Source organism: Anguilla rostrata, chromosome 8, assembly GCF_018555375.3.
Source record: "Anguilla rostrata isolate EN2019 chromosome 8, ASM1855537v3, whole genome shotgun sequence".
Classification (NCBI taxonomy): domain Eukaryota; kingdom Metazoa; phylum Chordata; class Actinopteri; order Anguilliformes; family Anguillidae; genus Anguilla; species Anguilla rostrata.
Window position 1 is genome coordinate 26176084 of NC_057940.1, and position 61065 is coordinate 26237148.

The window sequence follows — 61065 nt, forward strand, 5'->3', positions numbered from 1 at the left end:
ATATTTTAACAGTGATGGTAAATTCTGAATAAAATCTTAAGTGGACTGAAGATGAAGCACAAGGTTTTACCCTCCACCACTCAGCCACCAGAACACTGTTCTAACCACCAGAGTCCACCCAGATTCTCCACATTGGATTACATAAGAAGTACATAATTCTTCCAGGTTCAGAAAGTTCAGTTTCAGATGGATTCTACACTTATGACACAGCTGAAGAGACAGAGGTGAACCAAGTGTAACCACGTCCTCAAAGCCGGAAGCTGGTTATCTAACGAGCACACCAACAAAAATACTTCCACTCTGTAAACAAAGTCGGAGCGACATACTTAAAACAGATTTCTTTGTAACAACCTTGCTCAGAAGAACCGGTTTTGGCCACCGGACCAGCACATTTTGAAGTGCAACAAACATTCACAGCACAGGCTGAATGTACCCAGAGGACAAATCACGACTTTCATCCATCATTCAGCCACACTAGATAGGGATCGAGTGGAATTCCACCCCCACGCTGGTGAGCAGATAAGGAGGCCTCTCTGACACACTCTGTTTAACACAGTGTGTGTGTGTGTGTGTGTTTGTTTGTATGAGGGGGTTTTCTAACCCCTAGAACTCTGTCTACCATTGGTTACACAATGCTCTCATTGACCACTCGGGAGAGAGTTAACTGTATCAACAGACCAGGAGGAACCACATTTTTGACTCAACAGTCAGCAACACCAATTACAATGTCAAGTGCCTTAAAGAAAGCCATACTCCAAAGCACTCAAAGCAAAAATCTTAAGACAGTAGTTTATGAGTCAGATTTAGAAATACATCCCCAGCAAAGCCTGTCAGATTGCCAGGATCACTTTAACTAAAGATGGGAGACTAGTGCTCAACAAAAAAGGTGTCCTAATGAGTTCTTAGCAACTTTAATGTGACCGCAGCATGAGGGCCACAACATATATCGGAAATCTGATTGAAATCTGTGGTAAACAACATTCAAGTCAAGTGTCTCCTTTCAGATCGGGGCTCTTTGACACTGAGTAGCGCCAGTGGAGCCATTAAATGTACAGTGTGCCATTTCATTTTCAGTAAGCACCTCTCCCTGCTCTCGGCTCCTGAACTGGAGCTGGATCTACATTACAGCAGTGGGCTCAGACCGGCCACCTCAGAACACACAGGTAATTAGATAAGAAGGGGCGGAGATAGCATCTGTTTTGACGGGATTAGGAATCTGACAGTATCGCTCCGAGTCTCAGACAACACGGCCAAAAAGAACACCACCATCAGATAAGGCTTTTTGTTTGATGGGGCACAGTTGAAGGTTAAAGCCATTATTGCTTTCGAGGCCATTGTGTTGCCTGCACTTCCACTGCCTGAGTGGGACATGGTACATTGACTGTCAATTGCAAAAAAAAGACATTTAAAACAACTCCCTCCTACTTGGTTTTTTCCTTCTTCCTCCTCCTCGTCTTCTTCTACTTTAAGTCTACTTTAAAGTGCTGACATGTTCTTTCCCCCTCAACCACCTGGCCAAACTGGCTTTTCCTAAAGCCAAATCGGAGAGCGGTGGTGTACTCCCCTAGATCCCTTTACAGGCGTGTAGTCTCTGGAAGACCCCATTACGAAACACCAGAGCACTGAACAGAGCACTTCTACTCTAACTGCCTTTCTCACTTAGTAGGATGTTGAAGTACACAAACAGTAAAGCTGCCAATTACTGCACTATACCAGGCACGGCAAAGCAGCACATTACAGGAAACCGGTGCGGAGGTACAGTAATTACTATAAATATGCTGGCGAACCGCAGTTAAGACAAAAACGACTGTTTCCAAAACACTGAGTCATGCTCGTACAAATGGGGGATAATAATTTGTGTTAAAAACACTTGAGCCACGTCAAAGTCTTACAGCAATAAAAAATAGTCATTTTGGATTGTCGCGTATTACGTTATTTATATAACCTGTGTTATTAGCCAGAGTCCTGCAGAGGAAAGTGCAATAAGGACCCACGCCAGTCCTCAACACTCGCTGTCAACTGCTGCTTTTAGATGCAAAATAGCCCGTCAAATGCAAGTTTGCCAAATGCACAGACATTAGAAAGACAGAGCATGAGCCATGCTTCATGCCCACATCTCCACTTGTTACTAATATCAACATGAGTCCCATCATTAGCGGTTATCATTACCGTCTGGAAGAATGACATGCAAGAGGCCTAAGACTGCAGGATGTGCCCACAGTCTTCTCGTGTTATTATGACACAGGTCAGGGTAACGCTACACACTGTCTTGACCTCAGTAGGTCCAACCAAATTTGCAACCCTGTGTTTCTCACTCTATACTCAAGCACACCTTTCCAAAAACAACACACAGTTATTGTGAACTGCGCATATTTAGGTCAGTAGCAAAGAGGATGGAACTCAAACTGACAAAGCAGGTATGAGTTCTGGCAGGAAGACAGTCATTTCACCTGAAAGTAAGCATGGTTAGCTCATCAAATAAGGCGTTAAAATGACTTCTATGGAAACATCTTCGGAGGAAGAGTTAATGCGTGGTGATTGCAGAGACAAAGACACTGACAGGCTCTTCAAGGTTATGCTTTTGCCTTTTGTTACAATTCAGACAGGTGACAGCAAACGATAATCCACTCCATTATTGCACATAATCCATCAATAATCAAGATAAATACATAATCAAGCCCTTTGTGGCATGCACTTAATGTAAATATAGTTCAACTATTATCCTTCCTAAGTATGTTTGTTTTACTGCAGTACTATGCAACCATCCATTTTCTGTTTAGATAGTGCTATGGCTTTCTACAGCCCAGATTTAGCATTCTTTTAGCGTGCCATTCCTGCATGTGATGTCAATGGCGTCCTGTCCCATACAAGCTTCCCGAGGCTAAAGCGCTCGAATCCCACACACAGTATCTGCCTCTGCATCTGCCCGGCTCTTAAGACCATGCGGCAACGCGACTGTCGAGCCATAGCATCATGCATCTCTTCACGGAGTCCATTCAGGCTCAGGAAAAACAAACAAGATTTCCTCCTTTAAAGCCAGGGGAAAAGCCGGGCCCTTCCACAAAGAGCGGCATTGTCCGCGCTCCAATATGCCGTGACAGGCTGACAAATTTACAGTGGCTGATAAGTCACTTTAAAACAGCCCTGCTGCGGCGCACAAGGGGGGATTCATAAGGTTCCCAGGGCCGGGGCCCACTGAAACGGGATCTCCCATGTTACAAGCACCAGCGCGGGTCTATTCTTCTTCAGTCCGCAGATACAGCCCTCGCATCCGACTAGCCAAGATGGGTAGCTATGATTATACCAACCCCCCCCCCCTCCCAACCCCTCGCCCCGCCCCCGCCCCCGCCCCCCCACCGCAGGAGCTGGCGGAGGAGACCGCGCGCGCCGATCGCAGTCTGTCAAAGCCTGCTAATAACGGCCTTATCTGGGAGACGGGAGCACAAAGTGGTGGGACAGTTTAGCGCAGATAAAAGGTGATTAGACAGGAGAGCAGCGTGACGAGCGGGCCGGGGACCAGCAGAGAGGGACTCTCATTCACGGGCTCCAGATAAACAGCCAGAGCGGGAGAAGCAAAACAACAAACAAAGAGACTTGATGATTCCACCAGGTGTCTACGTGTCCCAGGACAGGTAAAGGAACTGCAATTTATTTAAAAGTCACCACAAAGGAGGGGGGGGCAGATATAACAGCATAGCGGAGACACAGGGTCTGCAGCAAGCATAGTCAAACTACTGAATAGTGAATGAAGACGCTCTATAGAAGACCAATAAATTCAGCCGCAAATATGTAAAAGTGTAGAAAGAGGTGATGGCCGTAACACTGAAGCTAAAACATTCAAACCACAGTTGCGTGTATCAGCATTCATAAAACATTTGGAATATTCCAGATATAAAAGACTGGAATTGTGCACTGACTCACAGACAGATTTAAAAGTAATCATTTACAAACCTCTGAATTTTTAATGCTTTTCCAAATTCCATACATTTAGAAATATATCATTATATGCATGGGTTTCCATCTTTGTGTACAGTAGAGGAGGCACTGTTAAGCTGTTCCACCTGCCATTCCACTGAAGGGAATTAAGTTAAAGTCAGTCCTTGACTAGATAGAATCAGAGTTCATCTTGAGTCCATATGCCCTTTATTTCTATACATTAGGGGGTGAAATTAAATTTGTGTAATGGGTCGAAAGCATGTGAAAAAAAGGCCACAACCCATTCTCAATAAGAATTTGGGCTACACAACAGGGTTTTTTCCTGGCAGGAAAAGGGTCTTTGGTGCTCCCACAGAACTGTGGGTGCTCTCAATTTTTGGGCTAGAGCAAAGATTTCTCTACACAGGAAAAACCCAGAGTTTAAATCACAGCTCAAGGTATTCCCTAAAATAGATATTTTTTATTTTACATATCACATAAAGGGGTCAGAACTGCCAACTGCTTAATGTCTCCAACACCAGTGGTTCATAAACGCAGATATCTCAGTAAAGTGTATATGAAAGGTACTCAATACAATTTTGGTCGCCTCATTTAAACCATAGGCCAAAAAACAACCTGCACCACAGGAATAATCAAATATTCAAAATTCATGTACTGCTCTTATTACTCAAGGATTCATTCCTGTCAGGTTTGAGATCAATGAGCAGTCATGCAAAATTAACAATGTAAATATATAAACACATATGTAATAGCGGGAATAATTCTGAGATCATTTCACATCACGGCATATGAAGAACTTGGACGCACTGGCTGATGGGCTGCAAAAATGTTTTTTTTTTTTTTGCCAATATCGCCCTCTACTGAATATTGTTGTAGATGCACAGAAAAAACTTAATTCTCCGAGCCAAACGTTTTGCCACAATTAACTCGATGAACTAGTGCACAATCGCATTCTCATGGCTCCAAAAATGTCTGTAACTTACCTTTGTTAATTGCACGAACCGACGTTTTCATATGCGGGTGTTTTGCGCGTTTTGCGCTGGCCAAATAATACATTTCGCCAAGCAGGCCTAGTAGTAAGTTAAGAATGAAGCATTTTCTTTAATCTTGGGACTTCCACACTGGGAATAAGCGGCTCACATGCAATTTGTGATTAGTTGCTTTCCAGCGTGACCTGAACACATTGCGACCCCTGCTATGCCGCCATCTTTGGGAGAGACGTCATTTATATACAATTACGCAAGAAAGGGAAACCCACGTGACACCGACGCAAGCTATTGAATGGACCCCATAACTGTTCTGGCCTTTTTTTCCACGGTCTGTGCTTCTGGCTCATTAATTGTGGTGAAATTCCAGCATAAATGCGAGGACTCACTCAACGTCTTCTGCCAAGTTGCAAAAGTTTCTGGATATTGGCTGGAAAACACTGATCGGTTTAGTAGTTGAGTACATGCGACTCCCCCGACCCGCGAGTATTGTCATATCATTGTCGTAGTGTCACGCAAAAAATCTCAAAATCCGCCATATTCAAACGGTTGTCATAAAAGTGTACATGTTCATGAAAAGTTGCAGAAAAAAACTTTTTTTTCCCATTTGCTAAAAATCTGGCATCCTATCAGCCAGAATCCAAGGAATGACGGAAACGCTGCCCCTACCCCATTTCACCAAGTATCATCAAAATCCATCCATCCATCCATCCAATATCTATACCCGCTTATCCTGGGCAGGGTCATGTAGTGCTGGAGCCTATCCCAGCATGCATTGGGCAAGAGGCAGGAATACATCCTGGTCAGGCAGCAAATCCCGCCAAAACCTTCTTGCTGCGGGGCGAGTGCTACCCACTCCACCACCATGCCGCCCATCCAAACCCACCCAGAATGTATACAGATTCATACAGACAGACACATTGGTGTTGGTGTTTGATCACCCCTATGTTGATGAAGCTAATGAATACAGACCCATGATTATTTAGTACTTTTATTTCAGCTCCAGTGTTATAAACTGTAGCAGCATTACCACAATCATAAAATATCTGCATCTCACTTTTACCAGCAAATAGAAAATATCCTTGTTCTATAAATGGCACTCTATGTTTAAAAAATAACGTCCAACTCTTCCCCTCCCTTCATTGTGCGCAAGAAAGCGGCATTAAATGTTACATGACAAACAATTCCCCAAAGTTCTTCATTTCTCCAAAAATAAAATAAAATAAAATAAAGGGCAAAAACAATGTACAGCACAGTTTGCATAATTATGAGAATGAAATCTTTCACATATCAAGTTAGGAGGAAGGCTTGAAGTGTCTTGCTTCTTGGTTTCTCCTCACAGCAATTGGTCAATGTAGTCAGGCCACTTGAAAGGAGTACTGTAAATGAACCAGGCTTGTATAGATGGAAAGAACTCACTATTCCCAATCACTGAACCAGGAAAACTTAAACTGATTGAGAGGGCTAGTAAAAAAAAAAGGCATGAAAAGAATTAAGGAGTATACCTCTCTATTCGCATTATAGTCCTTATATCCAACAATACATGGAGCGCAAGTGTACAAATATCATTTCTATAGCAGGATTCTTTTCGGTCTCGCCAAATCATCTTGAAAACATTTTTTAATATATTCTTAAAGGTACTCCACTTGATTTGAAATAAAATCTCAACGGGACTGACGATATACACTTTGTCCAGCATTATCAGAGACTAAAAATGAATCTAAAATGCCAAAATGGCCACTATGACAAACACATCTTAGACTGCGGTAATACAATGGGAACTTTTTGAATTGTATATTAAATATATTAGCAGGTTTTCTTTTTAACGTACTAACTATTCTAAACAAGCTGTTCATGTACACATTCATCGACTGTCAGGTAAATCAATGGCTGCAGTTCACTTTCATTTTTTGAGAAATGGCTGCGAGGTTCAGCAAACAATTAAAGGTGCATTTAATTCTTAAGCGAAACAAGCTAAAACATATCAAAGAATTTCCAAACAGCCAGCAAACATCTGTCACCTGGGAGCAGAGTACATTCGAGTCTTGCATAAGCCCCCCACCATTTCAGCTAAGAGACTTACAACCACAATTTACAATTCAACACCCCCCTCCTCTCAAAAAAAAAAAAAAAAAAAAAAGTTTAAAAAAAAAAAAATGTTTTTTTCAAAGTGTTAAGAAAAAGAGAGAGTATCAGCTCCCTAGTGTGAGTCATGTGAGTCATAAAGAAGGCCACTGTTTCCATGGTGATGATGCACATTTGAGCTCCAAGCCAAAACATATATGTGCGGACATGCCCCCAAGATGAGTGACTCAAATGACAAAACAAGCACATTAATGTCACTGAAATCCAACATACCTATGGAGAGCCCATTCCTGCTCTTACAGAAATTGAATATACTGAAAATATATTGAAATAATATATGTCAAGATATTACAACACTGTACAACATACGGGTAAATATACAATAAAATATATTACCTATTTTATTTGTTCATTTATAAAAATATATATATATTCAAGAACGTTCACATATTTACAATACATTAGAGTATATTCCATTTATGCAAGCCTGGGCAGGTGAGATTGAATAGTTCAGTGTCCCATTAAGGTTATGAAGGCAAACTGGATTAAATCCGTTGCAACTTAAATACTCAGTATATACACTATGTACTCAAAAATACTAAGTAAACTGATTGTGATACCTTTAAAGCTCCAGATCTGCAAGCACAATGTACACACACACACGAATGGCATGCACGCACACTCACTCACACACACAGCACTATGAAATGGAGCATTTCATTTTTGGGGTCTCAGAAAGTAGTAATATCGTTGGAAAACTATGTGCCTTTGCAGGGATACATTAAGTATTTAATTAAAACCAAACAAATAGAACTTGCAGCCTGCCGAAGACTCTGGTAATGTTTAATGGAATGTGAGGCTTCCGAGGGAAAGGATGCAGGGCGGAGAGGTGGAGAGGTGGAGAGGTGGAGAGGTTGGGAGGACTGCCGACAGAAGCACAGGGGTAACCAGCATGCACTCCTTCCAACCTGCTGAGCATTTCTGCGTCAGCCCGTTCAATCGCATTTTACGCCACCATGCAATGGCTTCCAACATCCCTGTAAGTGCTGGTAAACTACAGAGCCCAGACAACTGACAGCAAAATAAGCTACGAGGTCATGGGGCACCTAGGTCATGATCAGGACAGGATTCTACTCTCACACAGCTCCGAATAGACAGCAAAAATGCACATGCAATATGGGGGAAAAAACGAATGCACGTGAAAACATCACAGATGTTTTTCTTTTTTTTCCAACGCCGTGAAACGCGCCCGTCCCTGCCTGCAGCACCAGCGCCCCCTTTTGGTGTGTGCGCATAAAGCATCGACATTTTTAAAGTTCCTTTTTTCAGTCCTGCTAAAATTGATGCTTTTTTTTAGCAAGCTTTCGAAAAACAAAATTTCAAACTGATATTTCTCTGCAATGCTAGCTGCAATAGAGCAATATGCTAACAACAAAAAAACAAACACTTGTGCGTGATTTCAGATTTATACAATAGGGTTTGGCCATTACTGGCCCACATTCTAACTGAAAGGAAGTACAACGAGGAAGAGAATACTTTGCTAGGGCGGGTGCTGTGTGGTTTGTGTGTAGGAGTGACATGACAGCCAAGTTTCTTGCCAATGTCCACACTGCACCAAAAATTAGTATCCGGATTCACAAATGAAAGAGGCACTTATTTTAAAGAAGAGCACCAAGCTCAACAGAAATGAAGCTGTAATTTCCAGTTGTGTCTCTTGTCAATCCCCTGCTCACATTTTCAGGGGCAAACAATCATCGCTCTCTGATTTCGAGTGAATTTATCAGTCTTACTCAAGGGCAACTTCACAAAACAAAACACAATAAGGTAAAAGAGAATCGAAAGAATGTTTACTTAACCCCGCGACACATTAAGATGAAATTGAAAAGAGCAAATTCAGTTTAAGTGGCTAAAATCTTATACACACATAAATAAATGCTAAGGTTTCATTTATGGCCAACTTAGGTCAGACACATATGGACCAACGTAGCTTTTCATGACACAGCAGGACAGTTGTGCTAAACGACATGCCATAAGAAGAGTCCAATGAACTATTCTGTCTTAAAGTGCGCTTGCATTTTTCGCTAAATCATTAGGAGCACTCAATGGCTGCAGACGCTGTCAAACGATGTTGAACTCGGACACAGATCTGCACTGAAAAGCCTTAAAGCAAAAGTAGCACGCAGCATAGCATCGAAGAGGCACTTTCAAAGCACAATTGTTCCACGTTTGCCGTGTGGCAAGACCCAGGAATGTGTTAAATGACACAGTCAATTATAACAACACAAGGAAATAAAAAAAATAACCCGGAAGTCTCTTCCGAAACCTTGAAATGCTAGCTCGGGAAAGCAACTCAAATAAATAAAATTTCCTAAATTTTAAATCTATAAACAAATGGATGAAGCAAAACATTCTTCTGGAAGTACATACTGAGTCAGTGATGTGGGAGTGAGAAAGTGTAGTGGGTGATATTTGTATATTATGTACGTGTATACATACATACACGCACGCACGTACACGTACACACGCAGACACACAAACACACACACAGCTGCCATGCAAAGAGATATGCTCTTCCCGTCCCTAATAAAAGGCTTTGGAGTGTTATTAAATTATTTTTTGTGTTTTGTAACAGCACACTCATGGAATAAATAAACACAAACTGGAAAGAAAAGGACGATGGGAAGGATCAGGAAGAATGGAGCCATGTTGAGTCTCAGCAGAAGAGCCATGTAGAGACTCAGCAGAAGAGCCATGTTGAGTCTCAGCAGAAGAGCCATGTAGAGACTCAGCAGAAGAGCCATGTTGAGTCTCAGCAGAAGAGCCATGTTGAGTCTCAGCAGAAGAGCCATGTAGAGACTCAGCAGAAGAGACCTGTTGAGTCTCAGCAGAAGAGCAATGTTGAGTCTCAGCACTAGAGACCCATGTTGAGTCTCAGCATTAGAGAGCCATGTTGAGTCTCAGCAGAAGAGCAATGTTGAGTCTCAGCAGAAGAGCAATGTAGAGTCTCAGCATTAGAGAGCCATGTTGAGTCTCAGCATTAGAGACCATCTTGCCCACCTCCCATTGGCCAGGCTTCCAGACCCCTTTCCTATGGGAGCGATGAACACGCCGAGTCAGAGACACCACCACTGCAACACTGACAAACGCAACAACAACAAAAAACCCGGCGGGAACCTCCAATCGGAGGCCGCCTCTCTCTCTCGAGGGGGGTCGACGGCTCTGCCGGGCCCTCCTCAGGTGGGCCCCGCCCCGCCCTCTCGCGCCATCTGCTGCTTGGTCAGGAAGTACTTGAAGAACTCGTAAACGGACCAGGCGATGGCGGTGGAGGGCATCTGGTAGATGATGCGGGCCTGCACGCCCTTGAAGAAGGCCGACGGGCCCCCGAGCCGGTAGACCGTCCGGAAGGCGTTGGCCATGCCCGAGAGGTGCCCGCTGACGTTGACCGAGCTGAGCACCACGTTCTCCTGCGTGTTGAGCAGCGTCTTGCACACGTCCAGCGGCGTGGTGACGGCGGCCGACACGGCGCCCGCCGCCGCGCCTGACAGGATGTGGCTGCCCGGGTGGTACTGGCGCCGCGGGTTCAGCTGCTCCTGCATCAGCTCGTAGGTGATGAAGTGCACCGCCTGGAAGGGGATGTTCATGGTCAGCTGCGTGCTGTAGCTGCGGTAGAAGGCGGCCAGGCCCTCCGTCCGCCGCACCGTCCGCACGCAGTCCAGCAGGCCCCGGTACGGCGAGTTGTACATCTGCATGCGCTGCTTCACCACTGCGCAGCCGGGCCGGGAGGGAAACACACCGTGAGAACCAGGCAGCGTCACAAAGCAGACATGCACAAACGCACGCAGAGACACATACAGTGAGAAAGAATTGAGCAACCTGAGTAAACACAAAACACATTTCTTTTCATTTTTAAAATTTCACATGGGTGATATGGGTGTTTGATAACTTTTTTTCATTAAATAAATTTTAAAAAAATTTAATTTAATAATTTATTAATTTATTAATCCATTCTGTGGAAAGATCTAACAACATTCAATGTGGCAAATAAGCAATAATACAGGAGATCAGAAGGGGGCAAATACTGTCACAGCAATATACACACAAACAGACACACACACACACGTACACACATAGCAGAGACTAGCCGTTCATATTAATCAGGTTTACATGCGTTGGTTACCTTCAGCTGGGTTCATCACCGCGTCGTGAAGAACAGTGGCCAAGCTGCCCGCCAATCCTGAACAGGAAAATTAATATTCATGAGCAAGAGTCACACCACATTCACTTATCCCTCTGTCACTCAATTTCCATTTCCAGCCCTGCCAATCAGATTGGTAATATCTGGCCCTGTAATGTAGTGTGGATGGCAGTGTGGTCTGTGGGCGGCGGCAGCCTACCATTGGCTATGTGGCTGTTGCCGCCGTTCTGAATGATGTCGCTGAGCGAGCGCTTCATCCTCTCGTAGCAGGCGAAGTAGAGGGCGTGGGCGGGGCCGGCCCCCAGCATGGTGACGTTGAGGCCCCTCAGGGGCCTCATGAGCCCCTCGGTGCGGACGATCCGGCACAGCGCTTCGTAGACGCCGCGGTACTGGGCCTTGGGGTCCGGCTGCAGGCTCTGCATTCGGGTCTGCCGGAACCAGAGAGAGACGTTTCAGACCAGAGAGGGGGAGGGAGGGAGGGAGCAGGTAAACGGATGGAACAGAAGGAAAGACAGACAGACAGGAGAAGGTTTGGTGATGGAAGAGAGAAGGCTGAACTGTAGAAGTGGTGGTACCGAAAAATGATGGAGGAGAAAGACTGCGGTGTTGAAAAAGAATGAATAATTGGGAAAAGTGATTAATATTTACAAAGGGTCCAGTCTGTATATTCTGAAATAAACAAGAATCATTCAGACCCAGTAACAAAAAACACTTCCTCTCCGGGACTGGACTGAGGGAAGCTCTGTCCAGTTGCGTTTCATACAAAATAAGAGAACAAGAGAACCAAACTCTGCATACCACAGCCTCCAGAAGTATCAGGCGGAAATGAAAACTAGATTTTATTGTTAGGGAAAGGGAAGGAAACACAAGCAGTATGCTGGGGAAGATAGAAACAGCCGGTATCTGTGGCTGCCCTACATTTTCTCCCAAAACAAAAAACATGCTTTGTGTGATGAGCACAATTTGGCTCGGTGGAGTACAACGAAAGGGCCTGCCTGGGTCTCACGCCCTCACCCTGTGAAAGACCAACGTCACTCACACGCCCGCGCCCCGTGAAAGACACACGTCACTCACACGCCCCCGCCCTGTGAAAGACACACGTCACTCACAAGTCCCCGCCCCGTGACGTTTCTTACCCCAGAGAGACGAGTGCCGGAAAGAGCACAAACAGCTCAGCACCCGGGAGGCACAAGACCGACCGTCAAGACGAGCAGCCAACTGCCACATACCAGCCACCGGAAAACATTTCATTCTCAATGGATGAATAAAAGAACAGGAGGCCGCGTGGCAGAGCCTGGGGGGCCGCCCACTCTCATCCTCTGCGCCACTTCCCCCCCTCCCCCCCACCCCCCCCGCGGCCAGGGGCTTGATTCCCCTCACGGCACTTTCTGTACTGTGATCCCGTCTTTATCTCTGTATACTCAGACAGTACAGAAATAATGCAAAACAATAAGACCACGTGCATCCCGTTCGGTAGCAGAAGTACAGTATAACCTGCTGTCCAGAGTTCGGGCTGCAAGAACAGCCGCTGGGGCAGTGAGTTCATACAGCACGTGACCATTGTACCCAGTCTCCCTGCCAGAGAATCGGGGGGGGCTCTCAGGGGGGTAAACAAGCTCAGTAGGGCTTCTCACACTTGAGAGAGAGGAGAGCGCTCTTACACAGGGCCGCACCGAAACGTGGGAGCGAAGCGGTCGCAGTCCGCCCTGGCGACCCCCTCTCATGGCGAAATCAGCGGCGGCCGTACGACTAGCTTACCGCGAACCCAGAGGACCAGCCGAGCCCTCATCTCGAGTGAATAGCAGCGACTACGCCGAAAGAGCAGTTCAGAAAACACATCCCTGATCGCCCTGGCGACACACAGAACAGTGCTGTCCCAATGGCCTCGCTGAGTGAACAGAGAGGATAAGAGACACGGGGGTGGTGTAATTAAGCCAAACTCAGACAGAGAACTCCCCCCCCCCCCAAAAAAAACTTACCAGTTTACTACTAGTATTTCTGCATAACCACGCCTATGCAGACATTTCAAACAAATGACCTTTTCCCCTTCCTCTTAGTTTTCTACATTACTGTTACACAACATTATGCTTCCTTTCTGCGAATAGTTTTGCGGTACTACAGAGGAAAAGTGTATGACGAATCGCAGAATGCTGCCCTTGCTATTGTCGCCGAGCCGAAGAGGTGTCAAACCCCTGGAGGCCGTGCAGTACAGTACAGCGTGTGGAGCAGGGCGCCCGTTTCAGTTATGAAGTCGTCCCTCAAGAATTACTTCCTGGAAGCCAGGTGCTGTGTACCAGGGCTTAGCTCAGAGTCCCATAAGCTTTGGAGCCTCCTCGTCCCAGTAATTCCCCCTGCTTAGGAGCTTTGCACTAGATAAAGCACACGAGAGGGGAATGAGCTGGGGGCTTATCTCACTCACAAAGTGATCATTAGACCCAAGGCTTAACGAGCCGAGCTCGAAGGTTTCCCAAAATTACGCCCGCGTAAGCGGACGCGTTCGGCAACGCCGCAGGCTAAAGCTGTGGCCAGAGCCCCCTTTTCTGTGAGTCATAGCGACCTGCCTTGAGGTAACATGGACTATGCCAAATCAGCCAGGAGTCTCTGGAGATTTGCTACCCAAAGGAGCTAGTTATTTCCCTGTCGGTTCTAGTTGGCGCGCTTATGATAAGCCATGGCATTCAAGGTCTCCACATGACAGATATGCCTGCAGAAATGTCAGCCTCAAGTACGCCTGTCAGGTCCAGCCGGGGACAAAACAGACCAAAGCAGTCGATGCAGGAGAACAGGAGAGATGAGGCCAATGGTGGCTTGGGGTTCTTTTGAGAGAAGAGACTCGAAGCTCCACATGTAGCCCTGCCACAGAAACAGTAACCTCCAACATTACTCTACGTGGTATCCTGACATATATTGGAGAGGAGCCCAGAAACTGGTGGTTCCAAATAACAGCTTTCATTAAGTGATTACTAAGGTGTGGCCTCGGTTCCTTGATGTGGCTACTAACCGCTAGCATGACAAAGCAAACCAGGAGGGGAGACGAGCCGGCTGGGCTTCTTGAACAAAATGCGAATGCTAGCAAAGATTCCTTCTTTGTGTCTGAAAACTGGACGCAAGGCTAGAGAGGCATAACTGAGAGCGATGAGCAAACATTTCAGGGACGTGAGAGAGGACTCTTCTTCCGGGAGAATCAGTCAATGACCCACAAAACCCGGGTTATATAAATGAGCCTAAATATACTGGCGGGAGAGAGCCAAAAGCAATGGCTTCTGTCCGACTCCCGCAAGGCAAACTGAATAACAGTGCGTGCACTCAGCGTGAAAACTGAATGAACGACGTTTTAAAAACATGAAAGGAAGCGTCCCTCTCGCGGACACACGGGAAAGCCTACCTGTTAAGACCATTCATAATTCAGGAAGTGAGCAAACAAAACCTGAGGTGAAATGATTGTGCTGAGTCATGCACAAAGAGCATAACGCTCGCTGGCGTTATGCTGCCGCGGGTCTCGCCTCTGCAGCAGGAAGCGCATTCCAGACGGGCTTAACGCGCGCTTCGGCGGCGGGAACGCCGGACGCCCGGGACGCCAAACCAGCGGAAAACGCCGGCGTTTTCCAGCAGGGAAACGAAGGAGCCGTTCGGACGGAAAGGTCGCACACTGGACAGCGAGAGCGCATTCAGGGCGAGGTATGCAGACCGCAGCCACTGATCTCTGTGCAACTGAGCAGAAAGCCGCTAAAATTTACTGTTTGCGAAAGATAGATGCAGGAAGCAAAATGAAATAAATAAATACAATTGGGTACTTGGCATATTTGAATATGCAAATCCGCAGAATTCAGATTTAGGTTTGCTGAATAACACGGTGTAAACAAGTGTGCCTTGCACAGTTTTCATCAAGCCAGTTAAAGCTTGTTTTTCCTAAAGGATTTTTTTTTTCCTGACTTCAAAGTGAAGAGAGCAGAACCATATCTCTGTGGTTTTAATTCTCTCTCTCATGTTCGCTCTCCAGGAGAAAGGAAAGAAGCTAGTTTTGCATTGGAGCAGAAAGACCTTAGCGACTCCTCCGGCCCTAGGCCAGGGCGGGAGTGAAAAGCAGGGTCAGAAGCCGCTGTGAACTGGGAAGGATTCATTTGCCTTCTCCACCAGCGCCGCTCAACTTTACGACCCCCCCCGCCCCGTGTGTGAATGGCTGTGGATTGGCGATACGGGCCGTACCATTCTGACACACCGCGGGGGATTCACTGCCTTCACAGAGCACATGGAAGGCAGCGGAGAGCGCGGTTGATTAACACGCCCCAGCGGGGGCGGCCTTGTTTCCGCGCTCGGGTTTTTCCGCAGTCTGAGAGCGGGGGCCCCGTTGCGTGTGGCGGCCTTGCCGCACACGGGCCTGGCGGAACTCTGGAAAAACACGGGGGAAACACGCGGGCCGCATTCCTGACGAGGCACGGTCGCGTGTGTGCGTGCGCGAGCGAGCGAGTGAGGGGGCGAGCAGCCAGCACAGCCAGCAGCCGGGAGCCGCGTGACGGACAGTTTGCTAATCAGCTCCATAGGAGGAGGGGAGCGAGCCCGCCCTCCGCCTGCACCAGTCTGATTCCCAGCACTGCTGCACTGAAAGAGGCAGGCCATGCGCGCGTGCACACACACATATATACACACATTTACAGACACACACACCACACATACCACACACACCACACGCATACCACACATGCACACATACAAGCATTTACAGATACACAGACCACACACACACATACACGCGCATTTACAGACACACACAAATACCAAACACACACACACACACAAACGCACACTCCACGCAGCGCATGCTGGCCGGAGCAGATAAGGGCACACGCCTTTGCCAGGCCCAGAGCAGCAGGGTATCGCGCCACAAACCCACCCATTATCTCCGCAAAGAGAGAACGGTTCAGAGGCACAGGCCAGCGTTTCAGCTCTCCTCTTCCTCCTCCTCCTCGTCCTCGTCCCTGATCCAACTCGGCCGGGGGCAGCGCATCTGCGTGGTACAGCAGCCCATACAGAGCATCCCCCCCCCTGTACTAGCCACTCTCTCCTCACTCGGGCCCTTCCATAATTACTTAATGGCCTCTGAATCATCTCTCAGGCTGCACCCTGAATCAGCCACTGTGTCAGACAGGAAGTAAAGCAGATTCATTCACTGCAGGGGGAAAATTCAGCAGGGACTGGTTGCTCTGCTTCCCCCACACTGACATCTCACCATAAACCACATCCAGTGTACGCTGCCAGATATCAGAAAACAAAACACACAAAACAATGTGCATTTTAACACCATTGTATATGCGTGTTTATTATGTGTGTATGCGCGAGTATGAATCTATGAGGGTAGAGGACACAGGACAGGCTCCCTCCTGACATGCCTGAGTCTTCTCATAGAGGGGCTCAGGCCTTGATTAATGTTTACCCTCGAGCCCTCCTGGGGCACAGCGGGCTTTCACAGGAGAGGGTAAAGGTTTCCGCGCGCGCCTCCCTGAAGACGCGCGGCACTCACAGAGACGGCGAGTCACTCGGCCCCGCCGGCACGTGCGGGTTGCACAACCACGGGCCCGTCTCAGCTGCAGTCCTGTCTTTCACAATGCCGGCATTCCCCCGGGTGAAACGATGTCATTTATTGTACTGTAACCGCACCTGTTTTACTGTACAGGATTTTGGTTCGTCGGTATGATAGTACCTTGAGTATTAAGCAATACACAACACAAGCACACCTAATTCTGCGCTGTTTCCGTAGCTTCAGTACTGTAGACGTACAGCTATGTACAGTACATGCTGACGCTCCCAGCAGTAAACTACGGTACACTCACTACAGTGAATCATTGACCAGACAGTTATGCCCTCTCTAAATAGGACTGATCATTCACAGAAGATGAGATAAAAATGTACAAAGAACTTTTCCATGTTCTTTAACCAATTCTTTAACTAATTCACAGAAACCCGTTCCTTGTCTCTCAGATACACATGTCAAATTCACTTTATTGGCCCGTGAACTCACGTAGTTGTACATTATGAGGCCCTCTGGCTTTTTAATCCTTGAAATACACTTTTAATAATAAATAGAAATAAAAGAGAATACATTGGTTAATATACTTGTTTACCACATATCTTTGTTTAAAAATTTGATCTTAATGAGGCTAATTTCTATCTCTAAAAACAGCTTTACAAGAAACGCTTTACAAAAATTGGTTACACATAGCAGAGTCTTTCTCTCATGCATTACTAACGAGAAAATACCTGACACACATGTCATATGTCATGTAATTCCACACCTGAAAACTACAAAATATGTGCGATTGTCAGGCCTAGAAGCTTCTGGTTGTGTGTGACCCTCTCAAGTTGTAAGATTCTATTTAGCTGAATTGGCATCAATTCAGTATAAATATTCAAATTCAAGTTCTGCCCTTTTTACCATGGTATTGTGTGCCATTGAATATCCATACAGTATACACATCTACTGCTGTATCTTTAATGTAATATGCTGTATAATAGCTACTCTCCACCTGAAATAATTCGTAGAATATTCCAAAACACACAGATCCCAGAAAAGCTGATTTATGTGCTCAATTACAGGAGTCAGACATCAACAGAATTAGACAAACTTAGGACAGAAGTATGGCACCCACGAAGCTCTACGAAGAAACTTTCGAGGACCATGACATTTTAAAGATAAATGCTAGGTGCCAAAAATTCTCACACCTTGCTCTCAAGGATGACTCACTGCGGCAAGCCACACAAGGTATTCTATAAGTATGGTGCATATGCTAAATGATGACAGGAACTAAATATGACGAAAGGACACATCCGTTGCTTCATCACTGGTGAACCATTAGCGTTTTCTAATTCTGTAGGCTAGCATGCCAGATAAAAGGCAAACAATATCTTGCTGCAAGTCAAAGGAGTAAGATGACTGCATTTCAGATGATTAGGCTGTGGCTTTCTGGATAGAACCCCTCAGTAAGAATAACTCAACAGGAAAAAATACACAAAACAGTAATTTACCTGCAGAAATGCAGTGTTTGTTGCCAGAGATGCAAAAGGGGCTCTCTTCTCTCCTGATATAGGTAACAGACAGTAATATCAAGTGGAATGAGTTCATTCTAGATACCCAACTTAACTTAAGAAATCTTAAACTGACATATCTTAACATTCAAGATGTTAAGTGATACAGGGCATCAGAGGGCAGAAACACTATGTAAAAAAGCAACTTTGTGACCAATTCCAGCACAGAATCAATCCTGTTTGTAAAAAACTTTACTTAGTAAGGCCTGTCAGCTATTTTCAACAGTGTGCGGTCTAGTCACGTAGAGTGTGGCTCTAAAACTCGTAGCATTAAGGTGAACTGTGCCAAACTGACCAGTAATCAAAGCCCTCAGGCCAGGGAGAAGGAAGCAACCACAATAGCCTGAGTAAGGCATCTGAATGGAAGGACAGGGTAACCTGGCACAACGACAGCTCACTTAATTGTAACGGTTTAAGTGAGACAAAAAGTTCAGACATTAAGTTCTTTCACACACGTACAAGCTTCACATTACGGCTACCCAATGAAAGGAACCCTACCGTCCCAGACCGGGTCTCTATAGAGGAAACACTATCCGAGCGGTTTAGCGGCCTTGTGTGTGTTTAAGTAAACTGTTGTTTTAAAAATCAGCACTCAGGTTGTAAGAGAGAGTAGCTTTGGGCAGATGGGATGACGCACCAACGTCATCCAGTTTCAGTCAGTATCACAATTAAAAGGCAAACTGTATTTCTTTCTTTTTTAAACTTGCACGACTGGTCCCCTGGTTTGAATAATTCGTCTCTGTTGTTAAGGGGTGTTGTACCACACGATCATGACATCAGCACAAAGTCACAAAGACTCATTAGGTAAACGTGAAGCCTGGTGACAGGCGGAAGGTACAAAAGAGAATAGCATTGGTCAAATTGCATTGAAAACCAGGAGCCTTGCTCTGACACCTCTCAAATAATGCTGCAGGCAATTAGGTTACTACATTCAGAAAATTCTAAGTAAAAATAACCGATACATGCATTAATTTGCTGAGAAGGGCACAATAAAGTTTCAGTTTAATTTCTATACAACTGTCACAAACCGAAAGCATGCCCAGGAACATCAACACTAGTTTAAATCATAGGTTTAAATACGACTTCACCTGAACTTGGTTGAGTTGGCAAACAAGAGGGGATGCTCATTCAATGGCTAGAGGTTCGCCTAATCAATAAGGAAAAGTTTAAACTGTTCCCCCTGTTCCCACCGGGGCGTGACCTTCACCTGGCGCTTTCCAAACACACGAGGTTCTCGATGTGGCTCAGTGTGCTTTGACATGAGGAAAGCGCAACTGACAGATTCGTAAGCGGCAAGAAAACGTTGCTGTCCTCGCCAGCTAGATAGTTTTAAAACAAGTCATAACTTATGTTCTGGAAATGAATCTAGATGGGTTTGGAGGAAGTAACTTCAAAGAACGTTGCACTACTCCGGTTCTGTCCTACCTTGCTCGCCAAGTTTCTTAGCAGCAACTAAGCTAATGTAAGATAGCTACCAAAGCTGCAACTTAGTTCATTGTCGCTTGTTAGCTAAGCTAGCGAGCTAGCAAAAAAGCGAATGACTGTACCTAGCAAGATAGCTAGCTATAAAGCTAGCAGACGAAATAAGTGCAGTCCGTCCAGATGCAGTAGTTCGCAGTTTACTAGCGAGATAGCCAGCGTGATTAATACGGCAAACTTCATTCAGCTAGCTAGCTAGCTAGCCTTTACCTTGACAGAGTCCACGGGGTACATCAGAGTGTGCTCCAATATCCCTGCCACGGCTCCTGCTGTCATGTGTGTCACCAAGGAAGCAGTGGGTGGCAAACTCTCGTAGTCATCATCTTCCAATGACTTGCCATCTCTGATGTCTTCACTCTTCGACATGTCCAAGGTTGTAACTACAGGATCAGTGCGCAACTCCATGCGGGAGAAGCTGGACAGGAGACGTTGACACACTACTACTGAGACGGCGGCAAGGATAGCCACACCATCATCGCTGCGTTCCAGCGCGATGTGACGTAATTCCACCTAGCAACACACTACTCTAGCTCGAGCAATAAAAAAACTAAGTCAAAAAAATAAGGCGGGATGTATTATAAAATAAGGCGGAGCTAACAAACCAACCAATTAAAAGTGACGTGACCCAGGAGACCATTTGCGAATGAAACGCTTCGAAGTCGGGCGTAAATTATTTCAAGTACTCACGCAGTTGATATTGTCCTAAGTGCATCACATGGAGAAAGTAAAGCAGTTGTTTTACAAGAAATTGAATATTAATTGAAATAAACATCAGCTGTAGCATATTTTATCAGATCATGAGTGAATTAGATAAATCCCGATTTTAAAGGGCGCAGAATTAAAATGCGGCCTTGCCCATTGTGTAGGTTTTCAAATGCTTCGTAAATGGTCTGTCTGCAAACGGGAAGTCAAGTTTAATCGAACGTTGTAATGTGATTATTATCTATGGGGTTAATGCGGGTGGCTGTTTGAGTTTATACACTTAGTTAGTCTAACATTCTATGAAACTGTACCGAGCCTTAGCGTAGTAGAGGAGGAATCATCATACATACTGTATATTAACATTCAGTGACACTCATCGTAATGGTTCAGTGCCCGCTAAACATATACTGTAGGGTTGTAACCGGAGCTAAAATGTATCATGTAAATAACTACTTGGCTAACGTACTTACTTAAAGGACAATTTGACACAATGCAAATGATTATGTCCCATGGCAAACAGTAATATCCGGACCTACAATCTCTGATCCGGACACGACAGAAGTGCAGGCCTAATCAGCTTAACATATAACAGTATTGTGGGAGTCTCATAACACAATTTTACATTTCCTGTGATATGACCAAGGGAGGGTTTCAGTCAGCAGTATCGTCCCCTCCCGATCAAACAATTGGTACTCATTTGTTTTGCCTGCACAACTGCTTACATATTCCTATGTGGAGTAACTGAACGGCTCTGAAGTAGAAGTAGAATATAGCTGTAGGTAGGTGTACGCATTTTGAAGGATGGACTTGCTTCAGTGGATGTGTATACCCTCCTGAATTAATAGACCACACTACAGTAATGGGACAGAGATAAATTATGATGGGATGGCCCAAATTGTTTTCATCTGTTATTTAACTATCCAAGGGTGATGTATTACGTATGACTAAAGTGAATGATGAAAAATAGAACATTAAATAAAAAAGGAAGAAAAAAAAAAACTCTGAAGTGAACTTTTAAATGTCATTGGGCAGATTATTTGTTAAAAGGGAAAAGTAATTAACATACAAGCCTTTTAAAACAGTTTAGGAATGCAAGCCAAAAACAAGAACTGTATGCATTATCTACCAAAATTGAATAATCCAATAAGAGGAGAGGGAGGATTTTGAGACTCTTTACAAAGGGAAGTGGAAAGATTAATACAGTGATATGGAAGAACAAGATCAAAATTATTGTCATGTAAAAATTAATTAAAGCAGTCTTGGGTTCTCACTATAACGCAGCGTACAGACAAAATGCAAATGCAAAATTTTTATGGTTGTTGGAAACCAGCATGAAATAGGTACAAAGAACAAATACTAATCAATTAAGCAAACAAACTAACAGAACTATCTTTCTTTTTACAGTAGTCTTGGGTCACTTAGGTAAAATGATATTATATTAGCTTATATTATGCATCGCAAGGGTTCCAAAATTAATCTGGATGGAGCAGCATCAGACTGGGTGTAACCAAGGAGGCAAATGCGGATGAACATGCTTCGGGGTGTGTTTCATAGATTAGCAGGGCTATGGTTCTCCTATCACGCAACATCTGTCCACAGAAAGGTAACAAAGACACTTGAGGTCTAGAGAGTATCATGATACCGCCGCGTGGCTCTGCAACCTCATCCTTCACATTATAAGCGACTTACACCCTGGTGCATGTTTATGTAATTTCCTCATGGTTTTCCATGGCTCTGCACTTTACGTCATGAACATATAATTAAAAATAAAATATAAAAACCTGGCTGTCAAGTGTCCTGAGCAAACACTAACCTAACCTAACTGTGGCATGAAGCATCAATGTGATAAGTATATAATGAGTCATACATTACAAATAAGGTGGATTCTAAAATACTGTATGTACATTCTATGTTAGCGAATCCATTTTAAGTATGACATGGCTGTTTCTCTGAATGATAATAATCAATTAATTTACTATTCATTATGCACTATTTTTCTTTCTGTAATGCTAGAATGTTTAAATTGTTCCCTAAGAATTAGGGAAAGCCCTGTACTTATCGCACACCAACTGATCACAAACCAAGTAGCTGGTTTTTCCATGGCTGAACAAATACACATTCTTGTTAAAGTAATAGTTAACTTTCTGAGGTTTTCTAGAGGTTATACCCGAACAGATTAATTTTATAGTTTTTATTTACAATTGTAAATAAACACATCAGTTTTTTATATCTTGAGCATGGTGGTTTCAGATTTTGCATGTGCCATAAAAAAAAATTCCATCAAAAAATAAGTTTCTGAGCAATTGTGTAATATAGACTCATACAACCTCTGGAGGCATAATGTTTTCCCACAAAAAGATCTCATATCCTCAGGACCCCAGGCCACCCCATCCCTACACAACTGCAGTACAATTTTGAGGGGCCCCGGCTTGGAATCATCTTAACCCCTCCCACCATATGGTGCCCCTGACAGGAGTGTCACCAGAAACCTCTGTAAAGATATAAAATATCCTTTGTTGCACTCGCGACCTTTCTGTGCTAATACAAAACATACAGAAAACCTTAATATATAAAAAAACAAGGTAACTATCCCTTAAATCCCTTGTAGAACCCCGGGTTCTCTGTAATCCACAACGTTAACATTGTGGAAGGGTAACACAAGGAAGAGCCATCAATGCACTGCAGTTCTGTAGCAAACCAATCAGAAAGATCATTTTGCTAAATGATAAAAAAATAATAATAGAAGCTGCAATGTGACATAAATGTAAAGTTCTTTTCACATTTTCACAATTAAGCAAGAAAAGTTAAGATAGCTACTCAAGATCTGGACCCACATAACTGAATGAATTTCCAGGGTGCAAAGGCTTATTTTCCTCCACTGAGAGCCATTTTTCAGATTTTTTCCACCAGCTTTCTCAATAATTTATCAATTGACACCATTCCAGTATTCAATGGCTAGTGTTGCAAATGGTAAGTTCAAATTTCGCTTTGGATGCACTTCAACCCATCTATGACTACTTTTTTTTTGGTAGGGGTAACAGGATGGCTAATTCCACTGATCCCCAGACCCTCACATATACAATGAAAATTCTGAAGATTGAGGACAGATACTTGAATGATCCTTCCTGAGTCATCATATTAATGTTGTGGTAAGATCATCATGATTCTGTTCTATCTATAATTACATAAAATCTAAGAGGACACTTCCTTAATGCTAGTTTCTGAAACTAGGCTGCTTATCCAGCTGTTTGTCTGAACTAGATGTTATTTCCCCTTGAGAAGCACTGGAAGTTTATGCATTTTGTACTACTTGCTAATAAACCCGTATCAATATTTTAGATTCCCTTTAGTAAAGGGAATGTCTGTCCATTTGACCAGAAATACTTCTTGTTCCATGATCATGTATTTCTTTAGATAGACATAAATGGATGGGGTCGAGCAGTATCAGAGCTAGGGTGTTGACTTCCACCCATCACCAAAAGCACAAAGCACACCATGCAGGGTGAAAAAGGAGTCCAATCGCAATGCACTCTCTCACTGAGCAACTATAATGCCTCTGCTTTGATTAGTTATTACATAATATCAGCCAGAATTGCCAGCATTTTCTAAATGCCATGGCTTCCATAGCCACCTTTACAACAGGGGCAGAGGTAACTGGAGCAATTAGGGGCAAAAGTGAAGGACACACCAGCCACATACCAGGAAGTGAGACATAAATCTGGTTTTAGAAAGCATAACACATTTCGGGACATCCTACTAGAGTGTGCAAGCCATTTTGCTAATAGACTAGTTACCACCCAATAAGAAGAAGGCCTCCTCTGAAATGACTCGATGCTACGTGCCAGGCTATGCTAATTCAACAGCTTGAGCTGCATTTCTCTCCTTCCCTGGCTCCCCGCACTGCTTTGCCAGGTGGGGGATTTACCCAGCAGCTGCACCAACACTCCTGAACTCCCCACTGAGAGCCAGAGAGCCCCCTGGAGAGACAGGGGTCAATAACTCAGCTACTGGAAGAGCAAACCCTATCAGCTGCACACATTTACAAAAAAGAAGATAAAAGAGAAACACTTAATGCCACTCAAATTTTCCATTAATTGATTGCCCAAGAGAAAATATACACATTATCACAGGCATAAAATTAGATGCAGAAATATCGTCACAAAAATACACATGGTAAGTCATAATATATAGAACATGAAAGCACAATATCAAATGATGTTGAATTTATTCCGTTTAAATAGGTTAATAATTGATCTTAAACATTTAAATTTATGTTTTATGAATTAATATCAGTGGTACAGCTTGGCAGAAAGAGAATTTGTCATTTAGTTTTAAATTTAAAAAGTTAAAAATGGCTTCCGCCTGGTTGCATAACGCGCATAATTTCATAAGGATCCAATGAAAACGTGAAAAGAAATAGACAATGAAAACTTTCAAGAGAGAACGACTTCACTCTGGGGAGAAAAGCTACATCTGCAGCACAGTGCCACCTGCTGGAGTAAAACGTTTGAGTGGGGAAATGTGAAAACGGGGAAGATCAGATTATGAATCACTGCTCAGAGAACACCGGGGTCACTGCGACTGACGGTACAATTCATACTGCGAAATCTATCATAGGCCTGGACTTAGTCAAAATCCTCCCTTAGCACCAACATGCAAGTAAATGAAACATTAACATTGAAAAAAATAATATTTTAAAATATTGAAACTAAGTGCAGTTTAGCACTTAGCAAAATCAACGGAAAAACTTGATTTTGACTCGTATTGAGGAGTAACACTTATCTTTAAAGTCACCGTTGAAACAATTAAAAGCAGACAGAATAGTTACTGAATCTAGGTGATAATTCATCAACAGGGTCCGGCGGTGTGTGGTACGGAACATCAAGGGTGAACGCAGAGTGCAGTGACCCATGGCTGCAGACAGCAGGCCTGGCAGTGCCAGTCTCTCTCTGGCACAGGGACCAGTACACTCCGAGAATGACGGAGAGTGAGGGAGAGGGCGTACAGACGTGTTTTCTCTGCTGAGTGTACCTTTTCACCTCGAGAGGATGGGGCCAACCAGTCTATGGAAGACATGCCATGACAAATGTTGTTGGGGGGGGGGGGGGGGGGGGAGAGATGGGGTGATGTCTGTGGCAGGACTGAGGGTGGAGAGATTCTCTGGTTCTGTGACAGGGCTGGGACTGCGGACACGGAGCCGGCTGTGACAGCACTCGTCTCTAGCCCACAGCTCACTGGATTAATGACGCCCTTACCCTACTGCTGCACAGGCCTCCGGCCTGACCTGATAAACGCTGCTGTTTCGGCTCCGCCTGACACTCAGAAATCATAAGTTAGAAAAGCACATCTTCCCTCCATTTTTACTGAACCAGGAAATATTCACCCAAAAAAACCCCAATGCTAAGATTCAAAGCAGATGGGTAAAAACCATCTTGAAGACAATTCAGGTAAACAGTAAGAACAGTTGAGCGTGAGCAGAGGAGGATTCTCGCATCTCATCATTCTCACCTCCTCCTTCAGGACCTGCCTTGCGCCCTCCGCCTCCTCCGCCTCCTCCTCCTCCCCCCGGCCGACCCGGCTCCCGTCCGGCTCATCCGTCAGCGGCTACGTCGGGGCGGGCCGGAAACCCGACGCGCGCGGGAGCTGGGCGGCAAATCGAAAACAAACCCCCACGGCGCACCAAAAACAGGGCCACCCAGCGGCTCCGAGACAGGACATTACACAAACGCGTCCTCTAATGAGGGGTCGGCTACTTGCGGCGGAGGTGAAACGGTCATTAGCGGCTGTCAGTGGCAAGCTGTGCCTGACTGATATCCTCCCCCCCCCCCAACGAGGGCTTGTAAACCCTGACCGTGACGACCGTAAATATGCGTTTGTTTGTTTACTCGGCCTGCACATCACCAGAAGATGGCCTCACAATCTCCTCCGCAATTTCCGCCTCCTCTCAGAGACAATGCATACATTCACCCTTCTCACCCAATACATCACTCGGATTTAAAATTAAGCCACATCTGTTAACATAAAATTGACCGTAAAATTTGTTTGGCTTAAAATGAATGGATGAAAATATTGGAGTTGGTATGCATGCCTGAAATTCTTACAAACATACAAATTTAAGTAACGTAAGGTCATATTTCAGCAAGATAAGTCAAATTCCTGGTGTCTAGAAAACCAATATAGTTCAACATATCAACGTGACAAAAGTAAGGCAGTATCATAACTACTTCCGTCCATCTTGGCAAGGCTGAACTGGGATGTATTCCAGATCAACCCGTTATGTAGCTGCTTGTGTGAAACGGAGTCGATTACAGGGGTCAGCAGACGAGCAGCCAGCTACTGTTCATGTCAACACAGTAATACTGCCTGTTTGCTTTGTAAGACTAATCCAGGGAAAACAGCAAACGAAATCAATCCTTCCACCTGCAAGAGCAAGAACGGAAACACAAATCACTCGGAAGTGCTGTTCCTTCCACGGTAGAATTTCCTTAAAGTGTAACCACTATGTTCTCCCAACCAGTGCCTATACTAATTTTTATGTAGCAATAAATAAATCTTTTAAACAAAATGGCAGAGTTGTAGATGAAGAATTTGCCTTAGAATCAGAATGATGCCATTACAGCTTAAGTACACGAGTAAGGTTCTTCACTTAAAATAAAAAACAAAAGGTCTGGGACCAAATGACCTTCATCTGTACATTAATACATTCATAATCACACTCCATTTGTATTTTAACAGGTAAAGGGGCAGTCACACAGGCAGCATATTTCCTATTTTACTATAGGCTGTAAAAACGCACTCAAGTTATTGGTCTTCTACTCAGTGAAATGAAAACACTAAAACCAGCTGAATTTTTCTTTTATTATTCCTTGAAACAGCAACAAGATTGTCAGCAATATTACCAATGACACTCCTTCGTGCAAACCATGTACATCTGTTATAAATATGGCATCTTGTGTTTCACAAACTATGTGCACCACACAGCATCCACACCGCGGCTTCTTAAAATGAAGCTGGGTGCGTTTGAGAGTTTTTTGGAGAAAGTCTCCACCTGACATCCGCTTTATCCCACAACCGCCAACGGACCCAACGACCCAAAGGTGCGGATCCACACACACCCAACCTGCCCTGAACCACACTGGCCTTCAGTCTCTCTCTCTCTCTCTCTCTACTCTCTCTCGCTCTCCTGCTTTCACAAAAAGCAGATGCCAGAGGGAGTCCCTCTCCACAGTGATAAGACAACAATGAAAACTTATTGCACTGTTTTTGTTTAGAGAAATGCTACCTGTACAGCTGACAGGGGGGGGAGACACCAGAATAAAGATTCCGTGTTACAAAAAAAAAAGGAAAAAAGGCTTTCACCGCAAAGGCAGTTCTTGGCAACGGCTTGTGTATTGTAGCCGTTGTTGTAGTTCACAGGCCTTTTTCCAATGCTAAAAACAGACAGTAAAAACGAGCATTAGTGTGAGAAAAGGCAGCAAGGGTTCGGTTCTTGCTCGCGTGCGGACGGTGCTCTCTCACTCCACACGTCACCTTAAACAGGCACCGACATGGCTCTTCCGTGACAGTCTTCCAGGCAGTCTCAGGTGGGCAGGAGCTCTCCAGAGGAGGAGCGTACCCCTGCTCCTCAGCTTCCTCTCCCAGCTGCTTCAGGACTTCTGCACTGACATTCGGGATGGCCCACTCTGCCTCGTTTTCATACGGTTTCTCATATTTCGGTCATTCTTAAAGACATGCTAAACCAGCTACTCTCAGTCATGCACACATAGTTCTACTTTGCATTAAATGGTGCCATCGCTCCTGAATGCATGCTCACAAGTCAAGAACACAGGATTCCCAGGACCCTCTGACTGCGCATTGACTTTGATGAAAAGGCCTAAACGTAATGGTGCATTGCACTGTTACATACAAGTGTATCTGAATGGAGAGGTTGCCACCTAGTGGCAGTATCAGGGGATGCAGAAATGCCTTTTACAGTCAAGATGCTTCAGAAATTCCTACAGCACATTCTCTTTGGCACCCTAACTCAGGGGAGGGGCACAAAGGTTCCCTTTTTGGCCCCTGTGAGAAAGTGCCAACCTCAGCGACCCCACACACAACTCTCTTACTCAGTCACATTTCTTAAAAGGCAAACTTGATCCTGGCAAAAAAAATAAATTAACACAGAGGACAACAAAGAAAACATTAAAAATCTCATTGCTTAATTTCAGTAAAGGCTGCGACCACAGCGTCGCAGTAGTCTAATCTCAAACTCGCTCTGGCGAAAGCATCAAAGAGTCCATTCAAAAAGGGATCGCCGACCCAGCTGCCAGCATTACGTGATGTCACACAAGGAGCCCCTCCCTCTGCCCCTCCCCCTGTCTAGTCCAAAGTCCCACAGTGCCTCAGAGAGAAGTCGTGACCCATCCTACGAATGGAGGCCTTGACGTGGTGGCCCTGCCGTTCGGGAGGGGGGGCGGGGCAGGCTAGAGAGTGACGAGGACAGAGGGCGTGGCCAGGCCTTGCTCCGCCCACTGCGGGGAGGACGCCGTGGCGACGCCGCGCTGGTTGGTGCGCCGGTGGATCCGTCTCAGCCGCAGCAGGTACAGCAGGATGGACAGCAGCACCACCAGGAAGCACGCCAGGAACAGGTAGTGGTTGTTGACGAAGGAGAAGCTGTGGCGCCAGTGGGAGTGCGCCCCCTTCAGGATCTCCTGCTGAATGTCCCTGAGGGAGCACAGCCACAGGGACAAGGGAGACAGAGAAGAGAAGAGGGGGAAAGCAAGAAAGAAAGAGAGAAAGAAGGGAGAATAGCAGGAAAATGTACAGAAGGAATGAGAGGGAGAGAGAGAAAAGAACATAGAAAAAGCAAGTGAGACAGAGAGCAAATGAAAAAGAAGGGAGAGAAAGCAGGGATGAGAGAGCACGATTATATCCGCTGTCAATACACAGAGACCTTCTCTGTAATGGTCCAGAAACACATGCTTTCACATAGTGCATAAAATCTTCTAATTACACAGGTTCTCAACGGATTCTTTCAACTATATGCGATTCATGTTAATCAGAGAGCTCTGATGGATGAACAGCATGCTGTCGGCAGTAGGGGCTCTGTACCTCAGGGGCAGGAAGCGCGTTCTGTACAGGATGGCTCCCAGGGTCCACTGCACCTCCTTGTCGTACACCAGCAGCGCGGTCCTCAGGTTCTCGTACGCGGGGGGGAAGGAGAAGCCCGAGTGGAACACCTCGTACATCCAGGCCGATTTGAAGCACTGGTACCTGCGGGAGCAGGCGAAAGAGCACGCGTGTCATGCAGCTTCTCGTTCTCGCAGGGGACAGCCAGCACACGCTATCGGTGATGATCTGCAGTTCTGGGTGATGTGACTGCAGTAAGAGTCTGGGCCGGTAGGGAAGGACCTACTTGAGCCTGTGCAGGTCAGCGTGGGAGGCGTACAGCCCCCGATCGAAGCGCTCTTTCAGGGCTCTCCACTGGGTGGCGCAGTAACTCTGCAGGGAACACAGAAAAGCACAGTAGGCTTGAGCAACAGCACTCTCGCAATAGACCTAATGCCCTATGGGCAGAGGGGGGTGGGAGAGTGGGAGTGGGGGGTGGAGTGTTTGAGCCATGTTTAACATAGCAGGGTTGGGATGGTGATAAGGATGTATCACTTTGATGTTATCTCTGCAGATAAGATTACGTTTCATTGTTTTATTATTTTATTACTTCCTCATTTTAGAAGGGAGTCCCAAGTAAATCCTTCAGATTCACAGTTAGAAGAGTTCACAGCTGACAGAGACCTGGAGCTTGCAGAGCCCTTAATGCTAGAGAGCAGGTTTTGGGGTATCAGCAGTGCCAGGGTTAGGGTCAGGGTTCAAGCGTTACCGCGGCAGCGTACCTTGGCGGCGCGGCTGTACTTGGTGGCGTTGTAGGTCCCGCCCATGCGCAGCACGTCCTCGGTGCAGTAGTAGAACTCGGAGAAGCCGTAGAACTGGCTGTTGCGGTAGTCGATGGGCGGCTGGTAGACCCCGTTGAGCGAGGCCTGCGTCTCGTTGGTGTGGTTGAGGAAGGGCTGGAGCAGCTGGCGGCAGAGGTCGAAGTCGCCCGTGCCCCGCAGGTGCAGCCTCCGCCCGGGGGGCCCCACCTCGTCCTGCAGGTCCACGGGCAGGCAGGGGTCCAGGTAGGGCGAGTCGGGCGTCTCCCCCAGGCGCTGGCCCAGTAGCCTGGGGACGGGGGGGGGGGAGTTACACAACCGCAACCTGGTCTACCGCCTGCCCAGCCCAACCAAGATAAGCATATGCAAATCTTCAACAACACGCTACTTCCATTCAAAAGTGTGTTTGAGCACTGACCACACCATGACTGAGCTCATTAACAAACAGAGGTACTGTATGTTCAACAGTGAATGTTTAACCTGAACTTCACCACCACACTCGGAACACACTAGGAACAGGAATGTCAAACTACAAACTACAGTTCAGTTCCTGGAAGTCTGTATGTATGTTTCACCTTGTAAGCTTATTATGATACCTTAAGTACCTTAATTGTTTATTTAGCTTAAATCATTTTTTCCTTATTTCTACATAACAGATATAAAGTAATGGTCTGACTTTTTTTATTTCGAAGAGGAGAAATATCTCACTATAGTGTTTCTGGAAAATGTGGTTATAAACATGAAACCCTGAGCTAGAACGGCACATAGACCGGGTGCGTGCTCGAACAGGAACACGTGTGACCGTGTGTGTGCATGTCTGTGTGTGTGCGTGTGTGTGCATGTCTGTGCGTGACCGTGTGTTGCTTGTCTGTGCGTGTGTGTGCATGTCTGTGTGCGTGCGCGTCCGTGCGTGTGCCTGTCTGTGCGTGTCCGTGCGTGTGCTTGTCTGTGCGCGTCCGTGCGTGTGCTTGTCTGTGCGTGTGCCTGTCTGTGCGTGTCCGTGCGTGTGCTTGTCTGTGCGTGTCCGTGCGTGTGCGTGTCTGTGCGTGTGCGTGCGTGTCTGTGCGTGTCCGTGTGCCTGTCTGTGCGCGTCCGTGCGTGTGCGTGTCTGTGCGTGTCGTGTGTGTGTGCGCGTCCGTGCGTGTGCCTGTCTGTGCGTGTCCGTGCGTGTGCTTGTCTGTGCGTGTCCGTGCGTGTGCCTGTCTGTGCGTGTCCGTGCGTGTGCTTGTCTGTGCGTGTCCGTGCGTGTGCTTGTCTGTGCGTGTCTGTGCGTGTCCGTGTCTGTGCGTGTCCGTGTGTGCAAGCGCAGCCTCACTTGTTCCGCGCCATGGTCTTCCCGACCACGCTCTCCTCGTATCTCTGGCGGGCGGCGTTCCCGCCGAAGCCCAGGAAGGTGGAGACGTAGACGCGGTAGACGTGCTCCGTGCGGTGCGCGTCGCAGCCCAGGTTGAACTCGGCCAGCAGGTTCTTGGCCACCTCCTCCTGCGGGGACGACGCCGGTCAGCCACAGAAAAGCCTCCCTTTTCCTCCGCCCGCGGGGAGGGTCCATTCACGCGCAGAGCGCCTCTCTCTGTTTACCGCCACCAGATCGCTTTTCTCTCCCCACAAAAGGCAACCCCCCCAAGAGGCACCAGTAATTCAATCTAATTTTGCTAATGGGAATCTATTAATGGCTTTCACGCAGGAAAAAGTGTAAATTCAAGCCGGGAAAACAAAAGCACTCAATATCAGCGCATGCGAGTAAGAGGAATTAATCAACCCAATGGTGTCTGATAACAGCCCCCTTACCGCCCTCATATTGACATTCAGTCCTGCCCTGTGTTAGCAGTCACCACTGCAGTCCCGGTATTCACATTGAAAACACAACGTGATTAACTGTAATTAACGGCTGTGTACAATGGAAGCGCCCGGTTAGACATGAGAGAAGAATGCAGAATCATACGTGGATGACACTAACGTGCAGCGAATGACAATCGTGCCAGCAGAGAACCAGTTCTGTTATCTACTGCGGTTCATAGCAGGTGAATGATTTATCAGTTTAGAGAAGCGGAAAAAAAAATTGAACTGCTTTCAATCAATGTTAAATTTCTCACCATCACCTGTAGCATCATACACTCTCAGTCTAAAGTATGTGGGTGAAATTAGCATTTCAAAGCTGTAGCCCCATCCAGCAGCAGAGGCATGCAGCATGCTTATCTTAACCTTAGACTTCCAGAATGTTCCAGAACTTCCACTCACAGTGGTTGGTTGGTTTTGGGGTGGAGGGGGGTGGGGGTTGGGGGGTAACGGGATGGGATGGGAAGACGGAGGGAGGGACGGAGGAAACGGTGTGAGCAACAAAGGCAAAGGAAAACGTAAAAGAAGGGAAATCGTCGTAGGATAATAACCTGCTGTGGAGAGGCAAAGCTTACAGTTTTGGGCACTTCGTACGCAATCTGCGTGGACACGCCCCCCATGTCCAGCACGCCGGCCGTCCGCTTGCGCACCAGCGCCTCCTGCTGGTCGCTGCCGGGCACCTGTACCTCAACCACAGCCTCATTCTCTACAGGTGGGAAAGCCAGCACAGGACAGGTTATAATAATGGGAGGGGGGGAGGGATCAAGAAGAAAGAACAAAACATTTTTTTTTAAAAATAGGTGAAAAAATAAACCGATAAAACAAGATAACGTTAGAGCTCGGGTTCAAGCCTTGCACTTTCACAACAGCTGTCATCACTTCGAAAACATAAAATATTTTAGTATTTTCATTGCGAGAAAGGAACTTATTTTATTTACGTTTTCTAATTGAAGTACAATGGAGATTAACAATTCATGATTATTTAACAGATCGTCTGATTGCAGGTCACTGTGTTTGTGATATAGGTAGCGAATTTCCAAATGGTATCCCCAGGATCCAAAGATACTTGCCATCATCCACGTGGTTGAATCTCCCGAGGACAAAGTTGATCCCGATCCAGGCGTACACACCTGTGCACACAGGAAAGTGGAGTCACTGCGCACGCCTTTACCACTGCCTCAGAGAGGAGATGACATGCGCACGGGTCTCTCACAGCCTAAGCCCACGCCCTCACACAGGAGCACTCACCCTCCTGCTTGCCAGATATGACCTCCACGTGGGAGTCCGAGAACAGGAAGTTAAAATGCACGGGGATGTCAGTCCGCAGATCCTCCAGCAGCGCTTCCTGTTGGCTGAAAACAGAGCGCGGCCTCAACAGGATTAACCAGGCTACCAGAGCTAGCACTTACAGATATGAAACTCTTATAAGACCCATATAATTTTACTTTAATGGAAGAAATAAGCTAATATCAAAACATCTACTGAGGGTACAAGTAGCTTACAATCTTCTGCCCATAAATCCCCTGATTTGGCACAATCGTTTTTAAGGTCTGCGCTTAACCTGAACCACACTGAGATGGACTCAGGCCTTTGGAAGAAGGTTCTGGAAGATCTTCTGACGTGAGTAAGTGAGTGCAGCAGTGTGTGCAGCCAATACCTCTCTGGGAGGACCCTCATGCCTGCAGTGCAGAGGATGTACAGAGGGGTCTCCTGGTGCTTGCTCTTGGGGATGTGCTGGGCAGCGAAGCTCAGCAGAGGGTAGATATAATCACTGGCCTTTTCTGGCGTCGTGGCCAGGTCGGAGATACCTACCAATCAAAGAAACAGTTAAACAACAAATGCCAACCGAGCCACCAGGCCTAACAATCCGGTTGAGTCTAGTATAAATGCATGTGTGATAGTTAGAAGCACAAGCCATATGAAGATGAAGGAAAGAGCAGAACACTCCCAACTTAAAACTTGGAGAGGTCTTGTTTTTAAATGCAAAGCACCTCATGGACCTGATTTGTAACTCACTCACACACTCACATTTAGCAGGCTCAAGATCCTAATGGGGGAACTATTAGCACTCAAGTAGCTGAATGAAGCTTGGCATCAATGATAATGGGCGTCCTTGTTTAATCAACAGCGCAAACCCTTTTACACAGCGCACTTTGCGATGGAAACATGTCTTTAGCGATTGCTCGCATTAATCGATCACTTCAGCCCACTAAGTTCTGGAACATTTAAAAATGGCGTATGCAGCATAAAATGCCACTTATACTGCCGCTTCTCCTGACCGCACACATAACATCTTCCGCCGCCAGCAGGTGATCTCACCGGGCTTTATCTTCATGACCACGGGCTTCCTGTGCAGGTCCCTCATCTGCTGGATGTCCAGCAGGTCGTGGGGGTTGCCGTTGTGCCGAGGCCAGCAGTACACAAAGACCCGGGAGCCGCTGCTGCCGCAGTCCACCACCAGGCCGTAGTTCAGGTCCGGGTTGCTGGTGTCGGTGGCGTCCACGTCCGTCACGCGCGCAAAGTGCCTGTGGATGTGTGTGTGTGTGTGTGTGTGTGAAGAGGAACATGAGTGCCACCTGAGAACATGAGGCAAAGAGACACTAGGCCCCGCTGCAGAATGAAATCTGCAGAGCAAACGGTGAGAAGCTTTTTACTTTGCCGTTTATTTGACATATTCACCTAACATTCCCAGTCACAACCAACTAGGCTGCCAAAGGTACTGCTGTCATGAATTGCAATTCAGGCTTTAAATTATCCTCAGGGGAATACTTGAAAGGCCACAGAACAGGAAAGTGCAGTACACAGCTCTCTCCCACAGCTCGGATATTACAACAGTGAGTTTATGTTTCAGGCGACCCAATGTTTCTTACAATGGATATGTGCAATTTACTATAAATGAGCATATAGGGCCAGTGTGTCCTGTCCCAGACTCTAAAAACTGTGGTGCCACAGGAGATACAGTACACAGCTAGTCATATCTATCCCTGGCGCACAATCTGTACGTGAACACTTTACTGAACGCAAGTGGAATATCTTCCAGGTAGAGGATCTTTGAAGTTTCACCTATGAGACGGGTGCTCCTGGCTGGCCCAGCTGTACTGGCCCTTGCCCATCACCAGCAGGAGGTAGAGCAGTCCCAGGAGCCCTGCCAGCAGGCCCAGGAACAGCAGCTGTCTGAAGGAGGGCAGCAGGAGGCGGGGGAGCCCCACAGGGGACAGGCTGAAATGCCAGGAGGCTGGGAAAAGGCAGGAGAAGCTGATCCTGGGGGAGAGACGGGACACAAGCTTGAGCTTAGCACACCTCCACAATTCAGACCTTTAGAGCCATTTCACAGTCTAACCAAATCATCAAGCCCCAGAGACCTGGAAAAACAACAAGGTGCTCATTGAACCAAAGAGCAAAAAAAACAATGAAGGGTGCCTTAGTGCAAAAAGTGTGAAACAGGGCTTTCAGTACAGTTAAAGGCACATTCATTGGAGGAAGAAAAAAAAGTTAATAAGTCTTTATTAAATTGGAATATTGGTGAGAATATTTAAAACCAGTCCCACGCCAACAGGCTGGCTGTACTACATGACTGCTGTCTCTGTCACTGCAAAACCTGCTGTGGGCAGCAATAACAGTTGGCTTCCTCTTATGGTTGGTACAGGAACTGGTGTCATGTGTACACATCCACATTTTAATGGAAACAACTGGAACTGACCAGAACAGGAAGGCAACTGTTACTGCCGCTAGCAACAGGGTTTGCAGTGACACCTTCACTGCACAGCCGCTGTGATGGTGAGCTTACCTTCCCATGGCTTAATGATCTTCCGAGGTGTAGGTCCAAAAGGAAACAAACGGGCGAAGGTGTCTGCATGCAAACACCCTTACCGTTTCCTTCTGTTCAATGTACTTCTTAGGAATTTCATCCTGATTAACCTGGACAGGAATGTGCTTAAATGAGATCTCATCACATCTTGTCAAAGATGTCAAGTCAATATGCTGTTCGTCTAGCTTAACTGGAATAATGGAAGTTGTTACAAAAAGGGGGAAAAAAACATTAATGTTTTGGCTTCTGCTCGATATTAATGGAACTTTGGTGTTGGGCATAATAATCAAATTAAAATGTTTATAATGCTTGTAATTCCATAATAATCTGAACAGACTGTCAAATTGTTACTACCTAAACAAAATACGATCTAGCTAAACGCGGTCAGTTTGACACAAAAAATGGCTTGTCAACAAGGTAAACAGCCATTCATTCGTACCTTACAACAGAAACAATGTTTACTGAATTTTCGTGGCACTGTATAGTATACTGACACAGCTGTATCTTTGACTATGGTCGTGGGATATTCTAAATAATACACACAAGTTCACCTAGGTATATGACACGTCTGCTACCTCATCGATGTGCCAACTCACCAGGATTTATAGCTAGGTACACTGGTGACAGTTTTTCAAATAGTCAATGTAATGTGCGTTTGCCTGCTTGCTTGAAAGGCAGATAACAAGCCCCTGTTAGCCAGCAAGCTAACCAGCCTGCTACGTGGTCTTCCGATGTGTCCGCTTTCCTTCAGGTGTTCAGGATGTCAAACTTCCTGTGATGCTATCGGAGTAGCGTTATCGGTACCCGACTCTTACATGGCTTTGTGGTACCTGAACAAAGATCACCTACAGTCCAACATAGCACTAGGTAATTAGTCAGCTAGGTAGTTTAGTAGCAAATGTTAGTAACGTGGAAACTGAATCCTCCATATGTGATTTACAACCCGCTATTATGTTGCTACGTTGATCAGTGTGCTTCGTTAGCAAACTACCTAGCTAGCTAGCTTCTTAAATTGATGACCGGCGTCGACACTAGCTAAAAACTGGATAGCTAGTTAGTAAATACTTACCAGTTGAGTGTAAGCAGATACACTGACAACAGAGAGAACTGTTTCGACATGTTTTCGTCATTTTTCCTTCAAGTTAGCGACCACGGTCATTTCCCCCACGTTCAGCGACGTATCTACTGCTGAGCTGAAATCGGATACGCGAAGGGGCAGGACCAGGCATTATGTAGGCGAGGCAGGAGGACTCAATCCCACATGTGCGCACGCGCATGTTTGCAGCGTTCTCAAACTTTATTGATTTACTGTATTTGATTTCCGACTCCACCGAGAGGGCGATCAGGTAGTATCACAGACCTGTGTGGTATCCATAATATTAGATACCAAGATATGCAGGAATGAGAAGATCATAATCAGTTAGCCTATCGATTATAATAGGTAAAATTGCTGTATAATATTTGGTAACATGAAAACCGTCGCCAATATCAAACAGATAATAAACAAGTATTCTAGCTTCGCCCTAGCTGAAGAGAAGCATGTAAAATTAACAGGCAGATTTTAAGTTAAATGTAGAATAACACTTGTGCTCACAAGTGCTAGCTATCGATGCGTAATGCGAATAAATATACGCACGCCTGACGTATCTTTCTAGGGCTGGGTAACCGACCTACCAGGTCCAACATTGATAATTTTATCTGAAAAATACAGCAAAGCGGCCGCATTCCTCGAATAATTTCTGGTTTTGCTAAGGTTCAAGCTAAAGTAATTAATAATAAAAAATATCAAAACATTGGTATTTCAATCTGCCGTAATAAACATGTTTGTGTTATCTTTCACACCATCTTGTGGTAGTAACGTGCAAAGGCGCCTTCCAGTTTGAAATTTAATCTGTCCCAAAAGTTTGTTTTCATAAGAACCACCTTGAGGAGCCATGACTTGGCTGTGTGGGTTGACATGGTGGTCTTGATATGAATGACATTCTGCAGCATGACAACTAACTTCAATCAAGTTTTCAATTTTCATTATTTCTCCTGTTTATAAGCAATTAGCCCCCTCAGCTTCCAAGAAAAAAGTAGTATGCTCACACTGTCATAAAATACAATGAGGCCAGGAGCACTAGCCCTGTAGTTCAGTGTTTATATTTGACCTGCATAGTCATACAACATCTCTGCAGCACAACAGACTAGCTCAATCGGAAGATGATGAACAAAACGGAAATATACAGTGCCGTGAAATATTACATTTTGTCTAAAGATCTGAAAGCATTCAGAGTGACAAATATGCAATAATAGAGGAAATCAAGAGGGGAAATACTTTTTCACAGCACTGTAGATGACATAATATTTGCATATTAATCCCCCTAAAAATTTGAAGAAAACAGAATCACATTCTTACCAGCTCCCAGCATCAATTAGAATCAGCAGCCAGTATTATTTCCCGTCTTACTTTTCAGTCATTTTATTACAGAGAAACAGACAGATACAGATACAATTTTCAAAAGGCCTCTCTTAAAATTGAAAGTTTAAAAAGGAAAAATATAATAAATCAAAGACATAACAAACAGAGATATACATGTTGCAAAATTCATTGTTTCGATTGCTTTTTCCAATGACTCTTTGCAGCCTCCTGAGACTCAGTGCTCAGGGCTGGTCTTTTCAGGCACTCCCTGGGATCGAGTGTGCTTCGGCCTGTCACTGAGCTGTCTCAGGCCTCTTCACGGGCGAGATACTGTCTCTTTGCGATACACCTAGAGAGAGGCGGAAAAAAACACAATTGGTAAAGCCTGTTTCACGGTGCCTTCAGAAAGTATTCACTTCCCTTGAACCTTTTCCACATTTTGTTACACTTCACAGCTGAAGAGATTGTAGATCTCTGGACAATTTCCCCCATTTCAGCCAATACACTACAACTGTCAGTGTTGTAGCTGGCCTCATGGTCTCATTTATGATGACTTCCCATCTTGTCCAGTTGTTCAGTTTGCTATGACAGCCTGGTCTTGGTAGATCAGGCTGTCCTACCTAACTATTTTCCATTTTGTTACTTGTCAATAGCGGCCATAGGAAGGTTCAAAGCTTCGCCAATCTTTAATAACTTTCTCCAGGTTTCTTTTCACCAAACAACTTCATCTCAAAGTTCCAAAGGCAGTTCCTTGGTCTTCATGACAGCGTGACTGATCTGATTTGCTTTCAGCCGGGAGACCTCACCAAGTTATTTATCTGCAATCATGCACAACAAAGTTGGATTCAAAATCGACACCGGTGTATCCTTCTTGATCTCTCAAGAAAATTGAATACACGTGACCCACTTCAGGCTGAGGTTAGGGGACGTGCTTTTGGCACAAAAGGCTCACAAATGATCTAGGGCACATATGCACTACAGGCAGGGTGGAGAAATGGGACAACAAGGGAGACAGAGAATGCACTGGAGAGTAGAGGGAGTGTGAACGACTGAGAGCTTGAAAAGTGAGATGGGTGAACGCACAGTTCACACAACTGAAAAACAAAGGCCGCTACATACAGAAGCAGTATAGTTTTAAAAGTTCTTAAAGGGACAGTTCACTCTTGGCTTCTTCAATATTATTTAAATGTTACTATACATTTTCCTATTATGCCACCAGAGACTGTACCTGCATATTTATCCTGATTATTTGTCAAAATTTACGCTTATTTTCCCCTGGAATCATTTCAAACAGTGTATGCAACCCGAGACTACTGCACTTAAAGACAGAAGTACTGGCACGATATAAAAACTGACATTCATATTTAGAACAGTGAATAAATGCTAGAAATATAATGTGTTCACATCCACAGCCTCTGGAAAAATAATGTTGCTATAGGAGATGTTTAAGAATTACTAAAGTGCATATTTTTGCTTTAGACCATGAACCCCTGAATGCCCATTTACCAGCCATGGTAAAGTCGGGTGGATGTCAGAAACATTTGTGAATATCTAAAATATCCTTCATTGCACATAAAGCACTGTCTGGACCAACCAAAAACACACACTAAACCTGAAATCGAACCCCCAGAAATTGTGCTGTCACTTTGATTCCTTCAGTGGTGACAGACTGGTTTGTGTCACACCTGTGTCACTGAGAGTGAGGCGACTCAACTCCCTGTCTAGCTCCTCGTCAGTGATTCCAAAGGAGGACTGTGGTACAGCGGGCAGGGAGCTCAGGAAACTGTCACTGAGAGCAGCTGGAGCTCCTCTGGATGGGAGGGGCTGAGAAGGAACTTCTGGCAGTCCGGGCTGTTCGTCTGTGGCAGACTCGTCCAATAGGGACTTCAGCTCTTCCTCCAGCTCGTCTGTGTCCACACCTACCAAGACAACGCAAAGGAGTTAAATCACAGCCACAACAAGTTCAAAAGACTGGCCATTCAAAGCATCATATAAATTATGCATGGAACCAGCAATTTGCTGAAAACAAGACTTGAGATTTTGTGGACACCAAGATGCACTTAAGTAATCCATATGCTATTATTTATTGCTGAATTCAAATGTGAAATGATTCAAAACAAATAAAAGCAAATCATAATTACAACCTGACGCATCGAGAGTACAAAAAAAAAACGCTTTCATACAGAGCTCAATACAATTACCTACGGCAGCAGTTTTTCCAGTCCAAACCTGGTTATGATGCCAAATCACAAGACAGTGAGTAAAGAAGAGCTGAGTGTAAATAAGGAGGGCAGAGCAGACATACCGGAGGAGTCGAGCGCTGCCCCTGCCAGGGTCTGGTTGACCTCATCCTGAGAGTCGCACAGCTGAAATTCACAAGAGCGGGAGAGAGCGGGTGAGCCAGAGAACACTCGACATTCCCCATGCACCTCGTACCTGCGGATGAGCGGCCATTAATCAAAGCCGTCCGCACGACCACAAAGCAGACCAGAACAGTCCACAGAGAGTACGTAATTGGAGTAGTAACCGCGGAAGAGAAGCATTCCTGACGACGCAGAAACGCCAGCATAACTCCTGTCCGAGTTCCCCCATGAGAGACTAACCTCCTGGATTTGATCTACCAGGCTCTCTGCTCGTTCCACCGTCACGTCCTTTAGGGAGACTCTGAGGGCAGCCACTCCGGCCTGGTACGCTTGCATAACCTGTGCGAAGAGTGAACAAGCAAGAGAACATATTCAGCACACCTTCCTCTGAGGTCACATGACAGAGGCCTGTGGCTCTTTTCCATCTGAACTCTCACAAGAAACATATTTTTCTTAAAGCAAGCCAGGCCCTCACTGATATTAGCAAAAGGTAAATTCTGCACAGACATCAGCAAGTATTTCTTCATACAGAGAGTAGGCACTGTGTGGAATAGCTTGTTAGGTCATGTAGTAGAGGCAGAAACTCTAGGAGTTTTCAAGACCAGGCTTGATATGGTGCTAGATATTATCTAGTTTGTAAGTAAAAGGTAAGCACTAGGTACCCTTTAGTGGTAGGAAAATGGCGGGCAATGTTTAGCTGAATGGCCTGTTCTCGTCATGTCATGCCATGCCATGCCATGTCATGTCATGACTAAAAGTAGCACAGCTCCTGAAAGGTCTATTTTTATTCACCGAGGGTTTGCGACACCCCCGTTCCATTCCAGAAGTTGCAGAGGAAACCACTTCATCGGGTTTCAGATGTGATCATACTGGGGCAAAATGAAGCACTGAAGTGCAATTAAAACTCCAATAATAAATAATGAGTGCTTTGAGTGGCGGCAGTAAGTGCGCAGTCCCTCACCAGGCGGTCGGTCTGCGAGTGTGCGATCCTGTCTAGAATCCCCTTAATGGTCTCCAGCTGGGCGTACAGACGGTCCGCCCTCTTCTCCATGCGCTTCCGCCCCCTCAGGCACCACAGAGCCTGCCGGGCAGAGAAGCGTGTTAGCATAGCGTGTGACATTTTCCACTGCGATTACACACACAGTGAGACAATGCTGAAGGGCCCTGCTGGGACAGAATGACACGTTTCCTGTACCTGAGATTTCTTCCCCTCTCGCAGCAATGCCTTTGCCTCATCTCTGCATCTGCACACCACAAACACAAGCTTTCTTACATCACGACAATTTCAACACCCACTACAGTCTTTTGTGGACAAGGTCAAAGCTTCTCAATAGCAAACCTGAGCTATATAATGGGCATCCAAACAGGCAGGCTGCATTTCTCACGAGCTAGGTTAGCACGTACGTAGCTAGCAGAGGAATGGCTTTTTTAAGAGAATCTGACGGCTGTGCCGGGTTCACCCCTCAGTACAGCCAGAGCTGCGGCTCACCTCTCGGCCTCCTGACCCAGCTCCTCCACCCTCTCTCCCAGCAGCTTCTCGCTGCGCTGGAGCTGGTAGATCCCCAGGTCAACATCGCTGACCGGGGACACGCGGCCCTGGCCGGGCTGGGAGAACTTCACAATCTGCATGTGCACACGCACACACACACACACACACACACACACAGAACTGAATCCCATGTCCAGTGGCTTTGTGTACCTCACATGCGATGTGACACCCAGCCCTCGTGAGCCTGCTCACCTTCTCTCCCTCATGCAGGGACACGGTCACCTGCTTCTCCCTCTGGAGCTGCAGCAGAGCCAGGCACAGGGTGGTCTCGTCCTGGCACACATGGCTGCACAGCGTGCGCAGCTCCTGGAAGGACAGGAGGGCGCGGCCGGCCAGCGGGGAGCGCCGGTATGCGTCCAGCAACTCCGCTGCCTTCTCCTGGAACACAGGCCCACAGAAAGTGAGTCTAAAATACTCACTTTCATCTGAATCACTCATTGAGCTCTCACTGAGCTCTACCACCTCAGTCAGTTACTGAACAGGTTAAGGAACAGGTCCAGTATCCTTGAGAGAGCACTGTTGAATCCTATTTGGGTTTAACTGTGAAGCTCAGCTGAACAGGAGGCCAGTTCACCTGGCTTGTGCTGTGCCACACACCTTAACCAGCTCAATGACCACGAAGGACTCCTCCAGGGGGACCCGATTGCTGCCCAGAAGGGTGGACAGTGTCCATTTCAGCGGCCTCACCAGTAAGAGCCCCACACCCCACGACAGCCAGCCAGAGTCCACGTTTGCCGCAAACTCTGACTCTTTCTGCACCTTGCCGCACCTGCAGGGCACAAACAGACGCTGCAAAGCATCACATGCTGTAACACTGCATGCACGAAATGGGTGTCTGCCAAGACACCAAAATATAGTTATTTTCATTTACAATACTGTATATCTGATGTTGACAAATCGTGTGTCATAAGACAAATAGTAGTCATGTAGGAATTTAAAAAGGAATAATGTATTTTCATTTAGCCAAAGTAAAACTAGGACCTTTGCCCCAGGTTCTTGTCAACTTTTCCTGTAAAGCACATTCGTAGTGTATGCACACTGTTATTAGAAGTCTGTGTACCTGGTCATGGCCTGAATTACGGTACCCAACCCCAGAGGCATACTGCCCTTTCTCTGAAAAATCTGGTTCAGTTCATTCAAGCTGACACAAACGGCTCCACGGCGCCTGCAACTGCTGATGATCAGCGGCGTCCAAAAATCAATTTTACTGTCCCAGTCTGCGGTGTTGACCTCCCGGTTCTCTTTAAAAGCCGAGAACAAGAAGGACATGCGCTCATCATCTGCCCAATCCGGAGGAAACTCCGTGGACTCGTCTTCTCGCCCTGGCAGAATAGACATATCGCCTGAAAAGGAACGATAGCACAAACACGAAAGTATAGTCATAGAGCAATAATAACAAAACCACACCCCCAGTTTAAAGCTATGCTAAGATCATTCTGTTGTCCCTGACAGTATTAAATTAAAATGAAACAATGACACAGCAGTTGTAAGCTACTACTCGACTGTAAAAAGGTACCAGGCGCTAAACACATATCAACTAATAGAATAAAAAATTAATTCTCTGCCAAATCGTGAAGTCGTCGCAGTGACAGGATAGTTAGTCAACCTATTAATAACTCGTTTTAATATTTAGTTAGCTGCCAGGATAGCTAGCTACGAGGTTCTGGAAGCTTGTTAAATTATGTCCAACGTTAACCAACCACTTATTCAGCGATATTAGCGACATGTAAACAAAAGAAATACGCCAAATCCAGCACTGCTGTCTTCCGACATCAGACAGTAAACAAGCAAACATATCAAGCAATATTTCAATGTTCAGAGAAAACGATACCCCAAGTGGCCCTCCTCACTCACCGAAACTGAATCGAATAACTAGCTATCTAGCTATCTAACTGACCGAGGGTACACGTTAGCAGCTCACAGCTTTTCTGAACTTTTAAAAGATCGACGAAAGTGCCATTTTCTCTCGCTACTACTTTATTTGGCCTTGAACAAAGAGCGAATGAAACACTCCATACAGTCAATCATTACTGTTTACTCAACATATCGTCGAAGCATGGACCCGGAAGTCGTTGTAGTTCTTGTTGTCTACGGATATAAGAGATTGGCCTCTTAACCAATTGAAATTCAGAACAGTCTTCCGAACTCAGGGACTACTGTGAAAAGACATTACGCGATTAACGGAGCAAAGTGTATGTCTTTTCCAATTACCACCTTCGTACATCTTATTGTCTTAAATAATATCTCACTAAACCATTGAAGCATCGCCCCACTGATGTAATAAATGCAAACGAACTGTCTTATTACAGTGAAAGATGTTAATACAACGAAGATATTTTTCTTAACAATACAATAAAGACTAACATACTTTTATTTCGACTTGTAACAGCTGTAATCTGGCAGAGTTTCGCTGGAGAAAATAGAAGCTGTCCCAATGACAGTGAGTCTGAATATTACTGATCGTGTATCTGTTGGAGAATGATGCATTACCTTGATCTCACTGATGACTTAGAAAAACCTCGCAAGTGTAAATGATTACCAGTCGAACAAATAAAGCCTTTTTGACAAATTGAAATTGCACGTGCAAGATTCAATTGACCATTGTGCTCATTTGTATTGCATCCATATGTGGCTTATTCGAACGAAAATCAAAAAGCAATCGCAAAACAGAAGTAGTAGCAAATAGACATTTCTTTGTGGGGATGTCATTCTTTTTCATTCCGTTAATTTACATTTCTATTTGTATAGCTTTCATTTTGCTTGTTTGTGGAGCTTTCGCAGCCTACTCGATTTGCGTATGCCTGTCACCATACAGTGGGCACTCGGTGAACGAGATGATCCCACGAGGGAGTGCTGCTTACTCCCAGAAAGTGGCACCATGATAGGATATTGGATGGGATATTGGATATCCGTCACTTAAACATAAATGACAGCGACGTAGCTGGGCTGTTAATTAATTATTTTTATTTTTTTATTTTATTTTACAGGGGAAAAAATCCTGTAAAGTGCAGTGTCTGCTATGGAGACAACTAAGAACAAACAAATTGACAACTGATCCTCATTTTAAGACTTAGCATTCTGAAGTACAAAGCATGCTGTATAATAATCTAGTCCCTGCTCAAAATGAGAAATATTGTGTTACTATACTGAATATCTCATGGACGGAAAATCAGTGATCTCATGGCAAGTTACAATTTAGTACAGAGAAACAGCTGGATAGATAAAGCATATATTTATTAGTCACCATAGCAACATTACTTGGTATGTTTTCAGTTGCACACCAGAAAGCACAAGCCGTGACAACAGGCTACTTTGCAGATGAACATTCAAAGCAAATATTCATTACTCTTGCCTTGTCATCGAACACAATTGTAGAGACAAACTTATATATATTATAGTTCCGTGCAATCAGTACTCAAACAAAGAGTTACACTCATACATATCTACAGTATATATATATATATATATATATATTTTTTTTTTTAGAAGGAGTAGACAAAGTTTTCCAGTGTTTTAATTGTGACATTGTGATAGGGATGTTTTTATGTAGTTGGTTTTTCATAAATTTGTACCAATACATACTGTATCTAGCTTACAGTGTATACACAGTACAGTTCTAAAGTCTTATAGTCATATAGCTCTGTTTTAATGTATTCTTCAAGCCTAATTTTAAAATGGCATGCTCATATTCCAATACAATCATTCGGTCTGTATATCTCTCTGCTCTTAGAAAATGCAGATGTGTGGAATGATGGATAATCAATGACAACTAGAAACACATATCACACATTTAAACCCAACACAACAGTTCGTCTACAGAGGAAACAACATAACTCACCATGCAATTCACAGCATTTATTACAGACAGTTAATCTCCTGAACAGTAAAATTAACTTGAAATTATTGCTACTGAACAAATAGACTATTAATTCTTCACATTTGATGTGCAAAAACTATGCTGCTGATGTAATATAAGTATGTGGATTTATTGCATACATTCATTGTAGTGAATTATATTATGCTTGTGATACAGAACAATATTAACCAACATTATCACTAAGCAACAATTACAGATGTCCTGTTACCCAAGGACACATATAAAATTAGTAAAGATTATTAAGCAGTTTCACATGTGTGTTCCTTCGGTGGAAGTTCACTAAAAGTATTGGTTTGGCTCCTTGTAGAGCAAGCACAAGACAATTTTTCTTTTCATTATGTTCACAAAATTTTTCAATCATTTCAGCTTGGATGAATAAAATTGTGGTGCGAATTTTTGAGAAAAAAATCACAAAGCCTTAAAAATTGTTATTCATCGCAAGGGTTAAATTTCTTTGCACTTAGATTACATGTTTCTGTGAAGAGAGGATAGTTATTACTGCTGGAAACAAGCAAACACATGCTCGTAGCTCCAAGTATTAAATGAACAGAATGTACTTTTATATCAAAATCTTTGAGGTCTGAGGCTCAAAAGCATTTTAGGAAAAGCTGCAAAACTCTTTTATAGCTTTACAGTCATCAGCGGAAATGATTAAGGAGGAGATGACTCTAAAAAAATAAGTCATAAAATCAATTGATCTTCTGAAAAAAAAATTGTAAAACAAAAAATTAAACACAAGGTAAAATATTGCTTTTTTCTCCCTGTATGTGTATAAGAATGAGCAAGCACTATTAATATGGCTTGTAAACCAAGAGTTCATATTTCTGAAAAGTAAACTTTGTGAATTTAATATATGCAGATCAAACTATATTTCTGTTTATCAGTCATAATAATTAATTATTTTTTAAGGAGGTGTTATAGTCATTTTATATAAGAGGTCCATGAGCATAGTGACGGACTTCTACAGCCTATTTTTAACAGTCTACTGCAGCAGAAAATAGGTCAATAGTTTGGCATGCTTTCATTATATAATTGAAGAATATTAAGTATAAAAAGTGATTGGACATTCAGTACTTCAGCATGTTTTTATCTATGAAGAATTTCCTCTTCGTGTTGTCTCTTTATATATATTCAGCTCAGTGTAATTCAAGGTTTAAATTTGGTTGATACCTTTTATAATATCACTGGTCAATCACTAGCAATTAAAGGAGTCTAAAGCAGTACTAACACTATCAACAAATTCTCTCTGTGATTTGAAAAAGAAGTTCTCTCTTTGTAATTTTTCCTAAATATGTTTCTTTACAAGAAGAGAAAGTTAATTTAATATTAATAATACATTAAAATGAAGATTCCATTGATTCTCTATAAAATAAAATATTACATGTTATAGTGCCTTTGGATATGTTATTTGACCTTTCACAGTCATAGCATTACTTTGATGGGATTACATACATGACATTGTTGACATGTATGAAATGAAAACTACAGACCATTGTTGTTTGTTTTCTATCAGGCATGTTGGGAAAAAAGAATATAGTTGGATTAAATTGATCTTCTTATGTTGCTGAAACATAGTTAACAGATAAACAAACCAACACCCAAATGGATTTAATTATTACAACACTGACCTAGTTCCTCCAACACCGAGACAGTAGGCCTCCCACCCCAACTCTCTGCTCTGTGGAGTGAAAGGTTTACTTGGCACTGAGGTCTACCAACAGGTGCTGATAGGCCAGGGTGTTGCCTTTGAAGCTGGCAGTCAGTAGGATGTCTTTGTTGTCAATGGAGACCAGGCTGAAGGCTCGTGGGGCCCGCATGTTGAGCTCTTGGAAAGGCTGGAACTTCTGGGTGAGGTCATCCCACAGGTACACGCGGGAGAACGAGAAGTCGCTTCCCAGGATGAGATACTGGCGGGTGCCCACGGTGAAGGGGTATACGGCCATGGAGCCGCGAGAGGGCAGCGTCTGAACCTCCACGAACCGCTGGCCCTCCCAGCGCATGATTTTAGAGTCCCCAATGAAGCGTGTGAGACACAAGTAGACCACCTTGCGCACTCGGAAGTGCTTTACCATTTGCACGTCCGCCATGTCTGAGATTTGGGAGTGGAAGGCGAACTGCCGCTGGCTGCGGTTCCACTGGAAGACAACAGGGGGCTGGGAGGCGCTGGAGAGGATGAGGCGGGGCTTACCGTCCACCTCCAGGAACTCCACGTGGGTGTCGCGGTGCCAAGGATGGAGGGACTGATGGGAGTAGAAGCCATTGCTGTTCCAGCGGTATAGGCTGGTGGAGCCAGCTTTGGAGCTGTCAGCCACTGCAAAATACCAGTCACCCTCCAGCTGGAAGGTCTCCACAAAGTTGGGCTTGCGGACACGAGTAGTGTCTATATCCTGGATCTTAACAAATCGCTGAGGGTCTTCTTCCCACCTGCCAAGTGTGGGCCAATGGAGTTAGTGGTCATTGGCTAAGTTCCATCAGATACCATGATTTCACAGACTGACTAAACAACTGCAACCCCTTTTTTCTAATTTGTCAGATGAACACATGTACAAGGAATACATACTGAACTATCAACTGTGCTTTTTGTATGGCACAAGTGAAAGCAGTGGGAACTCACTTGTAGATGTGGGATCCACCAAAGAGTTGAGCCACTACCATGTACAGAGTGTTATTAATCACCACAGGCTTGCAGTAGATGGCTGAACGAGCTGAGAAAGACATATATCAGCATCAGCATAGTCAGCAACATCATCATCATCATCGTCATCATCATCCCCAGAACTCATGAGCAGGCAAAAGTTCCATTTGTAAATGTGTGAATTAGAAGACCAGTATACAGTGCGCTGTGTTTCTCACTTAAAGTATTGATGTGCCTTTTTCATAGAACAGACGTTTTAATATAATTTTAAGAGAAAGTGGTAGGGAAAGGCATGTGTATCTTCACTTGCTTGTGCTACGCTTGTGAAGATATTTGAATTATGGATATTGGTGACAGTGGTCTTCTGTATGGCTGCAGACATTTTCTGTCCCTGACAAGTGTACTCAGTTTCAGAGCTCTTCTGCAGCCCTTGTGTGATTGATGGGTGTACACAGCGGGTGATTGGTTCTCTTCATTTCTCTTATCTCTCTTCACCAGCCCCTCTGTGATACAGCCTGGAAACCTTGACCTTCCCCCCACCCTCAGCCTAACTTCCAGTCCATTAGTTTGAAAAAGACTACATCTACTCTAGACAGAAAAAGATTATACGGGCATTTTACCAGCCATGACCAGCAAAGATGATTTAGAGTTTGGGCGTAGGACTGTATTTTCCCTAAAGTACAATCTAAAACACCAGGATGTTTTCTGGTTTCAGAACAAAGAAAAAATAAATAGATTTTCCCTGTCTTGTAGGTAAAAATGAAAGATGAAGCCCGTGCTTTTATAGCTATCTGATTGCATGTAAGCTATCATGCATGATAATGGTCACAGGACTTTGGGAGGGCTTATGAAAAAGGTATGTGGTAGCAGTGGTGTTGTGATAACAGTGTCAAGCATCTTTCTTGCCATAATACTATTTATTGATCACATCACGAAACTTTCCTTCATAACACCAAAACTTGCTGACCATAAAATATGTACATGGAGAAGATAGACCTTACTCATTTAAAAAATACTGCTCTGGAGAAATCAGTGAAAGAAATAAGCTATTTTTGGCTGGACCGCAACAGCGGGGCCAGCCCTACAAACGCAAATGTCTGTGACTGAGTGAGTGACTGAGTGAGTGATGAAGTTACACCATTAGTCGGCCAGATCATGTGTGTTAGGTCCAGCTATATACTAGCTTTTGATCTGGTCTTGTTTGACATGAAGACTCACATGTGATGTTATGGTACTTCCTGAAGACCATCTCCACGTGGTCCCAGACGAACAGCGTGCAAATCCCTGTGTCTGGCTGGGCGAAGACCGCAAACTGGTCATCGTTGAATTCGTAGGACTCCACGGACACTGACTGGAAGGGGAAGGTCTCATAAACTGCAAAGTCTAGTGGGATACAAAAGAGAGGAGAACTGTCCAGTCACGAATACAAAACTTCATACATATTCACACCCCCAAAATAGTCACTTTCCCACTGCATTCCCCAAGAGACCTGCGCTGATGCAGTTGAAGTCGCGTGGGCTGAGGTCATGGACACGCCTGCCCTGAAACTCGAAGGGGCTGGAACAGTAGATGGCTGGCACTGAGGTGTTCGTCTTCTCTATCCAGTCCACCAGCCACTTGATCTTACAGTCGCAACGGAAAGTGTTTCCCCGCAGATCTCTAGAAACCCACAGGACAGAACCGGGGGGGTCTCAGCCACTGTCTCCAGAGACACCCTTACCAAAAGCCTTATCAAAACAGGCAATTAAACTTCAGGATGATGAACAGAGGATTATCACTCATGTGTGCCATCAGCACTGCTAAGAATTCATCCACACCATGCAGTTTACTTGCCAACATGCTGTTTATAAATAGGACAGGCCTTCAGTGAAGATTCAAGGCAACACATAATGTATACAGAGGGATGCATGCTTACAGGTCTGTCAGTATGTCCAGGTGTTTGAAGAGGTCTCTAGGAAGGACCTGCAGGTTGTTATTGGACAAGGATCTGCAAGTGGAGAAGACCAGGATTAAATCCCAACATCCATGCACACATTCCCTGGCCAACACAAACCATTGTTGCTCAGACCAAAACAGACAGGCCTGAAAAATCAGACCTCTACTCCCACTGGGATGAACATCTTTGTTAAGTAGATTATCCTGAGCTAAAGGATCTGAGTTGTGATGTAGTCATGGGATTTCTAAAGCTTTCAACGACTGGATGCAACTATCTGCACAACTTCCTCCAAACATTTTCTAAGTGCTTTCTATTTGGCTGTTTGAATCCTCAGCAACTCAATTTGACTCCTCAGGAGTCATCCGCTGCTGTATACGTTACACCTAAAATGAGTCTTCCCAGTGCAGTGCAGTTCCATTCAGAAGCGTGTGCTGGAAAATGTTCTTACAGCACAGATTAGGTAAAGTGCCGCTGCACATATTTGGGACATCGGTTTCACATATTACAGCAATGAACTTGTATATTTTCATATCAAGCATGTGTCCTAAGGCAAAATCGGTGACTAACTGCCATGAAAGCAATACCTTCAAAGCATATTTTGCTAGATGTCACATATATAGGCAGAGAATGTTTACTATTGTTGTACTTGATGACCCTAAAGTAATTAAAAGCATGCTAGACCTTCCTTCACTTTTTATTTTCCACTCATAAACAGCAGGTTTAATTTACTGAGTTAGGTCCAGCATATTCAAAGGATGCCTAATAGCTAGAGAGCTTAATGCGAGTAAACACTTATCAGAATTCTCTAAAACCAAGTCTGCCAGTACTAAAGGAGGAAAGGGGGTACACACAGGTGAGTCAGTGCTTTGAGTCCCCGGAAAGTGTGCTTGGACAGGGCCTGAATGTCATTGTTTTCTATGAACCTGAAATATAAAGGGAGAAGGAGAGAGCGTCAGCACACAAGACATTCTTATGGCAAATATATAAGCCTGAAATATAAAGGGAGAAGGAGAGAGCGTGTCAGCACACAGGACGTACTTATGGCAAATATATGAGCTAAAGCATAATTCAAAAGGATCACTTCATTAAAATCTTATCTTATCAGGCCTGAGCAGAAGATATATTGGAGCTCTGTGAGAATGCACGCACAGCACCTGTCTTTGACAAGGTGGACCAGTCACCAAACAGCTTAATTGATTGATGAGCTGCCGACAGCCCCAAGAGAAATGGATCGATCAAACACACGGTCCTCCATCACTTGCAGCATCTTCTCTTGCATTGGCATTCACAGTGCACATTCAAGGAAATGCTTCCACCTCTTAGTGACACTGCTATGGGTCAGCAGAGGAGCATAATTCAATTAAGAGCATTTTAATAGATTGGCTTACCAAGCACATACATCCTACACCCCTCATTTAAAAAGTAACATTTGTCTTGTTAAACATTTTAGTTTAATGATGTCTGTATTTATTCCTTGTTTATTTATTATTTATTTATTTCCATTTAAAAGCTTTCCCCTCAGTTGATCATCATCTGCAGACATTAAGCGGGATTCATGGCATCAGAGTACACCACCACCTGAATTTTAAATAGCTTTGATGGGAGCCACGAAGGAAGGGATACTGTACCAGCAGTTCTGACCTTGAATGTTAGCTAAGAAAGAGAGGGAGTAGAAATCTGTCATTTTGAACTGTGAAAAGCACGCTAGTCGTTCACTGCATTAAAGCAACCGATTGATATGTCTCGGTGAAACCTGTTGATGGCAAAAGTGGCTGGTCAGCACATCAGCCCATCGCTTTCCTCCTGCTGCTATCATCCATTATTGAGGCTGTACAATTAAAGAGCTGACGTGATGTCGATGGCACAGCGAATGTCTAAATAGAAAGTTTACGGCTACCCTTGGTTCAATGTTCAGCAGTCCATAGCTGGATTTAGACCACCAGAACCCTAGAGATGTCTTCATGCCTCGAGAGGTGGTAGATTTAATTCTACACTATAGGACAGAAACATCAACAAGCCATCCCAAATAACTTCAGCAATAAAGCAGACCTGCTTCTCAAAATATACCAACAGGATGATGCAACATGCTATAAAAATCACATCACCAAACATGATAACCAACAGGAAATACTTATTGGAGAATTTGAACAAAAAAACAAATCAATTGACCCCAGCACAAATCAACAGAACAACTCACTATCCGACTGTGTCCCTGCGGAAGCTACGAGACAGGACACCGTTGGTTCGGCTCTACGTTCTAAGTGTGTTTCCAGCGGGCAGTCCACACCGCTGGTTCAGCCCATCCTGGTACTGAGCGCGTGCACCAGCGGAACGGTCGCGAGCTTGTTAATACCCAGGCTGCATCCTCACGCGCCAGGCATCGCGCTGGATGTGAAAATCCGGGCTCATTAATATTCACAAAGGGGAGTCGCCCGGGGCTGCTGGCACCACCGAAGCCTAGAACTGGGCCGCGGCCAGATCCACACAATCTCTTTATGGAACTTAATGCACTGCTTCTGTGCCCCTCTGGCACGCAGAGACAGGCAAGCCTGAGACCGTCAGCAATTTAATATTTCCCCATGCCCATCAATTAGCATAATAGCCCATTCATCTTCCCTTGGTAGAGAGGGTACGCTGGGAGAATTAAAAATGGGGTGCTTTTGGGTGTTTCACAGACATGTATTCAGTATTAAATATTAAAATAATTCAAGATAATGACCTTTATCTAATTTGAATTTTCAAGCAATATTGTCAACAACACTGAAGACTATGATATGTGCTCCGTGTGCAGTGAAAATTTTAAAATGCTAAAATATCTTAGACCATATTTGATACAACATTTTCACCATAGATATACAACAGGTTGGCATCAGTCTATTTTACATGAACACAAACTGTAAAACGCACTGCAATGTGTATTTACACGTGCAGCGCATGCACGATTTTGCAGGGTTTGAATGGGATCAGACACTTACAGGTACTGCAGATGGGCGAGACCGGCGAATGCATCATCAGCTATCAGAGTGAAGGTGTTGGAGTTTAGCAGGCTAGAGAGAGAGAGAGAGAGAGAGAGTGAAAGAGAGAGAGAGAGAGAGATGGGGGGAGAGAAAGAAAGAGAGAGAGAGAGGAAAAAGAGAGAGAAAGAGATTCATACATCCATACAGAAGAAATGTGCTGCAAAACTACACACCAGGGAACAGGGAGCCGGGCACGTCTTGCGTGGAATATGTGAGTTGTTTAATGCACTCCTCTGCTTTCCTTTTTTTCAAACAGGAGAATGAAGACGTCCCCATTTACACAGAAAAGCCTCTGCCTTTCCCCGGCTAGCTTCTTCTGCCTCTTTTCACACCCCATTACATTCTTCAATTTAGTTCACTTCTGTATTTCTAACTATCTGTGATTTCTCCCGTCGAGTGCAGCATCTCCCCCCTTGCAGATCTGCTTGCTTTAAAATTGAACTGTGTGAAAATGCTTGTGTTTTGATTTATTTTCTATTAAAGCATGCCAGGTTCTGGATTTATTTCATTCTTGCATGCTTTTTACTCATCACACTCTAGATTTTGTTTGATGGTGCATTTGCTATAACAAGTAGGCTAAAGTACCACTACATCTAATACTAGTGTGTCTACTTCAACTACCAGGACTAATAATAATAATAATAATAATAATAATAAAAATAATAAAAATAATAAAAATAATAAAAATAATAAAAATAATAATAATCATCATCGTCATCATCACTGTAATCATCATCATCATCATCATAGTCATAAACAAGATATAATAACAAAGGTCTTTAGGCTGTTAAAATTGAAAAAGAGCACTGCGGTTGCTATAAAGCATGTGAAGTCCTCCTTCTGGGCCAGTAATTTATTCATCATGCATTCATTTTCAGCCTTGAAGCACAAGGGGCTTTAAACCCATGACAGGAGTGATAACTGATAATGGGCATGCTTTTCAGCGCAAATCACAATTGTACGATAAACCTACTGGAAGTGCTCTCATAAATTTGGGTACATAATGCTATTGCATAGTAATCAGTGCTGAACAGTGATCTGTGGTCTCAGTGGACTGTGCAATATCGGTGCCACAGAAATTGTATTGGGGAAGGAGAGAAAACAGCTCAGTTGTACCTCATCAGAGATGCCTTAGAGTTATGCCTTAAAAACTCATGAAAACTCACCTGTAAACTGTTTAAACCCAACTGTTCCGATAGTTCTGATAATTATGAATATTCAAGATATTATGAACGCAGGACAGATATTTCATCCATAGGTTTATGTTTCTTTTATTATGTACATTAGCCCCAAATAACGATCAAATGGTTTAATATTTTAAAAATATTTTCAATGTCCATAGCCCTTTTGTTTTCTGTGGTCTTAACATTTGATTGTGACCTTATACATTGGGAAATTGCCAAAATTTTCAGATGAGAACAGAGTAGAGAACCATAAGGTCACACACATGCACCCATAGCCTGTGAAATTAGCTGGCACAGTTGTCCTATTGTTTACCAGGCCAATACTGAAGGGCCTCTGTCATCAGTTCTGACACTGACACTGACATGGACACTGACACAGAGCACCAGTCTCATCACAGGAATGGTGCTTGCTGCTGATAACCATCTCTCAAAGGACCTGGGGAGGGGGGGGCAGCTAACTGCAGTAGGTTTCGATGACGAGGCTGAACAATTCACAAGATTGAAGCTGTCAACGTATGCACAGTTTCTGTTGCAATCCTCAAAATGGATTCAGAAAGGTCATCTGGCTGGTGGCGACTAAAGGGAACCATCGCTTTGTCGCACTGAATTGATATGAAGAAAATCCCGACATCACATTCGCAAAGACTTGCTGCCTCTCTGTGAATGTGGAGCAATGGGAATTGAGGGCAGGAGAGTGTACTCACAGAAACTGCAGAAGGTGAAGGTGAGAGAAGGCTCCTTCTGGGATCTCTGTGAACGCCGCATTCACCATCGTCCTGCAGGGGAGACCACAACAAATTCCCTGTTTGTTCAAGGTTATATCATCTTCACCATCATCATTATCATCATCATCGCAACCACCACCAGCATGATTTTTATCCTCCTTCTCATTAGCTTCATCATAAGCATTATTAACATTGTAATTCTCTTTATTCTCATCCACATCAGCGTTATTATCATTCCTACATTTTTTATCATCATCCTCTTCATACATCATCATCATGACTTTTCACCAGCATTGACACTGTATCTACATCACTATCTTGACCATCATTTAGATGATCCTTGTCGTTCATTTCCTCCTCGTCACCATCATCCCTATCCTTCTTATGCTCATGACTGCCGTCATCATATACTCATCATCATCACCATCATCATCATTGTTACCACCATCATAGTGCATCTTGTCTCTCTGGTACCTACTGACTCCAGAATATAGCACTCATGTTTCTTCATTACTATTAACTTGATACAACATATTTTCTGATTCTCCAATGCAGTGGTTAGAGGGGTCTGGCAGAATAATGAATAAAAATAATGAATGTCTTATTAATTATTTATGATTATCCAGCTATTTGCATTTAAAATGATTATCATTTCAAACAGGTTAAATGGCTGCATTCCAGACTTGGAAGCAATACATATTTAAATAATTAAAAAAGATTCTTCATTTAAATTTAGAAATGTCATGTATTTGAGAATAAAACAAATCCATCCATCAATCCATCCATTATCTATACCCGCTTATCCTGAGCAGGGTCGCGGTGGGTGCTGGAGCCGAACCCAGCGTTCATTGGGCGAGAGGCAGGAATACACCCTGGACTGTTTGTAGGTAGATTAGGAAGATTATTGATCACACTGATCCAGGAATCCAAAAATCAGGTTATTATTGTTGTTTCTTGTGAAATATTTTGGACCTATATTTAGGGATGCAATATGAAGTGTCAAAAAAGGAGAAAAGGGTATCTTAAGGGATAGCCAGAATTGCACTGACAGAGGGAAACCATTTAAACCTTTTTTAAACCTGCAGTTTGGACCTAAATAATGTTAAGATATATTTGGATTTTAAAAATACTTTGAAAAGACCAGAGCAACCCATATTAAATAGAAATTGCAAGATGAAGTGGCGAAGGTAGAACAGGCAGCATAGATTGTTATCTAAAAGACTTTGATAAAGACACAAGAAATAAAATAGTTCAGTTTGCCGATAATACCAAACTCCAAAGAGTGAAGCTATTGGAAATGAGAAAAATAACAAAAAAGATTTGCATATGATGCAGAACTGAGTAGACACCTGAAAAATTAAATTGTACATTTACAAAAGCAAAGTTATGTCTGTGTCTAATACCAGTTTAAGACGTGGCTATTTTTTGGGATGCATTGTGTGATCTAACTAGATCTAATTGATCAGCCAGCAACTATCCACTGGACAGGTGATTTTTTTTTTATGCATTTCTAAACAAATGTAACACAGCAAGTGCAGTCCTATTTTTGACTACAGTGAAATGTTTACACAAAGGACATGTGTCAAGTCCACAGCTGTGGCTGACGATCATTGAGCTAATTATATTAATTGCGAATCCTTAATCCTAAAATGGGTTGAGCCTCACCGGGCATTACAAAAGCAGGCAGAGTGCTGTTGTTGGCACGTCCGCTTGGAACAACATCTGTTAGATGTCCCTCTGGTCTAAAATACAGGGTCATTCTTGCGTCAGAAGGGGACATTAGGAGGTCTTTATGGCAGTGCTGTGCCACTTTGATGCAGGCTTCTAAGAATCGCCCTCAATATCAATACCCAGAATGCAATCTGTGTGTTGAGTCAGCACGTCATCTCTTAAGTAATTGCCTGCTGCACTTGGATTGAACCTTTCTGACAGCTTCAATTTGTTAGAAAGGTTTGATGGGTTTAAACTGGGACAGGAAGCATCCCCTTTTTCCAAACATTCACAACTTCCCCATTCTGAAACCAGGACAGTTCCACCTTGAATTATCTTCTGTTTATGTTAACTCTAATGATCATATCCACAGGTTGATTCCCACTGCAATGAGGAAAGATCCCCAAAAGATCCACCATGAATTAAAAAGAAATGGGGTCTTCTGGGATACAACTTACATAAATGCCTTATGGTTCACTGAAGTTTAAGGATGGCATCTTAATCTAAAAACACGTCTATTTGCACCAATCCATGCTTTAGGTCTGATCAGCAAAACAGCAGCCTGGATTCAACATTCATCCTTAACTTTGACCTGCGATTAATTTCAAGTGTTGCTTTATTTTTTTCTTCACAAACACAATTTGGCAGTCACCAAAATTCAGCAATCACCAAAACGAACCTGCTAAACTGCGTCTGTGAAGAACATAAGTAACACTTTAGTTTATCAGCGTGTCAAAGTGAAGGACAGGCGTTGATTGAATCCAGGCCAGTGTCTTTCCAAGGATTGTGGCTTGAAGTCCCCTTGGCCCCTTGCAATCAATGCAGTCTTATTACAGGCTGGCTGAAGTAATCCCACGGACCTGGAGAGAGAGAGGCAGCAGAACAAAGCCGCAGAGAGGCAGTCCCTCACACTCTTATTTCCATTCCACAGCTTGTCCCCCCAACCTCTTCAGTCAAATCACCCAGAGAACAGTGAAGGTGCTCGCTTTGTTTTATTGATATTTCTCTCTCTCTCTCGCTCTCTCTCTCTCTCTCTCTCTCTCTCTCTCTCCCTCACACACACACCCACACACACATTCCGACCATAGAATATTACCCAAAGACGTTCATTTATAAAATATTTAAAAGGCAATTCAGAATAGAGATGTAAATGATTATTTAACTGTAATGCACACATTGAATCTTTGGTGAAGAGCTGGACTGGCACTGAATCAGGTTTTATCTGTGCCTGTACTGTTGGTATTGGTCATCATAGGTCTGCAGCTGTGAATAAGCACTTTTCTTTTGCCTGCTCTCCAGACAGTGAAGGAGAGGCTCATCAAACCTCTAATTTGAATTTTCAAATACAAATGTGAAGTATGCAAGTCTTCAAACTAGTTAATGTAGTTCTGTGTTTTTGTGTTTGGTTACACAGAAAACATACTGTGCTTGTCCAAATCAGGAGAAATAGCAGTAAAACATCTTGTTTACAACCAATGTACCATCATTTTGTTCTCCAGAGTCTCATCTCCAGGCCCCCCAGCCTGCTGTTTTACACCCTCACAGAAACATAGCTGGTTTTAATGAAACCAACAGGACACTCCAACAACCACAGCTGAGGAGCCCCTACTGAAGCTGAAGCTGGATAAATTACACAGCGTGCAATTAAATGGACGGGTTAGTGCAGAACAACCAGAATTTCAGCAGTCACATCAATGCAAATGAGTTGTTTCAGCTATTCATCATGCTGTATCTCTTGGCAGACAAACAGAAGGACACCGCATTACATTATGTTGATGCATTAAATGTCATAAGATTGCGGCTATAACAAATATACTTTTTAGCACTGTTTCTCACATCACATCCTTAAAGAATGGACTGAAAGACTCCTGAACAGCTGCCTACTAAAGCTGAGATCATCATTAGCTAAGTGTGTGACATCACTGATCATTCCTTCTCTGTCATGTAATGCAGTGTTCTCAGAGAATGGATGTTTCTCAGGCTTTCTTTAAGCAAGGCATGCACAACTGAAGAGTACAAATGGGTAAGAGATCCACAGACAGATAGACAGACAAAGAGACAGTATCCAGGACTATACTCACAGGGAGATGATCCCAGGAGGGAAGCTTTTAGGAATGGCCTTGGTGTCCACACAGAAGGCGCTGTCTTTGGTGCAGGAGCAGGAGGCAGGGCAGCGGGGAATTTTTGGGGCCCTCCTGGCCCCGCAGTCCGCCACCAGGCACACGAGCAGGCACAGGGCAGCCAGGTGGGGCACCCCTGGCCACCTGGGCACCCGCCTCGGCCCCGCTTCAGGCATCCTTCCTTTGAGGGGGGGAGGGGGGCGAGGGTCTGGAGAGGGAGGCGGCGCGGCTTCTCAAACTTCGGGCGCCTCTCTCAGGCAAAAGAAAAAGACCCAAAATCCAACAGCGACTTCGCAGCGACCGGCGGTGGACGATGCTGCTCCCCTGACAAGAGAGAACGAGCTCAGTTAAAAGGAGAAGAGAGAGAGAGATAGAGGGAGACGCAGAGAGAGAGGGCAGTCCCGGGTTGCTGCATGTGTCTGAGTGTGCGCGCGTGCGAGTGTGCCTGTGTGAGTGCCTGCACTCGCGCGCACGCATGCGTATGCGCGCGGCGCGTGTGTATGTGTGTGTGTGTGCGCGCGTGTGTGCGGCGCTGGCTGCTCCCCAGCGCTCTCTGGCGCAGCTGTCACACCCGAGCGTCCGAGAGCGAGGCTGCGATCCGCCGCCCGTCGCGGGGCTCGTTCGTACGCAGCGCCGCTCACATTGAATTATTTATCGCCGTTCGGAGGAGCCTTTCAGAGACGGACCCAGCCCAAGAGCTCGCGCCGGGGGGAGGGGAGAACACAGGAGGTTGGGGGGGGGGGGCATTTTATTCCCAAGACGGCCACCTGGCGCGGGGACCCAGAGGTGGAGGGAGAAGGCAGGAGAAGAGAGAGGAGGTGAGAGCTGTCTCTCCATGTCACTGTCTGCATATAGACAGCCAGGACAGGACGGCTGAGCATTAAAGCGCACAGACGCAGCTACAGCATACTAAGCAGAGACACTGACCCCGTTTCAGACTCCAGAGTCGCAGAAAATCACAGTATTTTTTATTGTTTCTTTTACTCAGCCCTGACACAGTTATATTTCAATAATTATATAGGGTACTAGCAAAAAGAAAAACAAAAACATAATGTACAACTGATAAACTTATTTTATACTTTACTGGGTTGAAGATTTCACCTGCACGCTTATGAGATTATAGTGATAGTGTACCTCATCTATGTCATGAATATCTATTTCTTTGAATATCTAAAGACATTATTACACAACCTACAATGGCCTGGCGACTTGCCCAGGGTGTATTCCTGCCTCTCACCCAATGCATGCTGGGATAGTCTCCAGCACCCCTGTGACCCTGACCACGATAATGATAATGGATGGATGGATGCATGCATTATTATACAACTAATCTTGCTCTCTGGCACATAGCACAATGATATTTTAGCTGTATTCTTTATTTTAAATTGTACCTTTAAAATCTGGAAATAAAAGGAAAGGTCAGTGGTGCATGTGTCCCAGAACATGCATGCTGTTTTCATAATGTGTTCTCTAATGTGTTAAAAACTTCCAGAACTGCTTGAACAAAATGAGCAAATTGTTCCTCCTGAAAGATTA

The 61065-nt window shown here is 44.5% G+C and overlaps 4 protein-coding genes across 8 annotated transcripts; all 4 read right to left on the bottom strand.

The window, feature by feature from the left end:
* Window positions 1-5899: 5899 nt before the first annotated feature.
* On the bottom strand, window positions 5900-20288 carry slc25a37 (solute carrier family 25 member 37). 3 transcript variants are annotated; one of them, XM_064347403.1, is made up of 5 exons: window positions 19972-20068; window positions 18223-18275; window positions 11402-11630; window positions 11185-11241; window positions 5900-10770 (listed from the first exon to the last, which is right to left on the bottom strand). In XM_064347403.1, exons 3-5 carry the CDS (start codon window positions 11622-11624, stop codon window positions 10241-10243), a joined length of 810 nt encoding a protein of 269 aa, XP_064203473.1. In that variant the 5' UTR covers window positions 11625-11630; window positions 18223-18275; window positions 19972-20068; the 3' UTR covers window positions 5900-10240. The 3 variants fall into 3 exon arrangements, with proteins under 3 accessions (XP_064203473.1, XP_064203470.1, XP_064203472.1); XM_064347400.1 differs by lacking the exon at window positions 18223-18275 and having other exon boundaries at window positions 19972-20288; XM_064347402.1 differs by lacking the exons at window positions 18223-18275; window positions 19972-20068 and adding an exon at window positions 16094-16807.
* A 7014-nt stretch (window positions 20289-27302) lies between these two features.
* On the bottom strand, window positions 27303-37236 carry entpd4 (ectonucleoside triphosphate diphosphohydrolase 4). Of its 2 annotated transcripts, none has more exons than XM_064347363.1 (13): window positions 37082-37236; window positions 35992-36122; window positions 35268-35465; window positions 34524-34729; window positions 33862-34012; window positions 33453-33556; window positions 33275-33334; window positions 32780-32910; window positions 31684-31850; window positions 30333-30657; window positions 29858-29943; window positions 29554-29715; window positions 27303-29166 (listed from the first exon to the last, which is right to left on the bottom strand). In XM_064347363.1, exons 2-13 carry the CDS (start codon window positions 35997-35999, stop codon window positions 28926-28928), a joined length of 1839 nt encoding a protein of 612 aa, XP_064203433.1. In that variant the 5' UTR covers window positions 36000-36122; window positions 37082-37236; the 3' UTR covers window positions 27303-28925. The 2 variants fall into 2 exon arrangements, with proteins under 2 accessions (XP_064203433.1, XP_064203432.1); XM_064347362.1 differs by having other exon boundaries at window positions 32756-32910.
* A 1209-nt stretch (window positions 37237-38445) lies between these two features.
* chmp7 (charged multivesicular body protein 7) lies at window positions 38446-44475 on the bottom strand. 2 transcript variants are annotated; one of them, XM_064347365.1, is made up of 11 exons: window positions 44369-44475; window positions 43386-43668; window positions 42923-43094; window positions 42518-42703; window positions 42266-42399; window positions 41972-42020; window positions 41738-41857; window positions 41017-41115; window positions 40719-40779; window positions 40099-40332; window positions 38446-38762 (listed from the first exon to the last, which is right to left on the bottom strand). In XM_064347365.1, exons 2-11 carry the CDS (start codon window positions 43661-43663, stop codon window positions 38707-38709), a joined length of 1389 nt encoding a protein of 462 aa, XP_064203435.1. In that variant the 5' UTR covers window positions 43664-43668; window positions 44369-44475; the 3' UTR covers window positions 38446-38706. The 2 variants fall into 2 exon arrangements, with proteins under 2 accessions (XP_064203435.1, XP_064203434.1); XM_064347364.1 differs by lacking the exon at window positions 44369-44475 and adding an exon at window positions 44180-44362.
* A 1067-nt stretch (window positions 44476-45542) lies between these two features.
* lgi3 (leucine-rich repeat LGI family, member 3) lies at window positions 45543-60128 on the bottom strand. The gene is made up of 9 exons (XM_064347366.1): window positions 59491-60128; window positions 55679-55750; window positions 53749-53820; window positions 51625-51696; window positions 50753-50824; window positions 50327-50496; window positions 50056-50220; window positions 48817-48907; window positions 45543-48626 (listed from the first exon to the last, which is right to left on the bottom strand). The coding sequence occupies exons 1-9, from the start codon at window positions 59703-59705 to the stop codon at window positions 47897-47899; spliced, it is 1659 nt and encodes a 552-aa protein (XP_064203436.1). The 5' UTR covers window positions 59706-60128; the 3' UTR covers window positions 45543-47896.
* Window positions 60129-61065: the final 937 nt, after the last annotated feature.

Excerpts from the sequence above, each read along its gene's own strand:
- slc25a37 (XM_064347400.1), bottom strand. The coding sequence starts at position 20,166 with ATGGAGTTGCGCACTGATCCTGTAGTTACAACCTTGGACATGTCGAAG. Across the intron at positions 11,631-19,971 it reads ACCCCGTGGACTCTGTCAAG|ACCCGAATGCAGAGCCTGCA; the intron begins GTAAAGGCTAGC and ends TGGTTCCGGCAG. Across the intron at positions 10,771-11,184 it reads GGTGATGAACCCAGCTGAAG|TGGTGAAGCAGCGCATGCAG; the intron begins GTAACCAACGCA and ends CCGGCTGCGCAG.
- entpd4 (XM_064347362.1), bottom strand. Across the intron at positions 30,658-31,683 it reads AAGACCATGGCGCGGAACAA|GCTACTGGGCCAGCGCCTGG; the intron begins GTGAGGCTGCGC and ends CCCCGTCCCCAG. Across the intron at positions 29,944-30,332 it reads AGTACAGCCGCGCCGCCAAG|AGTTACTGCGCCACCCAGTG; the intron begins GTACGCTGCCGC and ends TGTTCCCTGCAG.
- chmp7 (XM_064347365.1), bottom strand. The coding sequence starts at position 43,663 with ATGTCTATTCTGCCAGGGCGAGAAGACGAGTCCACGGAGTTTCCTCCG. Across the intron at positions 42,704-42,922 it reads TGGTCATTGAGCTGGTTAAG|GAGAAGGCAGCGGAGTTGCT; the intron begins GTGTGTGGCACA and ends CCTGTGTTCCAG. Across the intron at positions 38,763-40,098 it reads CCTCACTCTCAGTGACACAG|GTGTATCGCAAAGAGACAGT; the intron begins GTGTGACACAAA and ends GCCTCTCTCTAG.
- lgi3 (XM_064347366.1), bottom strand. The coding sequence starts at position 59,705 with ATGCCTGAAGCGGGGCCGAGGCGGGTGCCCAGGTGGCCAGGGGTGCCC. Across the intron at positions 51,697-53,748 it reads CTCGCCCATCTGCAGTACCT|GTTCATAGAAAACAATGACA; the intron begins GTAAGTGTCTGA and ends TTTATATTTCAG. Across the intron at positions 50,497-50,752 it reads CTGGACATACTGACAGACCT|AGATCTGCGGGGAAACACTT; the intron begins GTAAGCATGCAT and ends GTGGGTTTCTAG.